The sequence below is a fragment of the Amblyomma mixtum genome, chromosome 10 (assembly GCF_055824585.1).
Source record: "Amblyomma mixtum isolate Tamu chromosome 10, ASM5582458v1, whole genome shotgun sequence".
Taxonomy (NCBI): domain Eukaryota; kingdom Metazoa; phylum Arthropoda; class Arachnida; order Ixodida; family Ixodidae; genus Amblyomma; species Amblyomma mixtum.
This window is the reverse complement of record NC_143021.1, coordinates 124,432,844-124,504,766: the sequence shown is the minus strand read 5'-3', so window position 1 is coordinate 124,504,766 and position 71,923 is coordinate 124,432,844. Positions and strand designations below refer to the sequence as shown.

The following is a 71,923-nucleotide window of genomic DNA, read 5'->3' as shown; positions in this document are numbered from 1 at the left end:
TGCAGCGCATACATCTGCTTTCTCATTACCTACAATTCCAACATGGCTAGGAACCCAGCAGAATTTAATGTTATGATTTTGTTTTGTGATTTTAACTATGTTATGTATGACGTTTCCTATTATAGGTTCAGCTGCATTTCTGGAGTGCAGTGCTTTAAGCATACTCAGGGAATCGGTGTAAATGATGCTATATTTGATATTCTCTCTTACTATTTTATCTACAGCTACAAAGATGGCATAGCACTCAGCAGTAAAAACCGATGCGCAGTCTGGTAGTCGCATTATCTGTTTATTTTTTCCTTGGATTACTGCACTTCCAACATGAGTTTCTGTTTTTGAGCTATCGGTATAAAATTCATTGTAGGTGTCATATTTGTCTTGTAGTGCAAAGAATTCCTGTAATATGTACTCATTTGGCGTTTGCTTTTTATCTAAATGTGTCATTGTGAAGTCACATACTGAAGGCAGGCTGTACCATGGTGGCAAATATTCATTCCTTTGTGCAATATTCGGTAAGCAGTCTAGTACTGTTAGCTCTTCACATTTGTCTTCAAAGCGCAATAGTAATGGTCTGATAGAATGTAGTTTGTTGATGAACAATCTTTTAGATGGGCACTTGGTGACAACTGGATGGCAGAGATGTTTCGGAAGAGAACGGATTTTTAAGACGTATGGGCATGTTAGTGCGATTCTTCGGTCCTCAAGAGCGGGCTCATTAGTTTCAACGTATAGGCTGGCTACTGGTGATGTTCTGTATGCTCCAGATGATAGGCGCAGACCAAGATTATGAATGGGGTCTAATCTTTTTAAGTAGGATGCTCTTGCCAAACCATATACTATGCACCCGTAGTCCAGATTGGAGCGCACCAGAGAGCGATATATTTGTAAAAGGCTTGCTCTATCGGACCCCCACCGCTTCCGTGAGAGAACTTTTAAGATATTGAGGGCTTGAGAAGCTTTGTTTTTGAGGTTGTTAATGTGTGGTAGAAATGCGAGTTTCTTGTCGAAAGTTAGGAATAAAAATTTGTGTTCTTGTTTAATTGGTATCGCAGTGTGATTCAGGTAGAGATTGGGATCGACCTGTAGGCCTCGTCGCAATAAAAAAAGAACAGCTACAGTTTTTTTAGGAGAAAATTTAAACCCATTTCTGTCTGCCCAAGCACCTAGTTTATTTAGTGTTTTTTGTATTTGTCTCTCACAGGTTGATATGCTGGAGGATGTGCATGCTATTTGTAGGTCATCTACATAAACTGAATACATTATGGACTTGGGTACTACTTTAGCTAAGGAATTCATTTTTACTATGAAGAGTGTCGTGCTTAGAATGCACCCCTGGGGTACGCCGTTCTCTTGGGTGAAAGTCATGGAGAGAGTTGCTCCTAGGCGGACTCGGAATGTGCGTTTAGCCAGAAAGTCGTTCAAGCAGTTCAACATCCTGACGCGGATACCTAGCTCTGCTAGGTCACGGAGGATGCCGAACTTCCACGTAGTATCGTAGGCCTTCTCCAAGTCGAAGAAGACCCCAATACAGTGCTGCTTGTGGATGAACGCATCCCGGATGGTCTTTTTTAGGCGGACAAGATGATCTGTGGTCGAGCATGTTTTCTTAAACCCACATTGGTGTGCATCTAATAGTTGCCGAGATTCAAGTACGAAGGTCAGTCTAATGTTTATTACACTTTCGAAAGATTTAGCAATGCAGCTGGTGAGGGCTATTGGTCTGTAACTGCTAGGACTTCTTGGTGGTTTTCCGGGTGTGACAAAAGGTATCATGACTGCTTTTTTCCACTCGTCAGGTATATTTCCCGTTATCCAGATTTTATTAAAGAATTTTAACAGTGCATCTACAGCAGCCTCGGAGAGATGGGCAAGCATAGCATAATGCACGTTGTCTGGTCCTGGTGCTGTCTTTTTTCCAGAGGATAATACCTTATTTAATTCTTGCAGTGTGAGTGGCTGGTTGTAATCCTCATGTATACCTGCTCCGGATGGGAATTTTTGTTTTTCAGCTATTGCTTTGTGTTTCTGAAATGCTTTTGTGTAATTGGATGAGCTTGAGATCTCAGCAAAATGATCGCCCAATATGTTGGCCTGTTCTTCTAAAGATGTTTGTGTCCCGGGTGCTGTCAAGAGAGGAAGTGTGAAAGGGGTATGGTCACCAGTAAATTTACGAACTTTTTCCCACATTTTCTTTGATGTTGAGCTGTTTATTGAGGAGACATATTTCTGCCAAGAGGTTTTCTCTGCATTTCTTCGCACATGCCGCGCTCTGGCTTTTGCCTTCTTAAAGGTAAGTAACTTCTCTGCAGTGGGATATCGACGCAGAGCGCTCCCGGCTTTGTTTTGTTGTTTTTTTGCTAATGTGCATGCTTGTGTCCACCACACTTTGTTTCTTTTGTGCAAGTCCTGTTGTTTGTGGTATAGCGAGTGTTGCGGCGGATATTATGCATTCAGTATACTTCTCATTAATTTCATCTGTGCTAAGGTGGTCACAAAATTCCTTTTCCAGAGTGGCACTTTTTGTAAAAAGTGACCAGTCGGCGAGCTGAATTTTCCAGCGCCGTGGCCTTGTGGGGATGATTGGAGTGGACGATGAGAGCCTGATGGCGGTAGGTAAGTGATCGCTGCCCATGGGTCATTTAAAACCTCCCATTTAAAATCGTTATAAAGTAATGGTGATGCGAAAGCTAAATCGAGAGAGCTCATTTTTGCTGAGCTTGGACAGCAATTTGTGGCTTTTCCCGTATTTAAAAGACAGACATTATTCGAAAGTATAAAATCTTCTATTGTTTGGCCTCTAGAGTCACAGCGTTCGCTTCCCCAAAACGGAGAGTGAGCGTTAAAATCGCCAACTACCAGAAATGGCTCCGGCAGTTCATCGATCAGGCCTTCTAGATCTTGGCATGTTAATGTGATGTGGGGAGGAAGATATACAGAACATATTGTTATGGTATTGTAGCTGATGACGCTAACCGCAACCGCCTGAAGTTTTGTTTTCAGTTTGATTTCTTGAGCCGGGACGCCGCTTTGGATGATGATTGCGACGCCTCCCGAGAGTCTATTTGCATGTTCACGATCACGCCTAAAAGTTGTATAATGTTTTAAGATATTTGAATGTTGTGGACCAAGATTGGTCTCCTGGAGACATAGAGCTAGAGGCATCACTGACCCTAGAATATGTGTTATATCACTGTAGTTCCTCAACATTCCTCTACAGTTCCATTGAACCACAAATGTCATGTTTGTTTTTTTGGGTGGGAATGGAACGGAAGAAATTTACTGTTCGGGGCCCGTTACCGGGGCTCTATCTTTTCGTCGCTCGAGAGAGCCGGTCCGCCGCTGCAAAGCGGGTGGAGTGGGAGTTGTATCCATCACCTCACTAGAGGTGCTGGAGGACCGCGAAGCCGCGGATGTGTTGGTGTCGGGCCTCCCCCGACGGGGGAACGTCCTGCGGGATGCTGACCCGTGGGCCGGCACTCCCTGGCTTGTAGTTGGCAGAGCAGCCTTGGCTGTCTCTGCCTGGGGCGTTGATGGCACTGCCACAGGATCCGTGAAGGTGGCCTGGGAAGATGCCGGAGTGCTGCGTGGTGCACCGCCCCTGCGCGCCACGTCAGCAAAGTTTGTTTTTGTTGAGAACGTGAAGGCGTTCTTTGCGTGGTAGAGTTGTCTTGCTTCCTTGAAAGTTATATTTTGTGTTGTTTTCATTGTGATTATTTCTTTCTCAGCCTTCCAAGAAGGACATGATCTAGAATATGCGGGATGATTGCCTTCACAGTTTGCGCAGCGAACTGCTGCTCCTTCACAGTTCTCAGAAGCATGGTCTTTTGAGGCGCATTTAGCGCACGTTTTGTGGCCACGGCAGCTCTGTGACTCATGTCCGTACCTTTGGGAGTTGAAGCACCTTCGTGGATTCGGTATGTAATGACGTACATTTATTTTCAAGTAGCCTGCTTCGATAGAAACTGGAAGTGTGCTAGAGTTGAATGTCAGAACAATATGTTTCGTCGGGATTTCCTTGTCGTCTTTCCTTATTTTAATACGATGCACGTTTGTAACATTCTGGTCCCTGAGGCCCTCAAGGATTTCTTCCTCAGTGAGGCAGACAAAGTCTGCTTCGGAAATGACACCACGGACACTGTTCAAGGAACGGTGTGGAGTTATTGACACTGGGGTTTGCCCGAGTGACAATATGGTGGAGAGCTTGGAAAGTTGGCCGTTGTCTTTAAGCTCCAGAAGGAGGTCGCCACTAGGCATTTTTTTTAGCTCGTAACCTGTTCTAGTCAGCGCTTGTTTGTGTTACTCTTTCGTCTTTCGTTTTTCCCGTTCTTGTAGCGCTGTGTACAATATCATGAATACTTACCAACTCGCCCAAATTTCCGCCTTGCTGTGCCCAAGGCATCGGTCAGGCTTTTCGCTACCAAGAATGGAGATATCGTTCGGGCAGTTTTATCTGTCGCTTCGCTGTGGAGCACATGAAATTTGGCGAAAGTCACTTTAGATTTCTGGATGTATTCAGCTGTCACATCGGTCCGCCCTTTTTTGAGAGGGCGATCTGGTTTGGAAATGGGGTAGCCATAAAATTTGATATTTTTCGGTCATGGTGCCAGCCACCCACCATGGAGTCCAACAAGGGGACGCGACAGGAACTTGAAAGCAAGTCCTGCCCACGCCAGCTGTACACCTTAACTATAACCTAATATGACTCAACTCAGGGTAGTGTGTCAAACACGGTTAACCCTCGCCGCCAGGAAAAAGAGGAAAAAACGAAGAGAGGAGGATACAGGAAAGTTGTAAGAAAGGAAATAGGAAAGTGTAAGGTATAGGGGAGGACAGGAAAAGGCGACTGCCGATTTCCCCCGGTCGGGTCAGGCCGGAGGTGCCGTCAACAGGAAGCTGGGGCCAAAGTGGTGTGTTGCCTCCGCCGAGGGGCCTTAAGGGTCCAAACACTCGGCATCGGCTCAACCACCAGGATCCCCTTTTCCCCGGACACGGCGATGCCACGCACGGCTAAGCGCGGATGCTCGGGTCCGTGGTGACGCATTGTTCACCTCCATCCCCCTGCGGGGATGTCCCTGCGTATGATCGGGTTAACCCCGTGGTGTCGCCACTCACCAACGTCTGCATGCTGCAGACGCCTCCCTGCGGGGAAAACGGGAACAACAAAGTGTCTCTGTAAATGAACAGAACGAAATGCTCCCGGTAATATCGGAGTTTTTGTACCGGGTAGGCAAAACAACGCGATAGGCAATGGAAGAAATTCAGGATGCGCGCAGCGTTGGGAACAACCTAGCAGTTGATTTCCAGCCTTGCCTGTGCGTTATAAGCATCAGGGCGACAACTCTCGCCGCGTTGGTCTATTCACTCCGTCGCAGGCCGCTGATGAAGCGAACAGTCGATTCTTATGAGATGTTGGGGAAAACACGCAAGAGTTTGCGTACAAGGCGCATAGTAATAAGCGCATGTGAAACATGAAATGCGAAAATATGTATACCGTAACCAAGCACACTGAGGCATTCAAACAAGAGCATAGGTCGACTTCGCATGGGGATTACTGGACGGTATATGGGCCGTTTCGTAATGATATATTTGAGAAAGTATTAGAATTTGTCCTATAGTCCGCACCTCACTAAAACTTGAAACGACAGAGCCGGCCACGGATTCTGTGCATGCCTGGCAGAGATGAAGAAATTGGTTTTGAGGAAAGGAACTCGCGCATATCTCGTTCGACACGCGAACCGCAGTGTAAGGCGATCGAATTTCGATGGAGGCGAAATTTTAGAATCATGTGTTCTGTGCGATTTCAGTGAACGTTAAAAAGCCCGAGGCGGTCGAAATCTCCAGAGCCCTTCATTAGGGTGTCTCTCATAGCCTGAGTAGCTTTGGGACGATAAACCCGCATAAACCAAACCAAACCTTTTTCAAAGAAAAAAAGGATGAAAGAGGTTTGGTTTGGTTTATGTGGGTTTAACGTCCCAAAGCTACTCAGGCTATGAAGGACGCCGCAGTGGAGGGCGCCGGGAATTTCGACCACTTGGGGTTCTTTAAAGTGCACTGACATTGCACAGTACACGGACCTCTAGAATTTTGCCTCCATTGAAATTCGACCAATGCGGACAGGATAGAACCCGGGTCTTTTGGGTCAGCAGCCGAGTGCCATAACCACTGAGCCACCGCAGCGGCTGGATGAAATAGGTGCCGTAGTAAAAGGCTCCGGAATAATTTTGACCACCTGGGGACCTCTAACGTCTACCGACATCGCATAGCACTTCGGGGTCATTTTGCTTTTCGCCTCGAAAACACGGCTGCCGCGGTTAGGTTGGAACCCAGAAACACCGGCTCAGGAGCCGAGCGCTCTAAGTGAGCCAACGCGGCGAGTGTGGCCCAAATCCCAGTGGCACTTGTGGGGCTGTCCGGCTTCTACTGTTGATTACCGGAGCCAATCTCTGTCTGCGATGATGATGACTTAACCACTGCGGGCCGGAAAGGTTTGTGCGCCCAATCAGAGCAAAAGATATCAAAGGAGAGACGGTCTTCTGACCTTTTGAACTTTGCAAAGTGGATTCCTGTTCGCGCAACTATTAACCGAGAAATTGCACCATAATCGTTTTGTGAATTGCCGAAAGTGATCGACTTTCTTTTGCAATGTAAATTTAGTTTCTTTACCAAGAATCTGTGAAAGTTCAATGAGGATAACTCGGGAGGGCCTGCAGTTGCTACAGGCATTACTATTTTTAAAATGGCAACCAAGAATTTAGACCAATTTTCAGGCCGTCGTACATAAAACATAGTGACAGTGACTGGAAGGGTTTAAGCACCATCACAAACTTAAGGATAACAGTACTTTTTTAAAAGCGATCTTCTTGAAGCTGTTTATCTTTGTGATGGATAGTAATTGTACACCGTTGTCCACTTCCAGCTTGAATGTGACTCCCTGCCACCTCTATTACGCGCAGCGCCTGCTGTTCCGCACAAGTACGTCATTGCATTTGGTTTGGTCTGAAGCAGCAACCTGAAGCATCAGAAGACGAGCTCAGTCGCACAGTGCCTATTGTTTGGAGCTCCGCCATCGCAGGGCCGTGGCGCATCACTTAAATGCTGCACCACTTCTCCAGGAGGGGAATGAGGACTCCCAGAGATCAATGAATGCAAACTATTGAATAACCTGCACATAGGGCAATTCACCCATTACGCTATCATGTCATACCCTTAAGGCGTAGCTTTGGTGTCATTTCCATTTTGTTTTTATTCCAGAATAATTTAGTGCGAACTGTGCTTAAGCAGCTGATAATTTGTATATGGACATTCTAATATAATTGTTACGCTGATACAAATATATCAAGTGCAATGCCAGTTTTGCAAATATATTTCAAAGATATAAATGTTATCGGGGAGAAAAAATTCCTGAATGGTGGCGTATACTTGCCTTCGTCAATCGAAGAGGCTGCAGAATTTCCAGTGCGGGAATCCACCGTAGAATTACATGGTTCCCGGAGTGGCAAGCCGACGCCTCGTTGCGATGGGCACTCGCGCAGGGCACGGTAGGCGACGCCGTATACGTCATCGATGTTGTTCTTATGCACGCAGAGCAACATCCAAGGACAGTAGCCTATTGCCGTGCGCAGAGCTAATTCACTTCGCTGCTGAATGGTGTTGCCGGAGTAGTCGACGGCCAGTAAGGGCTGCCCCGGCCACAGAGCTACATACACGGCACTGTGTGTCTGGGCCGGGTTCTCCGGCTCTTCGGTCAGCAAGCAGGCGGTGACCACACTCCTGTGCACTGTCCAGACAAGTGTTGCTTCACGATGGCCAATTCCCAGGGCAGCTTCAGTGCACATCAGCAGGGCGAGACACTCATTGTAAGCAAGTGAAATCCCAAGGCAGTGCACCCGCCACACATTTATGCACTGGCGATGCGCCATCCAGCCGCGCAGCCATGCTATGCGCCGGAGACGGAATCCGTCGATCTCAGCAGCTTGGACACTTTCGTATACCGCATGGTGAATGTCGGACGGCGGCAGTTCCTGGAGCAGCGGCAGCCACCACAAGTTCTCTTCGTCCAGAAAGCATAGATGAGCTGCATTGAAACTACGAAGCATAAATTGCAGATTTGACATGTGTAAAGCCGCCATTAAAGAGAATCTTTTCAATGCTTATGCACTGATCTTTAGCCAGCATTCGTCGATGTTTGCAGGTGCGCAGTCTTCTCGGTTCGGTACGAAACGCAGTCAGTTCACTGTTACCATTTTTATTTCATTACATACATATATTGTCAGGTTGTAGTGACGGCAGCCCAGCGGTCACGAAAACACCAAGAAGACTTGGAAACGAAGCTCTTTATTTGGGCTAACTTGCGCCCGCAAAAGAACTGAATCACTCGGCGGCGGCGCAAGCAACAACGTGCACGTCAGTCGTCGAACTACGACAGCCCGCTGCTCGCGGCTTCGTTCAATTTAAAGCCGGCAAGGAAACTTCGAGATAACAGGTTGAGATCATCTAGAGTAATCTGGAAACACGTAGATGCAGCTCGGCATGGCTGTGCTCAATCGAGATTAGTCCGGTCGCTTCTCGCGTCACGAACACAAATGATAACACCCCTTTCCTTCGGCCTTGCGCGAACGAACGGACACTACAATGATACGTGGCATTACCCCCCTCCCAAAGATACATCGTCTCGATGCTTTGAAATGAAAATAATCACGAAAAATGCAAACTTTGAGCCCTTTAGCATTCATAATATGGCTTCAGGGGTACGACATGTACGACTTCCGGGCGTGTGCGGCGTCGCTGAGATGCTGTCGTGCCGTCGGGGATGACTTCATAGTCGAGGTCACCGATGCGACGGAGAACCCTGTACGGGCCAAAGTAGCGTCGCAGCAACTTTTCACTCAATCCACGGCGGCGAACTGGCCTCCATATCCAAACACGATCACCTGGCTTGTAATGCGTGACTCGTCGGCGCAGATTGTAGCGTCGGGCGTCGGTGTGCTGCTGGTCTTTAATGCGAAGCCGCGCAAGTCTTCGGGCTTCCTCGGCGCGACGAAGGTAGGCGGCGACGTCGAGGTTGTCTTCGTCAGAAACGTGCGGGAGCATTGCATCGAGTGTTGTCGTGGGCTTCCTGCCGTATACCAGCTGGAATGGGGTAAACCTGGGACGGCAGTATTATAAGCGAATATCACGTAGGGCAGAATGGAGTCCCACGTCTTGTGTTCGGCGTCGATGTACATGGAGAGCATGTCTGCGATGGTCTTGTTCAGACGCTCTGTGAGTACGTTGGTTTTTGGATGATAGGCAGTTGTCCTCCGATGGCTTGTCTGGCTGTAGTTTAAAATGGCTTGCGTCAGCTCCACTGTAAATGCCGTTCCTCTGTCTGTAATGAGCAATTCGGGAGCGCTGTGTCGCAGGAGAATTTCTTCGACAAAAATTTTGCAACTTCTGTTGCGGTACCACTAGGCAACGCTTTTGCTTCGGCGTATCGGGTCATGTAGTCGGTGGCCACGATGATCCAGTTGTTGCCTGATGATGAAGTCGGAAAGGGACCGAGGAAGTCCATTCACATTTGTTGAAAGGGCTTAGTTGGCGGCTGTATGGGGTTCAGGAGTCCGGCTGGTCTAGTCGGAGGCGTTTTGCGTCGCTGACACTCACGGCACGTTTTCACGTAATGGGAAACGTCTGTAGCTAGCCGCGGCTAATAGTACTTCTGGATGCGGTGCAACGTGCGAGCAATCCCGAGATGCCCTGCAGTCGGCTCATCATGACATGCCTGCATAATTTATTGCCTGAGATTTTTGGGTACGACAAGAAGATGCACTGTCCTGTTGGGCCCGAAGTGTTTCTTCAGGAGGACATTATTGTGAAGGACGGAAGACGACAGTTGGCGCTTGAACCACCGGGGAGGTGATGCGGTCTTGCCTTTCAAATAATCAACTAGGCTTTGCAACTCAGGATCCGAGCGCTGCTGCTGCGCGATACTGCTGCCGCTTACCGGTCCTAGGAAAGCGTCGTCGTCTTCCTCTTCCCTTGCTGCGTCTACGGGGGCTGGCGATAGGCAGTCTGCATAGGAATGCTTGCGGCCAGATTTGTAGACTACAGTAATGTCGAATTCTTGAAGACGCAGGGTCCAACGAGCAAGGCGGCCGGAGGGATCTTTCAGATTGGCCAGCCAGCACAGAGCATGGTGATCGCTCACAACCTTGAATGGTCGTCCGTATAGGTAGGGGCGAAATTTGGACGTGGCCCAAATAATGGCCAGACATTCTTTCTCTGTCGTCGAATAGTTGGCTTCGGCTCTCGACAGTTAACGGCTAGCGTACGCGATAACTTTCTCCTGTCTGCCATTTTTATGAACGAGGACCGCTCTTAAGCCCACACTGCTTTCATCGGCATGAACTTCGGTTTCACCGTTTTCATCGAAGTGCCCGAGCACAGGAGGGGACTGTAAGCGGCGCTTCAGCTCGTTGAAAGCTTCCTCTTGCGGCCTTTTCCATTTAAAAGGCACGTCAGCCTTGGTAAGTTGGGTGAAAGGTTCAGCGATGCGCGAAAAGTTCTTGGCGAATCGCCTGTAATAAGCGCACAATCCAAGGAAGCTGCGTATAGCTTTCTTGTCATTAGGCTGTGGAAACTCTGCGATCGCAGCCGTCTTCTGGGGGTCTGGGCGAACTCCATCCTTGCTTACGACGTGACCAAGGAACAGCAGCTCCTCGTAGGCGAAGTGGCACTTCTCTGGTTTCAGGCTCAGGCCTGAAGACTTGATCGTTTCCACACCTATCCGAAGCCTTCTGAGGTGGTCTTCAAAGCTTGAGGAGAAGACAACAACGTCATCTAAGTAGACTAGACAAATCTGACACTTCAAGTCTGCGAGCACCGTATCCATTACTCGCTGGAACGTCGCTGGGGCAGAGCAGAGGCCGAATGGCATCACCTTGAACTCGAAGAGTTCGTCTGGCGTGATGAACGCAGTCTTTTCGCGATCTCTTTCGTCGACTTCAATTTGCCAGTAGCCGCTCTTCAGGTCCATCGATGAGAAGTACTTAGCGTTGCACAGCCGGTCCAATGTATCGTCGAAGCGGGAGAGGGGGTAAACATCCTTCTTCGTATAGCTGTTCAAGCGGCGGTAATCGACGCAAAAGCGCAGGGTGCCATCTTTCTTTTTCACTAGGACGACTGGTACTGCCCAAGGGCTCCTTGATGGCTGGATAACGTCGTCACGAAGCATTTCCTCAACTTGCTTGCGGATAGCTTGGCGTTCTAGCGGCGATACGTGGTAGGGGCTCTGGCGCAGTGGTCGGGCGTGTTCGTCTGTGACAACGCGGTGCTTGGCAAGCCTGGTTCGTCGCACATTCGATGCTGATGAGATGCAATCGCTGTACTTTTGAAGGAGACTGCGTATTTGGTCTTGTCTGCTCCGTGGTAATGCTGGGTTGATATCAAACGCTGGTTGATGGCGTTGGTCAGATGGTTCTCCGTGTTGGTCGGGCAGGGCAAATATGTATCTGATGTCTGCCAGCTCGTCGCGGAAAGCGATCGTCGTACCTTTGTTTAGATGCCGGTATTCTTCGGTGAAGTTGGTAAGCAAAACGTGGGCTTGTCCATTCCGGTTTTGGGCGACTCCCCTTGCGACGGCCAGTCCTCCATCCAGGAGTAGCTGGGTGTTCCCCTCGATGACGCCTTCGGCAGTTTCGATGTCTCCAGTACATATGCAGGCGACAACACTTCATCGGGGCGGCACACTCAACGGTTCGTCGAGGACGTTTAAGGGAACGTGATGAGTCGCTGCCGTCGCTGCAGATATGGCTTTGTCCGTGGAAAGCTTGGTCGACTTAGGTCGAAGGTCAATGATCGCTCGATGTTCATTAAGGAAGTCCATTCCCAAAATCACGTCTCGGGAGCATTGCTGTAGGGTAAGGAAGGTTGTCGCATATGTTCTCCCGTTTACAGTAACTCTCGCGGTGCATCGTCCTGACGGCGTAATCAGGTTGCCACCTGCGGTGCGGATCAGCGGGCCATCCCAAGTTGTTGTTACCTTCCTGAGTCGGACAGCGAGTGGGCCGCTCATGACAGAGTAGTCAGCTCTCGTATCGACCAAGGCAGTAACCGCGTGACCGTCGACCGTAACTTCAAGGTCACTTGTTCGCGTTCTCGTATTGTACGTTGTCTTCGGTGTCCGATCTCAGCTTCGTCGAGTAGTGAGGCTGCGGTGTGCGTACTCCGATGTTACTTCCCTGGGCAGCGGTAAAAGCTTCAAGTCTGGCCGCGTCGTCGTCGTCTTCGTCGTCATCGGTGTTGTTGTCGTAGTTGAGACATGGTATTGCGTTTTCGTCGGTGGAGGATCTTTGATCTGGGGCTCAGAAGCAACCTCACCTCCAGAGGCTGCTTTATTCAGTTTAACCTTCGGGGGCTGGGGGAGCGTCCACGCACGGCGTAGCCTTGCTAGGAGATACGAAGCGCGGTGACGATGGCGACGGGGAATATGATAGGCGGCTAGGCGTTGAGTATTCTTTCCGACGCAAGAACTCTTCTATTTCGGCTGGTCGCTGGCCGGGTCGGGGTCGTGGGGCGTCGTAAGAGAACCTCCGGATGCCCATTCTCCTGTATGGGCAGTACCGGAGAATGCGACCGGCTTCGCCACAGTGGAAGCATAGTGGTGGGCGCTGGTCGGGCGTTCTCCACTCGTCGCATTTCCTCGGCCCTGTGCGACGCTCGTAGGACGGGCGTGCTGGGGCGAGAGGGCGGCGGTCCAGCGCAGCTAGCTGAGGGCGATAGGGGATTGAGTCCCGTCGTCGAGGTACAGGACGACGCACTGCTGCGGCGTAAGTCATGGCTGGGGGCTCCATAGGCTGCGTGGGTGTCGGCGTCACACCCAAGGCCTGCTGAACCTCGTCCCGGATGACGTCAGTAAGCGATTAAAGTTGCGGCTGCGTTCCCGTTGGCAGCAACCGCCGGAGCTCTTCTAGCACAACTTGACGGATAACCTCTCGCAGGTTATCGTTGTTAGCGATGTCCAGGCAGCTTGCTGAGAAAACGCTCTGCTGGCGGTCATACTGGCGGGTTCGGGCATCAAGAGTTTTTTCCATCTCTCTGCTACGAATTCCGCGACGGTTTGCGGTGGGTCGTGGACGAGGCCGGCAAAGAGTTGCTCTTCAACTCCTCGCATAAGCAACTTCAATTCTTCTTCTTCCTTCATGCTCGCGTCGGCACGCCGGAAGAGACGCTTCATTTCCTCAGTGTACACTGCAACGGTCTCGTTTGGGTGTTGTATGCGAGACTGTAGCAGCTGCTGTGCTCTCTCCTTTCTCACTACGTTTGTGAATGTCTTGAGAAGCCGCTCCTTGAAGGTTTCCCAGTTGGCAAAACTGGCTTCCTCATTCTCGAACCAGACTCTTGCTGGTCCCTCCAGGGCGAAGAAGACGTACCTAAATTTCATGGCATAGTCCCAGTTGTTAAAGACAGCCACACGGTCGAACTGCTCCAGCCATTCTTCGGGGTCGGCGCCAGGCGAAGCGTCGAAGGTTGGTGGCACCCGGGGCTGCTGCAGAATGATTGGAGTGGTCGTCTGGGGCAAGCTCATGGTGGACGTTGCTACTTGCTTTCGTTTCCGAGTAGGGTCCGTCAGAATCCCGAACTCAGGTGCGTCCCCTAGCAGACGTCGGCTTGCGCCCCTTATAAAAATTTCTATAGACAGTCCATAGAGTGTCTATAGACTTTAGTCTATGAAGTCTATAGACTGTCTATAGACAAATCCTTTAGACTGGTCTATAGACAGTCTATAGATTTATGGCCATACACTTTTAATAGACTCTTTTCTATAGACAGTCTATAGACAAATGTCTACTGAAAGTCTATAGGTCTATAGGAAGTCTATAGACACAGGTCTATAGACAGTCTATAGACGATCTATAGACTTATGGTCATACATTTCCTATAGAGCTGTCTATAGACCGTCTATAGACACTTGTCTATAGACGGACTATAGACGACCTATAGACTTATGGCCATAGACTTCCTGTAGATTACTGCCTATAGACAGTCTATAGACAAAAGTCTACTGGTCCAGTAGACATATGTCTATAGACTGTCTATAGACATTCCATAGGTGTGTGGCCTGGCAGTGCTATAGACCTTTGTCTATAGACAGTCTATAGACCTCTGTCTACTAAACTATTAGTAGACCATTATCTATAGACTGCCTATAGACTGTCTACAATCATTGAAAAAGGTCACCAGACAGAGTTCACACATGATATAATCAATATACTTACAAATTTAGTTTATTGCCAAGCTATCCAGGCTGGGAATATGCAATACAAGCACCATAAGAATGTACCACATTAACATAAAAGTTGAAAGTAACAGTCCGGCTAGTTTCCTCAGAAGCATGCTTTTGGCCTCTTGTCTGCAGTAAATCATCCGGGCATGTTCACCTGTACAGCACAAAGGAAAAAAATAATATAAGAGGAACTGAAAAAAAATTCCCATTCCATCTCTACACATGTGCTTTACAATGCAAGGCATATCCTGGCTATGCCATTCTAGAAAGGCAATCTTGATCTTTTGGTTTGGTTTTATGGGGTTCAAAGACCCAATGCGACACAGGCTACGAGACGCTGAAGTGAAAGGCTGGGGAATAATTTCGGTCACCTGTGCAGAGTACACAGGCCTTCAGCATTTTGCCTCTATTAAAATGCGACTGCCTAGGCCGGAATCGAACCTGCATCTTTCAGGTCGCCATACGGACATGATAGCCACTGAGCTATCACGCCGGCTCAATCATTTCAGTAAATACACGACAGATTATAAGTGTCGTCATAAAACATTGTAACAAAGACCCCTAATCCCTGGAGCACTCTACTCTGAATCCAGTACTGATACCGATTTCAGTATGGCAATACTGTTACAGCCAATACTGATCTCTTTATGGCAATCCTTTTACACTATTTGTAACAGAAGACTTCGAACAATTGTGCCATATATCTGCATTGACTTGCAAGGAGTTGTTAAGAATGCCATCTCCATAAAATACAGATTCAGTGCACCTTACACAGGGATCCAAAAAGGAGAATATTGCAGCATTTATTCTTATAACCGCTATAGAAGAAGTGCTTCAGAATACCCTGCGTGAATTAAGCCTGGTACACCCGGCCAAATTTTTAACTGGCTCGGGTGTTGCATCGCTAAATGCACCTTGTAAAAAAGGTGCCTTTCGGCTACACTGCTGGCATATTCATGGTGTAATTTAACGAGTGAAATGTCATTTCGTGGTTCCTTTTTGTTCATATAATGTTTGAGTGCAGTACTTGCGTGTTTAATTCAACGTTATCAGAAACATTCGTCTGCCACTACGAACAGCTGAAACAAGCGGCATACGCAGCAATGGATCTGGTCCATATGGCCTCATCCTCTGGGTAAAGTACCACTCCTCTCATGGCGGACAAGCCGTTTACCCAGATTAGTGCAAATGCGCCACCAGAACCATTGCTGCGTATTCCGCTTGTTTCGGCTCTTCGTAGCGGCAGACGGTGAATATTTCTGATAACTTTGATCTAAACATGCAAGTACTCGACTCAAACATTATATTAGCAGAAAAAAACTATGAAATACTATCTCACGCGTCAAATTACAACATCAATATGCCAGCAGTGTAGCCAAAAGGCACCTTTTAACAAGGTGCATTTAGCGATGCAACACCTAAGCCAGTTAAAGATTTGGCCGAGTGTACGTAAGCCGATACTTAAACGGGCACAAGCTATACAAAACCAGCAAGCAGAAGCAACCAGTTCACCACAGATTTGAGCCTATAACTTGAAGCACAAAGACGGAACAGCATACTCGTAAATCTGCGCGCGCTCTTAGAATCAAGCGGGTTGCAGCGCTTCCATGCCGCGCTCTTTATTCAGAAAACTAATACAGCACACAGAGGCTGCAGCTGCGCCGTTTCAAAAGCAGTCGCGAAGTTGAGACAGCAAATTACTGTCACGATAAAATACTGTCTGAAATTCACTTAGTTTTTCCTTCAAGTGCAGCTCCAACAGCGCAGTAAAGAGGTGTGTTTCTTGCATGGAGGCAGCCTAACCCAACGCTGCTAGAAAAATCAGCGAAAACATTGAACGTGCTCAAAGTAGGAAGTATTTCAATGAAGCAATTAACGCCTTCAACAGGCGCAGCTATAATAACACGAGAGCTTAATTTAATTTTAGGCGCAAATAAGCGGCGAGTCACATCGGCGCTTTCGTAACGTAGCAGTCTGAAATCAGAAACACATACTTTGCCTCCCGCGCAAATGATATTCTAGAAATCTGTGCACGGGTGAGCGGGATTCATGAACGAACCACTCGGAACGAAATGTAAGCCACCTCTTGTCGAGCCGACCTTTACCCAGCTTTCAAAATGAAGTGCCCGCAAGCCAGCGGCGGCGGCCAACGGCTCTGATGACAGACACGGACGAATCCATACGTGTGCAACGAAGGGGAGGTGGGATGGAGCTCGTGGGTTCTTCGCGGTGTTTGAGCACGCCGGCCATTCGCGCCGGCAACGAATGTTATTCACCCATCACACTACAAGCATTCCTCCAGCGCCGCTTGAATACAACTTTGACAAACGTCTCGCGCTCCAGTCTATAGCGCGTTACAAGACACCTTTGCTGAAACGTCGGCGTCCACGACGCGCACCGAGCGAGCGTCCATACGTAGCAAGCAATGCACACCTCAAAAAGAACAGCACTTCATTGTCCAGACAGGCGATAACACAAAGATAAGAAAATAAATGTAATCCACCACTGAACGAGAGTGTATGTAAGTACGTTTCGGAGGTGCAAAGTATATTGAGCTCACACGGCGATAACTAACACACAGTTCCATTTCGGCCGTCATTCACAGGCTAAACGACATTTCCGGCCGCGCATCTACCATGAAACACGAAAAATCTAGTAGACAGCTCGCGAGGAGCGGCGTATCATCAAGGGCATCGCACAGACTGCCTTTCCGCGCGTTAGTAAAGACAGCGGGACAGAGATAAGCGGCATTAGTCGAGAACACGATGGCTTCCTCCTTAGAAACGAAGATACTACGTTTGTAACTGCGCACATAATCTGTTCTGCACACACAGCTCTGCTTAGAGTGGTTTAGGAGACCAAATGCATAAAATATAAACGTGTAGACTTACCGTAAGTGGACGATGAAGCTGGATTTTGAAGAAAACGCAATCCGCGAAAAACACGCACACGCCATTGATGCAGCCACGCACAGGGTTGTTTGCAGCCCGAATGATTTTCCGCCGTCTCGCAGTAAAATGGGTAAAACGTGAAACAACAACCAATTTCACGGTCGTATCTTTATCGCTCGCACTCTTGCCGTGTGCAGCTTGATTTGATATCCAAGACCACAGATTGGTTTATAAGCTTAAATTCTTCGCTTACCCTCTAAAAATCTTATTGTTTTCGTGAAAACAGAACCGAAATCTAACTTCTTGTCGGTATACGCGCCGCATCTCCCACCGAATAGTATGTGCTACAATTCTCAAATAATAATTACAACGTTGCATAGCATAACGTATTTTTTGCGTGTGTTCGTGTTTAGAAAAGTGATATGCGCCACATCAGCGTGTCATCGGCTCCGAAGCAACAGGTGCAAGGGTAGGAACGAAAAAATACTGGCTTTGTGATTGTTGCGTCGCCGCACTCATTCACGTGAATGCAAACTGCAAAGGTAGAAATGGTAGATGTTAATCGCACAGAGGACCAGGCTCTTTGAGATTAATCTAAGATGTTTTTAAGGGATGGGCCCTTCCTTGAATGCTCACACTCGTATTTCGCCCTTTATTTTCAGGACGTTTTAAAGAGAAATGTAGAACCGTTGATGAAATGTTTCTGATTTCAGCGCGTTGGACAGTAACGATGGAAAAATGGAATGGAATTGTGTAGAGCGATTCCTTTAAGGGACAGCGTATTCGTTCGATGTAGTACAGTTTGTGGGCGCCCTTACTTCAAGAACGGCTGCCTTTCCTCGGCTTACTTCTTAGCATTAAATATCTAATTGTATTGACAATATACGTCACGGTATAACGAAAATGAGCTTGTCAAGGCCCCTGAAAACAATATACATGAGGGTGTTGTAATGGCCTTAAGCAATACTTTTTAATTTCCGTAATAGCGAAAGAGGTGGGGGACTCCCGACATAGTTGCGGTCACTAGATGCAGGTCCCCTCAACATGCAGTGCAAAAAGAAATTGACATTGTTCAGGACTTAGTCCAAAGTCAGTGTATCGAACATTGCTAGATAAAATTACGATTGTTATAGACTGGTCTATAGGCAGTAGACTATCTATAGTGTACAGTCTATAGACGAAAGGAAATTGAGGTAGTTGTAGACTGTAGTCTATAGAGAGTCTATAGACCGTCTATAGACAAAAGGAAATTGAAGCAGCTATAAACCGTAGTCTATAGAGAGTCTATAGACCGTCTATAGACGAAAGGAAATTGAGGCAGCTATAGACCTTGGTCTATAGAAAGTCTATAGAGTGTCTATAGACGAAAGGATAATGTGGCAGCTATAGACCTTAGTCTATAGACGAAAGGAAATTGAAGCAGTTATAGACTTTAGTCTATAGAGAGTCTATAGACAAAAGAAAATTGAGGCAGCTATAGGCCTTGGTCTATAGCAAGTCTATAGAAAGTCTATAGACAAAAGGAAATTGAGGCAGTATAGACCGTCTATAGACGAAAGGAAATTGAAGCAATTATAGGCTTTAGTCTATAGACCGTCTATAGACGAAAGGAAATTGAAGCAATTATAGACTTTAGTCTATAGACAGCTATAGACAAAAGGAAATTGAGGCGGCTATAGACCTTAGGCTATAGAGAGTCTATAGACCGTCTATAGACAAAAGGAAATTGAGCCAGCTATAGACTTTAGTCCATAAAGTGTCTATCGACAGTCTATAGACAAAAGGAAATTTGAGCCAGCTATAGACTTTAGTCTATAAAATGTCTATAGACAGTCTATAGACAAAAGGAAATTGAGGCAGCTATAGACCTTAGTCTATAGATAGTCTATAGACAGTCTATAGACGAAAGGAAATTGAGGCAGCTATAGACCTTAGTCTATAGAGGGTCTATAGACTGTCTATAGACGAAAGGAAATTGAGGCGGCTATAGACCTTAGTCTATAGAGAGTCTATAGACCGTCTATAGACAAAAGGAAATTGAAGCAGCTATAGACTTTAGTCCATAGATTTTCTATAGATTGTCTATAGACAAAAGGAAAAGTCTATAGGATGGCTATAGAGTCTATAAAAAGTCTATAGAAAGTCTATAGACAATTTTTATAAGGGGCGGTGGACTGGACTCAGGTCATGCGGTGATTGACTCAGAGGGCTGGCGTCACGACTTGTAGGGGGTGTCCGGAACATGGAAGGCTACCCAGCCCCTCCACCAGATGTCACGTTGTAGTGACGGCAGTCCAGAGGTCTCGAAAACACCAAGAAGGCTTGGAAACGAAGCTCTTTATTTAGGCTGACTTGCGCCCGCAAAAGAACTGAATCACTCGGCGGCGGCGTAGAAAGAGAAGTTTATTTTCAACTAATGTCAACAAAAATGCAAAGCAAAACTGCTGAACTCAATGCTCTGATCAGTCAAGCACATGCGCAGTGACGCAGCACTGAGCACGTCAGTAAGGCAGTAAGAAAGCCGACACTCGACCGCCGCGCAGGACGATAAAGTATGTCGACCATTTGCGCAAGAACTCAGCCTCACTCATTGTCAGTGCGTCCACGCATGCTTGCTCAAAGAGGCGCGTGCGGAGACGCTGCAACATTGGAAACATTGCTCTTTGCGGACGCCCATTTAAGGAAGCCGCTCCACGCTGCCGCCACAAAACGAACATGCCGACACACAAGAGCATATTTGTAAACAGTTCGCGTGAACTAGAGCGCGCTTCGAGGCGGATTACGAATATTCGTGACACTAGTACCCAAAAGGTGCGCGCCACTACACAGTCGAACATTGCGTGCCGCAATGTTTCTAAGAGACTGCATTGCGGGCATCGGGCGGAGGGCGCCACGCCCCACGCCGCAAGGCGGTCTCTTGTGGGCAGGACCCGCCAGCCTCTCAGCCAGCCGAAGTTCCTGACATCTGCAGGAAGCGCAGCTGAGGTCAGTTGGCGCCAGCGTGCCCGTCTCGTTTTCTGGAGTTGTTCGGCGTGTCAGCTCAGCTACCGTTAGTGCTTCACACATCCTGGAGGGCGGGGTTTCATCAACATCCAGATTGGGCACGCTGGCAGACAACGACGCCAGTGTGCGACGCACGTTAACGAAAAATTAACGACGCACGTTAACGACGCACGTTAACGACGCACGTTAACGACGCACGTTAACGACGCACGTTAACGACGCACGTTAACGAAACGAAAGCGGCGGCGTAGAAAGATTGAGAGGACATAGTAGTAGCGCTTAAAAACAAGGACCAGAGGGTAGAGAAAGACAGCACAGGCGCTAGACATCAACTGACTTTATTCCCGAGAACAACAACGAATTTATAGGCGACAATCAGGAGCATAAAAAATCAACTTTAGAATCGCATGCGTGATGTCACTTCCCGATACAAGAACCTCAAATCTTTAGTGCACAGATAAACATTCGGTTTGCTCACGCAGGTTTGCCGTTCCGAGTGAATGAGAAAGGCTTCCAATACTTCCCGCTCTTTCTGATCTGCACTGACATAAATCACACGTGTCTGCTCAAGCAAAGGGGTACATTTTTTGTCATCAGGTTTACAACGTTTGCAATGTGCCGCCAAGTGTCCCGGACCTGATATCGCAGCTGCCAAATTGTTATGCTCCATGAGGCGAACATTGATGCAACGGCCGGTTTGGCCGATGTAGCACTTTCCGCAAGATAGCGGAATCCGGTAGACCACATTGGTCCTGCAGGCCATAAACAGCTTCCCATGCTTGATGGGGCATGACAGCTTTCTGTTGCAGTCATCATTCACCACTCTGCAGAGTTTGCCGAGTTTGTTGGGTGCAGTAAGCACTACCCTGATATTTCCTTTCGAGGCCACCTTTTTAAGGCGGTGAGTAAACTGGTGAACATAGGGCAGTGCAACGCATCTTGCCCGTTCGTGAGCTTGTCGCTCAGTCGTCAGTTTATGGTCCCCAGCTTTTATCTTGTGTATAAGACACTCGGCGACCGATGCAACCAGTTCCACAGGAAAACCTGCATTAGTCAGGCGACCCGCCTGCTTTTCAACGCCCTCAAGCATCTTGTGCGAGCAAGACTTTTCTAAAGCAGCAAGAAGGCATGCCTTAGCAATGCCTCTTTTTACCAATTTGGAGTGGCCCGAATCAAAATTCAAAATTGCTTTCTTGGACCTTGGCTGGTACATGTGGCAAACGTGTGAATCACCAAAGAAAAAAAGAACATCAAGAAACTGTAGGCTACCATTATGTTCAAGCTCATGGGTAAAACTCAGAGCTCCGGCACAGGACTTAAAAAGATCTAGAGTATGCTGGATTAGATCCTCATTTCTGTGGTCTTCACGTTTTGCTACCACAAGGAAATCGTCAACATATCTAAAAATGCGTAAAATCTTGTTGTCGTTAAGGCGCGCTTCAATGCGTTTGTCCAAACTTGCTAAAAGCAGTTCACTAAGCACCGGGGCGATGCACGAGCCTATGCAGACGCCCTCGCGCTGAACAAATTTCCCGCCCTCAAAATTAACAAAGGTACTAGAAAGATAAAATTCTAAAAGCGATAAAAAATTTTCCAAAGAGACTCCTACGTCATTTTGAAAGCCTACAGTGCCTTTAGTTTCAATGCTCTCCTTCACTGTGATTAAAATATCTTTCTGGGGAATTGAGTAGAAAAGATTTTCAACGTCAATCGAGAATGCCCGCATAGAACCGAAACACGGATCTTCCTGCGAGAGAAATTCAATTACTTCCTTCGAATTAGCCACCCTAAATGGGTCGACAACGGGAAGAAGCTTCAAACATTTCTGAAGGAACCTGGAAAGGGCACCTTGCCAAGATCCTGCTTCCGTGACAATCGCGCGTAACGAAACTTCCGGCTTGTGTGTTTTTGCCGAAAAGAATACCGTGAGCCCATCTTTTCCAGCCTCTTTTATACTTTTCTTGAGATTAGGTAGGTTCAACTTATCACAGAGCGTAAGAGCACGCTTCCTAATCCCAGCACCAGTTGACTGCGTTTGGACAAAACTTTTCGAAATTGCCTGATTCGCCTTGTCTAAGTATAATGTTTTTGGTATAACCACAAACCCGCCTTCCTTGTCCGATACTAGTAACCTTAGTTCGTTAGATTTCAAGTAATTAACACTTAATTACTAGTAATTAACAAGTAATTACTAGTAACCTTAGTTCGTTAGATTTAAGTAATTAAATCTAACGAACTAAGGTTACTAGTATCGGACAAGGAAGGCGGGTTTGTGGTTATACCAAAAACATTATACTTAGACAAGGCGAATCAGGCAATTTCGAAAAGTTTTGTCCAAACGCAGTCAACTGCTGCTGGGATTAGGAAGCGTGCTCTTACGCTCTGTGATAAGTTGAACCTACCTAATCTCAAGAAAAGTATAAAAGAGGCTGGAAAAGATGGGCTCACGGTGTTCTCTTCGGCAAAAACACACAAGCCGGAAGTTCCCTTACGCGCGATTGTCACGGAAGCAGGATCTTGGCAAGGTGCCCTTTCCAGGTTCCTTCAGAAATGTTTGAAGCTTCTTCCCGTTGTCGACCCATTTAGGGTGGCTAATTCGAAGGAAGTAATTGAATTTCTCTCGCAGGAAGATCTGTGTTTCGGTTCTATGCGGGCATTCTCGATTGACGTTGAAAATCTTTTCTACTCAATTCCCCAGAAAGATATTTTAATCACAGTGAAGGAGAGCATTGAAACTAAAGGCACTGTAGGCTTTCAAAATGACGTAGGAGTCTCTCTGGAAAATTTTTTATCCCTTTTAGAATTTTATCTTTCTAGTACCTTTGTTAATTTTGAGGGCGGGAAATTTGTTCAGCGCGAGGGCGTCTGCATAGGCTCGTGCATCGCCCCGGTGCTTAGTGAACTGTTTTTAGCAAGTTTGGACAAACGCATTGAAGCGCGCCTTAACGACAACAAGATTTTACGCATTTTTAGATATGTTGACGATTTTCTTGTGGTAGCAAAACGTGAAGACCACAGAAATGAGGATCTAATCCAGCATACTCTAGATCTTTTTAAGTCCTGTGCCGGAGCTCTGAGTTTTACCCATGAGCTGGAACATAATGGTAGCCTACAGTTTCTTGATGTTCTTTTTTTCTTTGGTGATTCACACGTTTGCCACATGTAGCAGCCAAGGTCCAAGAAAGCAATTTTGAATTTTGATTCGGCCCACTCCAAATTGGTAAAAAGAGGCATTGCTAAGGCATGCCTTCTTGCTGCTTTAGAAAAGTCTTGCTCGCACAAGATGCTTGAGGGCGTTGAAAAGCAGGCGGGTCGCCTGACTAATGCAGGTTTTCCTATGGAACTGGTTGCATCGGTCGCCGAGTATCTTATACACAAGATAAAAGCTGGGAACCATAAACTGACGACTGAGCGACAAGCTCACGAACGGGCAAGATGCGTTGCACTGCCCTATGTTCACCAGTTTACTCACCGCCTTAAAAAGGTGGCCTCGAAAGGAAATATCAGGGTAGTGCTTACTGCACCCAACAAACTCGGCAAACTCTGCAGAGTGGTGAATGATGACTGCAACAGAAAGCTGTCATGCCCCATCAAGCATGGGAAGCCGTTTATGGCCTGCAGGACCAATGTGGTCTACCGGATTCCGCTATATTGCGGAAAGTGCTACATCGGCCAAACCGGCCGTTGCATCAATGTTCGCCTCATGGAGCATAACAATTTGGCAGCTGCGATATCAGGTCCGGGACACTTGGCGGCACATTGCAAACGTTGTAAACATGATGACAAAAAATGTACCCCTTTGCTTGAGCAGACACGTGTGATTTATGTCAGTGCAGATCAGAAAGAGCGGGAAGTATTGGAAGCCTTTCTCATTCACTCGGAACGGCAAACCTGCGTGAGCAAACAGAATGTTTATCTGTGCACTAAAGATTTGAGGTTCTTGTATCGGGAAGTGACATCACGCATGCGATTCTAAAGTTGATTTTTTATGCTCCTGATTGTCGCCTATAAATTCGTTGTTGTTCTCGAGAATAAAGTCAGTTGATGTCTAGCGCCTGTGCTGTCTTTCTCTACCCTCTGGTCCTTGTTTTTAAGCGCTACTACTATGTCCTCTCAATCTAAACACCAACTAGCCCAGCTGTCTGCCTTAAAAGGCGTAGAAAGAGAAGTTCATTTTTTTCTAATGTGAACAAAAATACAATGAAAAACTGCTGAACTCAATGCTCTGATCAGTCAAGCACATGCGCAGTGACGCAGCACTGAGCACGTCAGTAAGGCAGTAAGAAAGCCGACACTCGACCGCCGCGCAGGACGATGAAATATGTCGACCATTTGCGCAAGAACTCAGCCTCACTCATTGACAGTGCGTCCACGCATGCTTGCTCAAAGAGGCGCGTGCGGAGGCGCTGCAACATTGGAAACATTGCTCTTCGCGGACGCCCATTTAAGGAAGCCGCTCCACGCTGCCGCCACAAAACGAACACGCCGACACACAACAGCATATTTGTAAACAGTTCGCGTGAACTAGTGCGCGCTTCGAGGCGGGTTAAAAACATCCGTGACACTAGTACCCAAAAGGTGCGCGCCACTACACAGTCGAACATAGCGTGCCGCAACGTTTCTAAAAGACCACATTGCGGGCATCGGGCGGAGGGCGCCACGCCCCACGCCGCAAGGCGGTCTCTTGTGGGGAGGACCCGCCTGCCTCGCAGCCAGCCGAAGTCCCTGACATCTGCAGGAAGCGCAGCTGAGGTCAGTTGGCGCCAGCGTGCCCGTCTCGTTTTCTGGAGTTGTTCGCGGGTCAGCTCAGCGACCGTTAGTGCTTCACACATCCTGGAGGGCGGGGTTTCATCAACATCCAGATCGGGCACGCTGGCAGACAACGACGCCAGTGTGCGACGCACGTTAACGAAAAATACCGGCGGCTGCTCGGCTGCAGGGCCAACCACGTGTTGTGCAAAAAGCACGTTAGGCGCTGTACCCAGAAAGTATGTGAGGAGTGTTCTCCCGGGATAGTCTGGGTTGCATACAAGATCTCGTACTCCTCGCAAGGCGAGCACATTGCACATGGTGCGGGTACAAGGTATACCAAACCCACCCATGTACGATGGTAGGCGCATGAACATTCGTGACACAAGTTCGCTTTTGCCCGCCCAAACGAAAGAGCCACAGGCCGAGGTTAGCCTGCGAGCAAACGTGCGCGGTGGGTTTGCGACGCGGGCGACAAAAAAACATGCGGCTAGGACTGTAGACTTAACTATATAGCAGCGCTCTGCCATTGAAAGGCGGAAAGTTGACACCACCGAGAGGCGTTTCTCAGCCTTCGTGCGGAGGTTAGTCCAGGTTTCGCGGGCTACTTCTCCGCTGGCGAGGAATACTACTCCCAGGACTTTCACTCCCTGCACCCACTCCACCTCGCCCGCAAGGTTCGGTGTGAAGGTGCCAAACCTTAGTGCCTTGCTTTTTCCCCTGTTCAACAGGGCCCCCGATATCTCGCTGTACTCGAGAAACAGCCGCGAAAAAGCGGCGTAACTATCCTCGTCCTTGAGGAAAAGCGACACGTCGTCGGCGTAGGCCGAAACCTTGATTTGGCCCTCGCCAGGCAGAGGGAAGCCGCGTATGGATGGGCTGTTGTTAATGCGCCGGATGAGTGGATCCAGGCATAACACGAAGAACGTTGGGGAGAGAGGGCATCCTTGCCTTATGCCCCGGGTGACTGAGAAGGGAGCGCTCTGGTGGCCGTTTACAGAGAGACGAGCATTCAGGTCTGCGTAAAGTAAGCGCAGCCTGCTAACAATTTGTGAAGGGAATCCGAAGGCTTCGAGGACTCCGAACAAATACGAGTGTTCCACCCGATCGAATGCTTTCGCCTGATCAAGCGAAACAAAGCACCCGCTGAAGCCCGTCCTGCTGTCAAATGTGAACAGGTCTCTTGTGAGTGTCAGTGCATCAAACACAGAGCGGTCAGGCACGCTGCTGGTTCGAGCCCGGTGAATTAGGTGAGGCAGAATCGTCCGTATTCATTTGTTTAGTAAAGATGCGACGATTTTGTAGTCTGCGGTTAAGAGGCTTATGGGCCGCCATGCTTGCGGGTCGGAGGGGTCACCGCCCGCTTTCGAAATGAGTATGATGCAACATTCGCGGAAAGAGTTTGGACGCAACCCATCCGCGAGAAAGCCGTTGACCATCTTCAGTAGTGCTCCTTGGATCTGGTAAAAAAACGTTGAATAAAAACTTGTTGGAATGCCGTCTGGACCGGGGGCAGAGGCTGCATTCATACTCTGCAGGATGGCGTGCAGCTCTTGGCTTGTGGCTGGTGCGCAAAGGTTTTCCTGCAGCTCTTCAGCTATTCGTGGCAAGTTTCCAAAAAACATTTGTAGAAGCCCGTCATACCCATCTTGAAGATGTAGCCAATTGCCCGTCGAGAACAGGTCCGAGAAGTGGCTTGCGAAAATCGCGCAGATGTCGGACGTGATTCTGCTTTGTGTGCGGTCTGGGAGGGTCAGGAAAGGCACAGTGGCGGGAGCGAATTCCTCTGCTGTGCCTGCGCGTACGTGTCGCAGCACAGCCGGGTCTGATATAGGCCGCCCGAGCTGGTGTGCGCGACTTGCTGCCCGTGATGACTGGCAGAGCAACACGTGGTAACGTGCTTTAAGTAGGCTCAGGTAATCGCTCATGGCAAAGGTTAAGGGTGCTCCCCTTTGCACTATACGGATGCGCTTGAGTGTGTCATTCAGTGCATGAGTTACCCGGCGTCTGCGGTCTTGACCAGCCGCCACCAGAGTTGCCTGCCAACGAGCCTTGAGTGTGTCCCATGAATCAGTCGCAACGAAGCTCTTGCACGATGCTGCCAACGCCGTACGCAGCGACGCCACGCTTTCCGGGTCCGCCAGTAGGCTCGTGTCCATGCGCCACGTAACAGCACGTGGGGTGTCCTCACCAAAGTCTAGCCTGACTGACAAGGGGTGGTGATCGGAAATCACCGGCGTGCCTGCAGAGAACGCGAGAACTTCGCAGCTAAGGACAAAAGAAGCGAGCTCTGGTGGAAAATAGAATTTGTCTATCCGACTCGCTGACTGTGCTCTCTCAAACGTCGCTCCAAAGGCATCCCCGTGAAGCTGCACCCACGCGTCAGACAAGCGGAACTGAGTCACGAGATCGCGGAGCGCGGGGGCACCGCAATAACCGCGACCGTGACCCTGTCCGCGGACGGCACGGTCGATGTTAAGTACACAAATGAAGTCACCGACGATGAAAGTGGGGTAGGGATCAAGGAGGAATGAGTCGAGGCGCTCAAAAAAATCAGAACTACTAGTCTGCCGTGCTGGCGTATATACAACCAACGCACGTACCCGCCGCTGGTTTAGTGTGAAGTCGACCGCAAGAGTGCGGCCGTCCAGCCCGAAAGTGCAATGAGCACCCGGCGTAGAAAGAGAAGTTTATTTTTTCTGTTTTAACATAGAAAATACAAAAAAAAAGCAGATGAACTTAATTCTCTGATCAGTCAAGCACATGCGCAGTGACGCAGCACTGAGCACGTCAGTAATGCAGTAAAAATGCCGATACTCGACCGCCGCGCAGGACGATAAAGTATGTCGACCATTTGCGCAAGAACTCGGCCTCGCTCATTGACAGAGCGTCCATGCATGCTTGTTCAAAGAGGCGCGTGCGCAGGCGCTGCAACATTGGGAACATTGTTCTTTGCGGACGCCCATTTAAGGATGCCACTCCACGCTGCCGCCACAAAACGAACATGCCGACACACAAGAGCATATTTGTGAACAGTTCGCGTGAACTAGTGCGCGCTTCGAGGCGGGTTAAAAACATGCGTGACACTAATGTCCAAAAGGTGCGCGCAACTACACACTCAAACATTGCGTGCTGCAAAGTTTCAAGCAGACCGCACTGCGGGCATCGGGGGCACCCGGCGTAAGCAACAAACGTTCTCGTCAGTAACGTCGAACTTCGACTGCCCGCTGCTCGCGGCATCGTTCAATTTAAAGCCGGCAAGGAAACTTGGAGATACCAGGTTGAGATCATCTAGAGTAATCTGGAAACACGTAGATGCAGCTCGGCATGGCTGTGATTAATCGAGATTAGTCCGGTCGCTTCTCGCGTCACGAACACAAATGATAACACCCCTTTCCTGCGGCCTTGCCCGAACGAACGGACACTACAATGATACGAGGCAATATGCGCGAGGCTTCACGTGCTTGTATTGGAGGAGGGCTCCAAGCGCTCCTGATAGCAGCTGCTGATAAATCTTATTCTCTTCGTGTCGCATATACGAATGGTTTTGCCAAATGACTCACTTCGAACCCTTGGCAGGGCGGCATGTCCTGCAAACGTAACGCAAAGATATTTTATCACTCTATATTGCCGCGTCTACAACAATAGCCGCTCGGCGGCTGTTCGGCACGCAGCTCGTGCGCCACGCTGTTCGCTGCTGAAGAAGACGAAACTGGACGTTCAATCCTGGCCGTCTCGATGTGCGCTGGCATCATCTCGGTGTTGGCGTTCCTCTGCCGTCTGGACGCGGCGCTACCTGTACCAACTGCTACGTGACAATATGCTCCACAGGAGTTCCCTGTTTACGTTATCGTATGCACCGCTTATGTCCAGAAAGGCTAGAAACAGAGGTCTGTTTTCCGCTTTAGCTATTTCTATGTATTGGGTAAGCACGAACAGGCTATCATCTAAGTGCCTACCCTTTCTGAACCCGTTCTGTCCTTTCGCTGCGTGCCGAACAGCCGCCGAGCGGCTATTGTTGTAGACGCGGCATTGCCTCTCGGACCGCGATGCCGAGATCCCGATGCCGCCGTAGCCGGATTCGGTGACACCGAGTTTCCCTGACGCCGATGCAGTTAGCGCCGACCTCCGCATTCACGTTGACGGGCACCCAGTGACTGCTTTAGTCGATAGAGGCGCGGACTTTTCGATAATAAGCAAGCACCTCGCGGATCGCCTCAGCAAGGTAAAGATAGCATGGGATGGACCTCAAATTCGTGCTGCTGGCGGTCACCTCATGACCCCTGTCGGAAGATGCACTGCTCGAGTCACCATTGCCAATTCTGCTTTTGTTGGCACTTTTGTTGTTCTGCCGCACTGCTGCAAAGACCTGATCCTCGGAATGGACTTCTTGCGTGAGCATGGTGCCATCATAAACCTTCCTGATCGTCTGGTAACATGTTCGACCCCGGGAACGATTTCAGCCGACACCGAACCACGCAGAGTGGCCCTGCGCATAATCGACGCCGATGTGACCGTGCCTCCGCGATCCTGTACCCTCGTTACCGTCATTTGTGACGACCGGTGCAGTGCTGACGGCGTAGCAGAACAGAACACTGCGCTTGTGCTCTCTCATGGGGTCTGCACCGCGAGAGGTATCGTCACGCTACGGAACGGCCTGGCAGATGTCCTTCTAACGAATTTCGGGACCGAACGGCAACACATCGCCAAGGGCACTGCGGTCGCATACTTCGAGGGCATCGCCGAAATTAACGACTGCCTTGCCCTCCAGAGCGAAACGTCCAATTCTTGCACACCTCAGTTGATCCTCAACGTGAACCCAGGCTTACCCCCAGCCGATAGGGAGAGCCTAGTCGGCCTCCTGCATCAGTTCCAGGACTGTTTCTCGTCTACGTCGGCAGTCAAACAGACGCTTCTCGCTAAGCACCGCATCATTACGGACTACAGTACCCGACCAATTGGACAAAACCCGTCCCGTGTCTCACTGCGGAAGCGTGAAGCCATAGCTGAACAAGTCAAAGAGATGCTGCAGGATGGTATTATTCAGCCGTCGAGGAGCCCGTGGGCTTCGCCTATGGTTTTGGTTAAGAAGAAGGATGGTAGTCTGCGATTTTGCGTTGACTACCGGAAGCTTAACCAGGTTACCAAGAAAGACGTCTACCCGTTACCACTCATTGACGACTCTCTTGACCGGCTGCGGCACGCGCGCTACTTTTCTTCGCTGGACTTAAAAAGTGGTTACTGGCAGATCGAAGTTGACGAGCGGGATCACGAGAAGACAGCGTTCGTGACGCCGGATGGCCTTTATGAGTTCAAGGTCCTTCCTTTCGGTTTGTGTGCAGCTCCGGCAACATTTCAGAGAATCATGGACGCTGTTTTCCCGGGCCTGAAATGGCAGACGTGCTTGGTATACCTGGACGACGTTGTTGTATTTTCGCCAACGTTCGAAGAACAGCTCCAGCGCCTCTTGACAGTGCTACAGGCTATAAGATCTGCCGGCCTGACGTTGAAGCCCGAGAAATGCCACTTTGGTTATGAGGAGCTCCTTTTCCTGGGCAATGTCGTCAGCCATCGTGGAGTACGGCCTGTTGTGCCATAGAGGTGGTCCCGTTGCGCTCGCCACCCGTTTCGTGACTGAGCGTTGCCAACTCTCTTAGCGGTAGCGAAGACTCCGAGTCAGGCGTCGGTGAGACTAAGAAAATGCTTTATACATTATGTACAGGGCATAATATAGTTCAACATCGGCACGGGGGCCGAGAGCTATACAACGCGACTGTTCTCGCACAGCGACGATCAGCGAGACACCAGCGCGTCACACCATCCGACTCCACTCGTGAGCAGCACTCGACTCACGGTGGGTCGGTCACTCGGTCACTCCGTCACACACCTCCAAGCTGCAGCGTTGGGGCTTTTATAGCCTGAGGAACGGTGGCCCCTCAGAACTGGCCAATCCAAAGGCAGCACTCGACGGCAGTCCGAAAGGACCAATCAGCGATCGCGCGGGCCAACCGCTTCAAATTTTGCCGCGCGCGGTGGCGTCCGGGAGAGAAGGAATCTGGCGCCTCGCTGTCTGGCCTCTTGCGACAGGTCCAGGCGTGTTGCTTGCAGATGCTTCTCCTAGGACTCCGCTGCCGTACGGCGCAGCATCGTGGCTTGTCAGGGAGCGTTAGGGCGCGTGCCTTTCGGCGCAGCACCAGGGCTTGTCAAAAGGGACGCTCGCAGGAGAAAGTTAGCGGCCGGCAGAATTGGAATCCGGGCGGGTTTCCCGGCATGACAGCATCCCCGCCATCAGATAAGGCGCCGGGAAGACGAGCTGCTTCCACGTGGCTCGGATGCCAGGCGCGCATCTTCGTCAGGCTCTTCCAAGTTCACGTCCAGTCCAGGTAACTTCACGAGCACCAGGTCCCACTCGCAGGCCAGGAGCTCTGTTGACCTCGTTGTCGCCAAGGCACCTCGACCAGCTTCGCTGAGGTCGTTCCGATCCCCTTGCTTCTCGCCACTGGTCATGGTTGGTCGTTCTGCAGACTACAAAACCGACCGGCAAAAGGCAACACCCAACACAAGCAAGTGCCCTCTGTCTCCCATCAAACACCAGACGAAGCCATAATCCAAATTAACCTAACTAAATTGATGTCCCCGTTTATTCCCGCTGCAACAAAAGGCATGTGTACGATCTGGTACACAAGGTTCAAACAACCATTTTGCAAAGTGTCAACACATCAAAATAGCAGGAGCACTTAATAATCAACAATAATAATGAAAATAAGATTGGTCCCCTTGAAATCATTTGGACCGAAAACACACTACTGAGGAAGCAAATGAGGTCATTCATTTTTGCCCCTTTCTTCCTTCGAACATGATAGTTTGCTGCAAAGCGAGAGAAGGTAAGTAACGAGGAGGTCACTGAAAGAAGCGAGGCCTAGAATGCACGACTTAGAGCATCGGCGTTCGCGTTCAACCTTCCCTTCTTATAGCGGACAACCAGATTGTGCTGCTGGAGGGTCATGCTCCACCTCAGCAAACGGCCGCTTTTAGACGACATGTTACTTAACCAGGTTAGGGGGCAATGGTCCGTTTCCACAACAAACTTAGAACCGGAGACATAACAAGCCAGCTTCTGAACTGCCCACACAAGGCAGGCGCACTCTTTTTCAGAGGTGCTGTATGCCTCTTCCCTACAACTTAGTTTTCGACTCAAATACAAAATTGGTCGTTCATGACCACTAGCCTCTTCTTGGCATAGCACCGCTCCCATTCCGCGATCACTCGCGTCACATTGAATAATGAAACCTTTCGAAAAGTCTGGCGCCGTTACAACCGGCTTATGGCTCAATGCTTGTTTCAACATTTGGAACGCATTTTCTTTCTTCGAGTCCCACGTCACCTTAACGGGCTCCGATTTTCGAAGCGCGTCTGTTAGCGGGCTGGCAAGGTCAGAGTAGTCTCTCACATAGTGTTGGTAATATCCAGCTAAACCTAAAAAAGCCCTTATATCCGTCTTAGTGGTTGGCCGGGGATAGTTTACAATAGCGGCTACCTTGATGTCGGAAGGTCTACGCCGGCCGCGCCCCACCACATGGCCCAAATAAGTCACCTCACCGCAACCTAGGTGACATTTAGCTGGTTTCACAGTGAGGCCTGCCTCTTTCAACCTGCACAATACAACTCGCAAGTGCTCGAGATGTTCTTCCCAAGTGTCCGAAAAGATGGCAACATCGTCGAGGTATGGCAATGCAAACTCGCCCAAACCATGAAGCACTCTGTCCATCAGGCTAGAGAAACAATACGGCGCGTTTTTAAGTCCGAAGCTCAGCATGAGTGGGCGGAAGGTTCCGAACGGGGAAACGAACGCGGCGCAACGGCTAGCCCGTTCCGTAAGGGGTACTTGCCAATAGCCTCGCACGAGGTCCAGCGTAGATATATAATTTGACTTCGACACCGTCTCCACTCTTTCTTCTAGGTTCGGTATCGGATATGTCTGATCTCGGGTGATCGCGTTCAGACGCCGATAATCGACGCATGGCCTCGGATCCTTTCCCGGAACCTGGACAAGTATCAGGGGCGATGTGTAGTCGCTCTCACTTGGCACTATAACCCCCAAGTCACGCATGCGCTGAATCTCCTCAGCCATGATTTTTTTCTGCACGGGTGAACAACGATACGGTTTACTGCGGATCGGTTGCTCAGATGTTAGCTCGATGTCGTGCTCTAAGACCGTGGTCTTTCCGGGACGGTTCGAAAAAACCTCCTTAAACTCGGAAACTATTCCCTTTAAATCCTCCTTTTGGGTGGTACTTAGACGCGCGTCCAAAGTCAGCTGTTCCAACATTAGCTCTAAACCACAATCTTTCATGTCAGCTGTCGTCAGGATTTCCGCCCCTTCCTCATCGGCAGCATTTATCGTCATGCTTACAATCGCGTGACGCTGAATGTAGGGCTTCATCAAGTTGCTGTGATAAATTTTGTTGGGCCGTCTCCCTAATTTCACTTCGTAGTTGGTATCGGAAAGCTTCGATACAACCTTCGCGGGTCCTTCCCAGTGAACCTCGAGCTTGTTTTTCTTCGACGGACGCAGCAACATCACTTGACTACCCACTTCGAAGGTGCGTTTTTTTGCTGACTTGTCGTAATATCCCTTTGACAAGATTTGCGCCGCCTTCATGTGCCTCTCTACAATATCTTTTGTTTTCCCGAGCCTCTGAAGAAGGTCGAGGACGTAGGAGACTACATTTGGGTCGTCATCACTGCCTTCCCAAGACTCTCGCAACATGCGCAGCGGAGTTCTAAGGCTTCGGCCATACACGAGCTCCGCGGGGCTAAAGCCTGTGCTCTCATGGGGAGCAGACCTCAAGGCGAACATAGCGGCGGGAATGCAGGCCTCCCAGTCACAGTGGCGCTCAAAGCACAGGGCTCTCAATATGCGCTTCAGCACCGAATGCATTCGCTCTACTGGATTAGATTGCGGGTGATGGATAGAACTGTGCACCACTTTAATGCCGCATCTTTCCAAAAAGGTAGAAGTTAGGCAGCTGGTGAAGACGCTGCCATTGTCGCAGTGGATCTCAGAAGGGAACCCGACGCGTGCGAACATTGAGAGCAGAGCGTCCACGACCTGGGAAGAATTTAGCTCCTTAAGTGGTACCGCCTCCGGGAACTTGGTCGCGACGCACAGGGCCGTCAGAACATACCTACACCCGTTCGTTGATTCTGGCAGAGGACCTACAATATCAATTACCAGTCGCCGAAAAGGTTCTGTTATGACTGGCACTAACTTCATCGGCGCCTTCCACTTGTCAGTGGATTTGCCCACTCTCTGGCAGGTCTCGCAAGATCGCACGAATTGTTCGACATCCTTCCAACAATACGGCCAATAAAACTCCTGAGCCAATCTAGCCTTGGTCTTTTTTAAGCCAAGATGCCCTGCCCACGCATTTTCGTGCGCGAGTTCCAGTAACTGACAGCGATATTTTCGAGGGATCAAAATCTGCTCATATTTGCGTCCCTGCTTATCGGTGTAGCAGCGATACAATAAGCCAGATCTCTCGTAAAATGAAACCCTCTTTTTCTCCACTCCCAGTTTGACGCTCTTCATCAGATCGGCTATTGAGCAATCTTGCTGCTGCTCGCGAATGAGCGTTTCCTTTTCAACTGCGGCCAGCTCCTGCCAGCCGGCAGAAACCGGAGCGAGTATGGAGCCCGCGTCGCCTAACTTCGGCGTCGTGTCTAGATCGCGGCTAGCAGTGCACGTATCACTCTCAGTCTCGTCCAAACCACGCTCTCCCAAGCCAGTCTCCGAGCTCTGCATCTCCCGTGTCTGCCCGCCACTCAAGTTACCTTGATCGCTCCGCGTGCCGCACCGCTGTTCGTTCACCGACTCAAAGTCCAGTTCCCTCGACAGTTGGCGCGCTTTGGATCGCGTGAGGGCCATGTACGCCACGTCGGCAAAGAATGATTTGCCCTGATCCTTCAGCATCTGCTCCGAGCTATTTGAGAACAGGTAGGGAAAGTGCTCCGGAAGGACGGCAGACACAGCGGCTTCTGTGTTAAGTTTTCCAAACTCTCCTTCAATGATGACCGCTGCGATCGGTAAGCAGACACTCTCATCCTCGGCCACTTGCCGTATCCAAGCGAATTCTCCTGTAAAGTCACTAGAGGAGACGAAATACGGGTGGACGACGTCCATAGTTGCTGCCGAGTACCGAAGTGCTCTGCACTTCTTGCCGTTTACTTTAATTTCCTGCATGTATGGCTCCAACAGTCGCATGTTTTTGCTTGTTTCCCGTATCGTTGCAAAAGCAACTTTCTCTTGGCAGTTCGCCGCGATGTGCCCTTGCTTTTTGCAGTTGTAGCAGATTAACGGCTTCCGTTTTTCAAAAGAACGCGTCGCATCGTTTCGCTGCTTGGGACCATCGCTAGCATTCTGAGATGCATTCTGCCCTTCCTTCGCAGTTTCTTTGGTAAGGGACTCGTCTTTCCGAAACTCGCGACGCTTGATTTGCTTCCGTTCGTCGGGCTTCCTTGAAAACCCGTCTCTCTTATCTGCTTTTTCTACACGCACTGCCCTGCTGTGCAAGCTGCGCCGGAGGTAATACTCTCCAGCTAATTCTGCTGCCTTGTCTAGCTTAACCTCCTTTAGCCTATCTTGCAGCCAGAGCTTGACATCCTCATCAATGCAACGGTAGAACTGTTCTAACGCGATGCATTCGACGACTTTATCGCGGTCGTCGTAAACCTCTTCGCCTTTCAGCCATTCAACCAGGTCGGCTTTTAGACGAAACGCGAAGTCAACATGTGACTCCCTGCCCTTCTGTGCATACCGGAACCTCTGCCGGAAAGCTTCGGGCGACAGTTTGTACTTTCGCAATAGCGCCTCCTTCACATCACTGTAGCTCTCAAACGCCTCTTTCGATAAGCAAGTTATCACGTCAGATGCCTCCCCGGGAAGCAAGGCTAACAGATTCTGTGCCCAGAGGGATCGCTCAATGTCATTCCGTTCGCACACATGCTCAAATTTAACGAGGTATTTAGCCATATCCTCGCCGACTACAAAGGGCGGCAGTTGGTCGCGTATTTTTGGAGCGTTAGAGGGAACCGTCGTAGAAGCAAGACTGGGCGCTGGCGAGGTTTTTCGGAGCTCCAGCTCTTTCATTTTAACCTCGTGCTCTCTAAGCGCCTGGCGCTCCCGCATCTCCTCCTCGCGACGTTCATTTTCTCTCTTTTCCTCCCGTTCACGCATTTCATTGATATCAGCCCAGGCCTCTTCGGCCTCCTCAGCCGTCACGTCCGCAGTCCTCATGACCTCAAGGATCGCTTTCTTTCTTTTTGTTGAGCCCAAATCAATGCCCAACTCCTCACAAATTTGGAGAAGTTCTTTAACCTTGTAACTCTCCATCGTTCACACTGCCTCTTGCTGTTTGCCCTTTTAGAAACTACTTGCCGTACACTACTATATCGCTACTAGTTCGGTACGCGCAAGAATTTCACACACTGCCTTGTTTACCCCTTCAGCATCCCTTGGTTTTCAAAACACTCTTCCTAGGCTTGAAACACACAAGGTTAACGCAATGCTACACCAATTCTTTCTCTAAGCTACTATAACCTGTGTTAGAGAAAGTCTGGCGTTTGAGGAAAACTTCAGGCACTCACCGCGCCGAGGTAGCCGATGTCGGTCGATCCCATAGCTGCCATCCAATGTTGTGCCATAGAGGTGGTCCCGTTGCGCTCGCCACCCGTTTCGTGACTGAGCGTTGCCAACTCTCTTAGCGGTAGCGAAGACTCCGAGTCAGGCGTCGGTGAGACTAAGAAAATGCTTTATACATTATGTACAGGGCATAATATAGTTCAACATCGGCACGGGGGCCGAGAGCTATACAACGCGACTGTTCTCGCACAGCGACGATCAGCGAGACACCAGCACGTCACACCATCCGACTCCACTCGTGAGCAGCACTCGACTCACGGTGGGTCGGTCACTCGGTCACTCCGTCACACACCTCCAAGCTGCAGCGTTGGGGCTTTTATAGCCTGAGGAACGGTGGCCCCTCAGAACTGGCCAATCCAAAGGCAGCACTCGACGGCAGTCCGAAAGGACCAATCAGCGATCGCGCGGGCCAACCGCTTCAAATTTTGCCGCGCGCGGTGGCGTCCGGGAGAGAAGGAATCTGGCGCCTCGCTGTCTGGCCTCTTGCGACAGGTCCAGGCGTGTTGCTTGCAGATGCTTCTCCTAGGACTCCGCTGCCGTACGGCGCAGCATCGTGGCTTGTCAGGGAGCGTTAGGGCGCGTGCGTTTCGGCGCAGCACCAGGGCTTGTCAAAAGGGACGCTCGCAGGAGAAAGTTAGCGGCCGGCAGAATTGGAATCCGGGCGGGTTTCCCGGCATGACAGGCCGGATCCTGCTCCGCGGATCCGCGAAGCAGGATCCGGCCGGATCCGCGAAGTGTCGACAATGTTGGAAGTAATGCTGCCCCATGATGGCCGCGACCCCGACGTTGGAGCCGAGGAGCTCACGCTTCGCGCAGAAGAAGCTCGACAACTTGCAAGAGTGCGCATCCTGAACCAACAAGACCGTGACGCCCGACGTTACAACCGCCGCCACAGACTGATGACGTTCGCCCCGGACGACAAAGTGTGGGTATGGACCCCCATTCGACGCCGTGGTCTTTCCGAAAAACTGCTCAAGCAGTATTTCGGCCCCTACCGAGTTCTCCGTCAGCTAAGCGACGTAACCTATGAAGTTCTCCCGGATGGGGCTTCCCGGACTACTCGCCGTCAGCAGAGACCAGAGATTGTTCATGTAGTGCGGATTAAGCCCTATTTTTCGCGAGACATTCAGTGACTAAGTGCTGTGCGTTACTCTGTTTTTTTTTGTTTCTTTCTCCCTATTTTCTTGTTAAAGCATCGGGCCGATGCTCTTTCCGAGAGGGAGGGTAATGCCGCATCTACAACAATAGCCGCTCGGCGGCTCTTCGGCACGCAGCTCGTGCGCCACGCTGTTCGCTGCTGAAGAAGACGAAACTGGACGTTCCATCCCGGCCGTCTCGGTGTGCGCTGGCATCATCTCGGTGCTGGCGTTCCTCTGCCGTCTGGACGCGGCGCTACCTGTACCAACTGCTACGTGACAATATCTTGCCATTGTGTGCTAATTTTCTGGAATATACGAAAGTAATTATCTCATAAGAAACACTGTCTAGCGCTCCCGAAATAAAAGAAAAAATGTGTTCAGCAATGTTATCACGCATGATTAATACGTGCGACGCAATTCTTAGAAGCATATCTCAGCTCACGAGCCTCTGCAGAAAAAAGTTCCTAGCTGAGTGTACGCATATCCCTAAGCACCCCGACGCGGTGGCTCAGTGGTTACGGCGCTCGGCTGCTGACCCGAAAGACGCGGGTTCGGTCCCGGCCGCCGCAGCCGAATTACGATGGAGGCGAATTTCTAGAGGCACGTGTACTGTGCGATGTGAGTGCACGTTAAAGAACCCCAGGTGGTCGAAATTTCCGGAGCCCTTCACTACGGCGTCCTTCATAGCCCCAGTTGCTTCGGGACATTAAACCGCAATAAACCAAACCAGCATATTCCTAAGTGTTTTAAGGCTGCCAAGCTAAGTACCTGCCCTATTACGCGATTACGCTTGTAGGCCGGGCACAAAAATAAAGTAATCAACCCGATGAAAACGCACGACAGAATTTACTGTCGCGTATCTGTCGCGCGACAAACTTTTATGTCGCGCGACAAGCTCTCTTGTAGTGCATTGTGTCGTGCGACAGGAGCTCGTGTCGTTGGTTCTTTCGCGCGACAAAGGTGTTTGTAGTGGGTTCTTCCGCACGACAGTCATCATTCCTGTATTTTGTAGTGCGCAGAAGGTGCCTGTCGCAGGATTTGTCGCGCGACAGGTTTCTGTCGCGGGTGCTGTCGTGTGACAGAGAGAGTCGTGCCGCGCGACAGGGCCTGCGTGCCTCGACAGAGTTGCCTGTCGCGGGTTTAGTCGCGCGACACTACAGCCTGTCGAGGTATCTGTCTTGCGACAGATACCTGTCGTGGGACTGTCTTGCGACAGATACCTGTCGCGGGTTCTGTCTTGGGACAAATATCTGTCGAGGCAAGTGTCGTGTTACAGATTGCAGTCGATGGTAATTGTGGTTTTCTACAGAAATCTCGAAATTCTGTAGCGCCATCGTGTGATAGGGATAGGCAGACATTCACCAATTTCGTGTTAAATCGCTTCCACTTTGGCGAGCCACGAAGACGATGCGAGTTGCTTTGTTCGATTGGCGACGATCATCGAGGGAATTAAATGAAGTGTTAATTCACAAACGCGACTCGAGTTTGCAACTCGCTTCCCTAGACCTAGCTACCGGCCACACGAAAATTGGCGGGGAGGAGAGGCGCCGCTCGCAATCAATCTTCCCTTCAGTTCGCACATGACAGTGTGAGCGAAAGAAGACCATGCTCAAGAGAAAGCATATGCACCAGCGATAATGCTAGCGGCGCCTGTGAATGAGGCAGTGCTTGCGGTAGTGGCATGCTGCGAGCCACGCGAGCGTCTTCATTCGAGTCGGCGCGAGCATGACGAATGGCGCTACCGAAGGCTGCTGTGACCTGTGCGTCTCGCAGTGTAACATACTGTACCCACTACCACATGCGGAGAAAAAGCTAAGGTCACAAATACGCGTCGCTTAACGACACGTAATAGAGTAACCTGATGGCGAAAAAGCTGGAAGATTACTCGCAGTAATCGTCCTGCTATCAGAAAGGCAGCATGTATGTTACGCACGCATGACCTGTTGCCTGTATAAATGATCAAGGCGACTCCCATATCAAGTTTCCACGTTTCAGTTTTTAGCCGCGCATGCTGCAAGATCATCATAAAATATGAAAAAAATATATATATTTTTACGACTTCGCTCATTGCTTCCACTGAAAATTTCATGACTGTGACGCAACCATCTCGCTAAATATAGAGAACAGCGTACGAAGCCTAAGGCCCAGTACAGCCTTGAGCGTCTTTGAACACGGACGCCTAAAAAGGGCGCGTGCGTGGACCGTTGCGTCGCGCCTTCGCTGTAATTTCCCGGAGGAACAAGAACCCGATTATTTGTCAGTCGACGTGGCGTTACCCCGCGGCGCCAAGGATTGGGTGGCGAGTTCTGCGACATGAAGTCGCGCCGCAAGAATTCGGTCAGTGAGTGACTTCCCCATGAGGATGTATTTGTTCGGGGATCACCCTCCGTGACCAAGGGGCTTAATTAACTCGCGCGAAATCTGCGACTGGATCCCTACTGTAAACGTGCGTTTAATGCCCATTCACACTTGCAATAGCAAAGGGCATGCGACCAGCAGTCGCTTGCGATCGGGCAGCAGCTCCACGACACTTCCTCATACCTACAAGAGTGACCTGCAGCTCGCCTGCTCGTTTGAATCTCACGTGAAATGAGAAGTCTTGGAACTGACGTCAGTCGATCGCGCGCTTTGGTTCAGTCTCCTGCGCCCTCGCGCTTCGTCCTCTAGAGTGTTCTGGTCCCTCACGCTCGGTCCACTAAAGTGTTCCTTACTATTAACAGTGTGCTATGACAACCTGAGCGAAGAGTAGAATGTCGGGGCGGTTTTGACGTGCGCCACTGCCATGCAAGCGTAAGGGCGCTCTTCTCGGGACCGGCCTGCCAGCCTGGATGCCGGCGTCAGAAAAATTCACTGGTATTTTTTGTTCACGTCCATGGGATAGAGGATCGTTAGCCAATATCGAGTTGTTGGTAGAAGCGATAACAGCAAAACAAATTTTCTCCCACAGCCGCTTCTGCTGCCCATTGCAGCTCGCCTGGCCTCTGCTAGCTCAGCTCCTGAAGGGGTCACAGAAACCGCGGGCTTATTTCACTATGACGCGGCGCTCACAGTAAAACGGTGGCGAGGGTAACACCTCAGTGCTAGCCAGTTCCGAATCGCACTCAGCTTAGGCGTCGATGTGCAATCGGCTAAGCTTAGCGACGACAAGGGTAGCTAGAGAGCAGCGCGCAGTTCGTCGGCCGGCGGGGCGGCGTCGTTGCCGAACGCTCGGCCATAGAGTAACATAAAAGTAAAGAGCGGACACTCGGGCCCTTTCGCGGCCGAGTTCGGCGCTTCCCCGTTTCCGCCAGATGGCACTGAACGTGCAAATAAAAAAAAGAAAAAGAGTATGGTCTTGGCATATCTTGGCTTCCTTCTGCGGAGTGACTGATGCGCTCATTGTCACCCTGACAGAATGCACGTAGTAGGTTCACTGCCGCTTGCCAAGCGCACGCGATGCGTGGCATAACGCCTTTGCGGCTTGTGGGTGACGTGTTCGCCGCGGCGTCCAGGCAAGCGATCAAAGCCAAACGCTTTTGACGAGCGTTGAACGTCGAAACCTGGATAATCGTTGCGTGCTCCGTAATCGTCACGCTGGTGGCCGGCTGCTCAGCTGGGCAATGTGACACCGCCTCCTCCGCGAGAGTGGAGAACGCACAAGACGCAATGAAAGTAAAGCCTCCAAGATTCCTGATATTGTTTATCATCTCTGAGGCCAGTGCGTTTCCCCGGGTCCGCTAGGTGCGCTGTGCACAAAAGTCGGCCGCTGGGGCCTACGGGAGTGTCCGCTCTTTACTTCTATATTACTCTATGGCTCGGCTCGCTCAATGATTGGCTCAGTAGCTTGCGAACTGAGCAGGCAAGGCTGGAAAATCGAGCAGCGAGCGTCTGTCCTGCGACTGAGCGAGACTTTATTCTCACGTTTGCAGCATAGGTGAACAAATTTAGCACACATATATGCATCGAATATCTGCATGCTGCCTTACGGCGTTTATTAAGCTCGTCCTCGACGTCACCGTTAGCGCGGAAACCGCGCATATCTTTATTTCACTACGAGACATGCTCACAGTACAACGTACGGTGAAGAGAGTAGCACCTCAGCGCTAGCCAGTTCGAAAGCACTCTCAGCTCTAGCATCGATATGAAACCTGCTAGGCTTTTTAGCGACGAATACGACATCCAGGGAGCAGCGCAAACTTCGTCGCTCGGCGCGCTCGCGGGCAGTGTCATTGCTGAAAGCTCGGCTCCCTCAATGCTCAGCAACATGCGACTTGGGCTCGCAAGGCTGGAAAACTGAGCAGCTAGCGGCTGGACTGCGACTGAGCCCTCGTTTGCAGCACAGGTAAACAACTTTTAGCGCACATACGCTTGGAATACCGGCTTCGTTGCGGCCACCTTAAGGTGATTCTTACGCTCGTCATCGACGCCATCGTCACCGCTCGTGACGCACTGGCTGAGAACTACAATTCTAGTGCGTGCTAAAACAAGCTGCTCGTATTTCTCGGAACAATCTGAACTCGAAAACACAGTTGCTTCTATCGGCTTCCATGTGGGCTCTTGCTCAATTGTGAAAGTACACGCGCGAACAAGATGCGGCGAGTGCGAGCCGCTGTTGCGTATCAGCTAAAGTGTGACGCAACTATCGGCGTAGTTTCGTAAAGCAGTTGATATCAAAGTAATCCGCTTCTACGGGTCACAGTTAAGCTCTCAGTTTCATGTAAATCTCCGTCGAGCATGCCCGCGTCAGTCAAAGTAATGCATCGCAGCTGCTCTCAGTCCTACCGCTCACGTCCAACATATCCTTGATATGCACCAGCTTGAGATACGGTGCATTTCTTTGCCCTTTTTGTCGCAATTAGGAGATTTTAGCTGGCAGCAAACGAAATTTCATTCCGTCAACAGCGTCGTCTGCGCCGTCGTCTGCTCCGTCGTCTGCTAGGACATCCGGGGCACCCTGGGTGATGGGATCACAGGATCGCAGCTTCTACAAAAGTCAAGTCAACAAAAGTATTTAAAAGTGCTTTAGTGTTCACACTTAATAAAAAAATCAAGGTTATTTTTATTCTAAACATAATTTAAATATTAGTAGTAAAAAAGCGCATTTTAGTTGCAGTTTTTCAACGACGCAAAAACAAGGGCAAAGCCGCTTCCGCCGGCGCCATGGCATGCGTGCGTTGTTTCACGTTTTGTGTTATTTGGCTTTTCATGGCATTGTTTGAGTGTTTGTGCGGCGGACATGTGTGAAGAACAGAAGCGCGTTTTGGAAGCCAACGACGAGTATTACGCCCAGTCAACATCGGTGTGTTTGGACGGGCAAAGCCATGAAGAAAGGCAGCGCTACGACGCCTTGTCACCTGGAAAGGCAATGAAGACGACGGCGTGGTTTTACTAAGCCTGGATGAGCTGCATGATCGGTGAGTCCCGTCAACGCTTCTTTATTACTGATCTGTATTCGCACGCGTTATTAGTGTGCGGCTATATAGGGATGGCAGTGGAGACAGTCTGCGTGCGGTTGCCTCAGCTATAATGCGTTGCCAGAAAAGCACGGGCGTATAGCCTGCGTGATAAGTGTTGCTTCATAGTCTATTTCTGCGTTTAGTACTCAGGTGCCGTGGTAAATAAAAATGCCACCAGAGATCACAGCAGAGTTATGCGGTCGCTTGGCAGCGCTGCGAAAAACTACAATGTTTACTACATTCAACTGGCATGGATTTGTACAGCGTAGAAGACGACGATCAGTGCCGCGGGTGAGAGCGCTTTTGCGTGGACAGCTGACAACAGGCAAGGGAACTGACAACGGGCGATTTTGCTCGCGGCTGGTACCCATCGGGTGGATTTGTGCTATTTAGAAGATTATTATGAGCGGCAGTGCTGCGCGATGAAGCACTCGCGCTAGGCGAACTGCGAATAGACGCCGGATGGTTTTGCTCGGTGTTGGTGCTCATCGGATCAGTGCTTACTTCTTAATATTCGTCATGCAAATTATTTTGAAGACAGTGATCGCATGTGGAAGGCTGGCGCATATGTACTAGTCATTTGTAAACTTTTTATCTGTGCTTCCCCATTGGAACAGAATTTGGCAATATTATGTCAGTTAGGTCGTTCTTGTGTCTTCCCTGAACTGTAGGCGTCCATGCTTCCTCTCCTTCAGGGCACTGAACTGTTGGGGATGCAACTGCACACTTATTTGGGATTTCAAGCTTTTTGCTGTATGCCTCGCTTATGCGGCCCGCTTTCAGGTCGTTCGCAATTGGTGATGGTTTGTTATTCATTTTCACTTTCTCTTATTTATTCTTGGTTGACTGCCGGCAGCAGTTCTCCGCGCTCGGAACTGTTCCCAGGCACGGAACCCTACCCACAGACCTCCCTGCACCTCACTCACCAGTGTTCTTCGGTATTTTTTTTTTGCTTTTGCCCCTACTTGCATTACCACTCGACAAATGTTTTGCTGTTTTTATTTGTGTGCAATTTGTTAAATGCACTACTAATTTTCGTATCATGCTCAGTTGTGACGTGAGATATCGGGCTCCTTGGTATTGAATGCATGTCTTTTGCATTTTCTCTTCTCATTTATGCAAGGTAAACTGGTCGACTGGGTGCTATGTTCAATTTAAGAATACATTAGACGCTAGTGCAAGGCACCCTAATAGTAATTAACTAAAGCCTGCGCATGCTATATTCGAATAGTTGGGCTCTTTTCATCATGCATAAGAATAAAGCGGTATTCCAGCCAGCTCATCTTTCAGTGTGGTTATGACAGTCATGTAAATGTACTCAAAGAATGTGTATGGGTGTTTCACATACAATCTCCTTATTTATTTTGTCATGGGCCACCTCATTGCTTTTTGTGTTCCTATATTAATACCTCATTTTAGTTTCTGAAGCAGTCGACAGTTTGTTTTGTTGTCATTCATGACATTGTCACTGGCACTGACAGCTGTTGGTCGGGGCGTATTTATCTGCAGTTGCCAGCTGCCAGCATCTGCTGGGCCATGCGTGCTTCCTGCCTTCAGCTGTGCCATCCCTCCAAGCCATTCATGGTAATTTTCTTTTTCAGTTACGCATACCTTACCTGCCTGTTTTGAAAAATATTTTCAACATAGGCTCACTGCTGTGTTTAAAAATGCATGCAGAACTCTACATGCACTTTAAAGCAGTACCTCAGCTTATTACATGAACTGCAAATTTGTACGAAATATAGCCGCTCATGTAGCTCTTGACACTGCGCTGTTATTATAAAGTTGAGCCTGCTTCAGGTGCAGTGACTATTCCACACCTGTTGCCTTTTATGCATGTGTGTCCTCTGAAAGGGCCAAAATGTTTGTTTATCTTTTAAAAACGTTGTGCTGTACAATAATACTTTAATGGTATTTCTTGCTTGTACACTGAAATGTCAGTCAGTAAAGTAACATTGTATGATGACACCAAATCTTGCGTGGCATAGCATCCTTACAGCGTACTTGGCAAGCTCCTGTCAGCGCAGATGTATTGCTGGTTTATTGCTGTGGCATGTGGTTATACTGTACAGTTTGTACCTCTACGTTCTTGAAAGTATCCTTGAAAAATTTAAAATTGGTTTTTGAGCCAAGGAAGTGACAGAGTAACTGTCTCACATCTTGATAGGCACCTGAACAATGATGCAAGGGAAGGGATAAAGGAGGGAGTTAAAGAAGAAAAGAGGTGCCGTAGCAGAGGGCTGCAGAATAATTTTGGCCACCTGGGGATCTTTATCCTGCACTGACATCAAACAGCATGCAGTTTAGCCTGTGTTCACTTGGGCCCGCATAAAAAAAAACGAGCAGACCTTCTTAGAACTAACATTTCATTGCACCAGCTACTTTGTAGTTTTGACTGCAGTGACCTGAAATCAACGGTTGTTTACTTTGCACAACCCACATACCCTGAACAAGATGTGATGATGCTAGACGGGGTGACCCTCTCTGCATAGCAGCAGGTTGGTTCAGGAAATGCGAAGACTCATGGAGAACCGCTCAGTTATATTTGATTTCATGTTATTGTAGTATTAATGGTGAGTTGTAGTATAAGTGATGAATTCTTGCAAATGATTGAGGACATCAATACTCAGTGTGAAAATGAGAGCTAAATCAATACTTAATAATCAGGAAAGAGGCCTTTTTATGAAATGCAGTAAGGTACTGGAAGTCGAAACAGAATACACCTCGGCCAGGTCATGCACAGATATAGAGCATTTGAAAGAAATGGTTGGGAGAATAAGAAAGGGGTTTATTGCCTTAGGCATGCACTCAGAAGTTACGAGCAGCACCTTGCAGTATGCTCAAAAAGAAATTTTAAACTGCTTTGCCTTTGCTAAGCTGTCGGGAAAAGTGGGGTACTTTACAAAGGGCTTAAAATTGAAAACAGTGCGGTGAACCACTCAGGAAAATCATAGGGTTAATGATAAGAGATTGGGAGAAAACTGAGTTGGTTGGAAATAAATGCGAATTAAAATCTGAGCGGGAATCATAAATGGACATAGGCAGGACATACATTTTTTAAAGAAGCTGGCTATCCTTCTGGATAGTGGAGCGGTTACTCACAGCAGGAAATTGTGCTCTTCTTGCTTTCATTTTATGGACATATGCTTTGTGTCTTACATCTCTTGGCCTGCCATAGGCAGCATATGCTCATAATAAATTTTTACCTGTCTAATTATGTGGCACAGGGAGAATTGAACTATATAACCTCATCAATGCACACCCTCTCTGAAGTGAACTTTGTCAGCCCCGTCAGTCACCACATTGATGCATGTCACCCCAAATGGGAGCCGTCATGGTGGCTGAGTGGTTATTGTGCTTGGCTGCTGACCCGGAAGAGGCAGGTTCGATTCCAGCCAGTTTTGATTCCAGCTGTACTAGTCTCATTTCAATGGAGACGAAATGCTAGAGGCCCAGGTACCGTGTGATGTCAGCACACCTAAAGAATTTTCCAGTCCTCTACAATAGCGCCCTGTATAGCCTGCGCCGCTTTGTGGCATTAAACCCTTTAAAACCAAGTAAAGTAATGGATACATCATTTCCAAAAATTGTTTAAATTTATTATTTTCTAAACATTAACAATTTTCTGCACCTGTTTTCCTTCGTCTTTCCCTCTTATTTCCTCCCTCATGCTGAGTAACAGGTCAGTGATTTTAAGTAAATATTTTGTTCATTTCATTAGCAAAGTTTCTCTGTCTCTCTCTATTGCTTTGCTTTTTGTATCTGCAGTATAGTATTATGCAGAAATATGTCAAGATTAGATCCAAGAGATATGGCCTAGATTTTAAGTTCTATAGTCAACCACACATTACTTATTACGCTATCAAGGCTTTTTTTGGCATGTGCTACCTGGTACAGAACTGATGTGGCCTACAGCGGTAAATATTGTTTTAATGTGCATAAATTGAATAGGAAGGCAAATTTCCCATTTGACTATGTAAATAGATTGTGCAATCATGTGCTCACAAAGCTCATAAACTTTTCCGTTTCCAAAACTTTCTGTAAAAGGCACTGACTCACTGAAATACACTACAGTTACTTTTGCCTAATCCTTGATATTATTTACTGAAGATTGGTTGGAGGAAAAGTCCACTGAGCTCGAATGAGTGCACGGCAGCTTGTCTTTGTCCAAAGTACAGTACAACCTCGATAATTCGAACTCGGTTAATTCGAAATCCCGGATAATTCGAAGGTTTTCTGCGGTCCCGTATTTTCCAATGTAAATTTGGCCGGATAATTCGAACAGGCGGCCTGCGCCAGCCCGGTTAATTCGAAAATTTGGACTGCTATGCGGCAATGCCTGATCCATGTTTCGCCGCAAACCCGCCGAAACGACGGCCCTACGGAGCCGCGAGGCAAAGCCACATAGTAATGGTGATGATTTATAGGCGAAGCGCACCAGCCGGAGCACTCTCTGCACAAAAATCGGTCCACAGTGCGCCTCGCGCACCGCCGAAACACGCGCCTGCAGAGGAGAAGACGTGCTTCACTGCAACGCGGCGGGCATACCGGTTTTTATCACGTGACCTCGCCCCCATTCCATCCCTTGGTGTGCTTCGCCCACTCTTCCCCCGTGCCTCCGACGCTGCAAGTACGCCGCCACCACCGCCGCGCAGGTCTCGCCTGCGCCATTTCTTTGTGTTGTGCGCTGTGGTTAGGGGTCGGCTACTGTGCCGTTTTTTTGGGCGGGACTGTGCAGAAGTGCTATCTTTGTGACCGTAGCAGTGAAGAAATGCCAAAGTACAAGACTTTAACGCTGCAGCAGAAGTTCTGCTTGATCCAGGAAGCAGGCAAGAGCGCTTGTTCGAAGACTGAGTTGGCCAAAAGGCATGGCGTGCCCCTCTCGACGTTGTCCACAATATTGAGCAACGAGTCAAAAATACTAGAGGCTTACGGCAAGACATATTCTTCGAAGCGGTCACGAGTGCGGGCTCCCATGTATCAAGATGTGGAAGCTGCTCTGCTTCGCTGGCTGCAGAAAGCAAACGCTGCCCACCTTCCCGTCAGTGGAACGCTACTGCGGGAGAAGGCCAACGACCTAGCTCTACAACTTGGGCACGAGGAATTTAAGTGCAGTAATGGATGGTTTTGCCGTTTTAAAGAACGCAATAATTTAACCTTTCTGACCGTCTGTGGTGAGAGCGGCAGCACTAACGAGAGCGTTGTCGAGGATTGGAGAAACCACACATTGGCGCCGCTGCTTAGAGAGTACGGTGCAGACGACGTTTACAACCTTGACGAGGCTGCACTTTTTTATAAGATGCTGCCAACAAAAACATTCTCAGTGAAGAACACCGCCATCAAGGGTAGAAAACAGGCCAAGGACAGGATTACTGTGCTGTTCGGCGCAAACATGTGCGGTAAACACAAGCTGCCGCTACTGGTCGTCGGGAAGACGGGGAAGCCTCGCTGCTTCAAAAATGCGCGGCTGCCGCCAAAGGATGAAGGAGCTAGACACCGCAGCGGACACGGGACAGAGAAAGAAGACGACACAGGGCGGTGTCGCCTGTGTCGTCTTCTTTCTCTGTCCCGTGTCCGCTGCGGTGTCTAGCTCCTTCATGTCTCACCAACTGGCCTACACATCTACCCGCCAAAGGATGAACTCGTCTACAGGCACAATAAGAAAGCCTGGATGACAGGTGCAATATTTGAAGAGTACGTGCGGCAACTTGACCGCAAGTTCGCGGCCACGGGCAGGAATGTATTATTTGTCGTCGACAACTGCCCGGCACATGGCGACATCCCACATCTCCAGGCCATCAGGATGGTATTTTTACCTCCGAACACCACTGCGATCTCACAGCCGATGGACCAAGGCGTCATTCACCACACTAGGAAGATTTATCGGTACCACCTGCTCAAGCGCATGCTCCTTTGCTACGACAATGGCAAGGAGTACTCCATCGACCTCCTCGGAGCCATATGCCTCATGGTGTACGCTTGGAAACAAGTGGAGCCCACAGTGATCAGGCGGTGTTTTGAACACGCTGGTTTTGCCAGTGAAAGCACTGTTGATGCCGATGCAGACCACACATGTACTACTACTCTTGACGAAGAAGGAGCAGAGTATTGCGACCGCATCAATGCGCTCTGCGCAGAGGATGAGTCCAACGCAGTTGGCTTCGCCGAGTATACCAACTTTGAGAGCGAAGAGCAGACTGGCTACTCTGACTTGGAGAGTGAGATCACTGCTGGTACGAACATGCGCGATGACAGTGACGATAGCGACGACGACACCGACGAGCCTCCCCGAGCACCTGCTCTTGGTGAAGTTATCGGATCGCTGAACGTTATCCGCAGTTTTGTTGAGTGCCGCGGTGGAAGTTCAGAGATGTTTCGTCTATTTGACCAACTCGAGAGCATGACCTTAGGAGCCGCAAACTACCGGACGCGGCAAACCAGCATCTCTGATTACTTTCAGTAGTAATTCAAAATATGCCGAATAAAGGTAACACGTTCCTGCAACGAATTTTTTGCCTAAGTCTTATTTCTTGGTGTGTTCTGTTAATTCGAAAACCCGCTTAATTCGAAGATTTCTCGCGGTCCCGATGACTTCGAATTAACGAGGTTGTACTGTATTTGGAGAATAATGAATTTTGTTACCTGGCAGAGATAAAGCAAGGATGGCAGTGTTTTGTAATGTCCACAGGGCATTCTTCCAAAACCCAGTATGCATGTAATTCCTTCATTTTGTGCAACATAAAATGTCTTCCCTTTACACTCATGGTTGAAACAAAATGCTGAATACTTCACCACTCAAAAAATGAAGGCCATTGTGCTGCTCTACCAAATATCAGGCTGCAGCGGTTGTTGCGAGGCAAATCACCAGGTTGTCATCATCATCAGTCTAACACCCAATGCAGGGCAGAGGCCTCTCCCATGTCTCTCCAATTAACCCTGTCCTTCGCCAGTTGTGGCCACCGTATCCCCACAAACTTCTTAATCTCATCCGCCCGCCTAACTTTCTGCTGCCCCCTGCTACGTTTGCCTTCTCTTGGAATCCACCCTATCACTCTTAAGGACCACTGGTTATCTTGCCTTTGCATTACATCTCCTGCCCAAGCCCATTTCTTCCAAATAACCCACGTTTTTTTCACACCTATTTGTCAGGCTCCGCGTTTTTTTCTCACCTATTCGTCAAGCTGCAAGCCACTTGCACGCTCTACAAACCTATTTAAAGTACATTATCCAGCATTGTTGGCATGGAGTGTGTAGTGCTAAAACAAAAAATAATACAATAGCTGATGATCTGCTAGAGCAACAGAATTCCAAGAGTTTGAGAAGGGCAGTGGGAGAACTAGCAAGGCGGGATAGCGAAATTCGACAAGCAGTGGACAGGGATCATGCAACTTGTAGAGGACAGGCAAATTGGAGACTTGTGGAAGGGGCTGTAGTCTTGAGTGCGCCTAGCCGGCCTTGTGATGCATTGTATAGGGCCCTTTGTTTTTGAGTAAAACTGGTTTCTGATTGTTGCATTCCAGAAAGATTCATCAAGATTGGGTTAAACCCAAGTTTCGCGTACAAATGTGCCTGTAAGAAAGTGTAGATTGATAATGCATGAAGCTAAAGAACCACTGGAGAGTAGTGGATACGTCTCGTATTTCTTCATAGCTATATTGTTTAAACAGTGCTGGCTATTTTAATTCCTTTTTAATGCTTATTGCTTGTCAAGTTGCATAAAATTTTAGGATAAATTGAAAACTGCAGGTAGGTTTAATTACAATAATTATACCCGTATTTCTGAAGCTCTATTCGAAGAGAGGTCCACATTTTGTGTGCATGCTTTGAATTTGATTATTTTCACACTGCAAAATGGAGGACAGGTCTGCTGTGAGAGTTTTTTTTGCAATGAAGCGAGAGCAAGTGGTGCGGAATGCTTGTTACTGTGTCGCCCTGCCAATATTTCTAGAACCCCTGGGACCACTGAGCTTGTGAGTATCTATGACTCAAAAGGTCGGAGCTGATTGCCCATTCCGTGGTTGTCTGTATTAACCGGTGCAAGGCCAAGGGCTCATAGCTAACAAGCATATGACACCATAGAACTAGATGCAGTCAGGCTGGGACTGTGCAGTATGTCAGTGTCAACGAGGTCGTGATAAACGAGGTTTACTCTGCGAAGCTAGTGTGAAATAATAATTGTTCTTATGGAAAATATCGTTTTTTCTTAGTCATTGCAGCAATACAAGCATATCAAATCTGATATCTCTCACTCATCCCTCTATGTTTCAGTTTCAAGGGACCAAGAGTTGCGTGGAAGTCGTGCAAGCCACAAAGTTGCGTGCGGCTTGAGCCAGCAATCAGGAGCAGGCTGGGAATTTGCGAATTGCCAGTGGTATTCGCTCAGTCAAGCAGGCTTTACGGTAAGTACAGTGTTTTCGCCATAGTATTTCTTTGAAAAGTACGCATTGAGCTTGAATAGGACAAGCTGTCGGTCTAGTTGGTCTGATCCTTTGTGGTTGACAGAGCTTAGAAACACAGACTGTGGTCAGAAAGAAAAAATATGAGGGCACAGGTGCTGACTACAGATTTATTCCAGAATCACCGAAACACTGCATATATAACCAAAACACAGGCGCCAACAGGTGGCAATTTTATGCACTCGTGGCAACAATAAGTGATATGGCCAATAGTGGGAAAACAACACAAACTAGAAACAGAAACCAAGACTATAGAGCAGGGAAGGATGAAACCATAACAAGGTTAAAGGAATAGTTTTAAGCAAGTCATTTTTAAGACCACCAGCACGTGAAACAGTGGAACGGTTTGACCAAAATTTTCAAGTACTGGTCTGATAACACGGAACTGAAACACTACACGCAAACACAGATCAAGGGCAGTGAAATAAAAGTAAAATGGCAAGAAAAAACATGCCGTGAAAAGAAAATGGTGATTGGGCAAGCAAACAAGAATTGGTCTACAAAGGTGAAGTGAGCTAAAAAACTGAAAGAATAAAGGGCGAATAAATGCACATGAGCAACAAAGGTGAAGCCAAGAATTAACATGGCTACAGGAGGAAGATGAGCTACTGTAAAAACGAGAGAGATAAAATATCAAAATATGAAATTCAATTAGTATTAAAGATAAAAGCAAACAAAAACGCGAAAATAGAGGAGTTGGCAGAAAAGTCAAGGCATGCAAGATGTTTTTAAAACCAGGGCTAGGTCAAACATCCTGAAGAAAGGCAATCTTTTTTTCTGAGGGTGTTCTTGCCCATTAATCCTCGAGCCTCAAAATCCCGGCGGCTCCCACCAGTTCGTCATGTCGGCTTATTCTGGTGCTTTTTTAACACAATGGCACTTTTTCGAACATGGGTGGCATGGCTTTTTTCGGTCACAGTTTTGGCAATGGACTTGCAGATTTAGGACGTGCTTGTAGGCCAGTTGGTTGGAAATCGTTAGAAAAACCGCAAAACAGAATGGGACAAAGGCAGGCAAAACACAAGGCGGTACGACAACTGAACATTTATTGAAGAAATGAGTGCTCATATGGATCAGTTGCGCATGTAATCTGCAAACAATCATTGCAAAAACAACCTAGGGAGGGAAACAAATTCCAATTCTTTCTGAAAAATGGACACAGAAGGCGTGCTATCCCACCTATCTGGCTTCGACCTCAGGATGGCAACAGCCTTGAGAATTTCTTTCCAACTGGCCCTTTATTCATCCAATAATAATGTGCAGTTCAGTTTAGGTTAACAGCCTTTACAACTGGGACAGTGGACAGGCAGGCAAGGTCGTCCGGGCCTACGCAAGGAATGCTAATACTCTTGCAAGGGAGTGTTTCACCATCTACCAATTTGGCCGGTATAAAATCGACCACAGCCGAGAGGAATCGTGTACACCACCCCCGTTGCACATGGCATGAGGCATTCAAAAAGTACCGCCAACGGGCATGTTGTACGAGATTCCCCTCAGCTGTGGCCAGTTTTATATCGTCCAAAGTGGTAGATGTTTACACATTTGTTTGCAAGAGTATGCGTGTTCCTTGAGTAGACCCGGAGGCATTTGCCGTCCCACTCACTGTCTCATTGTAGACTGCTATCCCAAACTGAACTGCACACAGATTATTGGATGAAGAAAGAAGCAGTTGGAAAGAGAAATTGTCGAGGCTGTTGCCATCTTGAGGTCAGAGCCAGATAAGTGTGTCAGCACGCCTACTGTGTTCATTTTTCAGGAAAATTAGCGTTTCTGTCTGTGTTTCCCCCGGTTGTTTTTGTTTCATTTTTGAGCAGGTGATTGTCATATTTGCTCAGCTCTATGGTTGCCATTGAATTTTTTTGCCTCTTTACGATTGTTTGCAGATTACACACGTGACTTGTCTATATAAGCACTGCTGTTCAATAAATTTTCAGTTGTCAGTACGGCCTTGTGTTGTCACCTGCCTCTGTGTGATAGTTTTGTGGTTTTGCTCTTTCCGACTGGCAGATTCCCGAGATGTACCCGATAAATCAATCTTATGCTCCCTTATCCTTTCATTGATGCCAATGTATACCTTGCCGCAAGACAAAAGGATTGATTAAATGCCCTCCGCGCATGGCGCTAAGGGTTTTCTGTGCTGCGTGGTGCAGCGTCTTTTTTTTTTCATTTAGGATTCCGCAACTGCAATAGGTGCTAGGGGGTCAGAAAAGGCAATGTGTACTCCTGCTTTGTCTCCGATTTTCTTAAGGTTCTGTGAAATTTACCTTTAGAAAATTCGAGAGATAGAGTAGATGCTTTTTTTGCTGCCGCCCCCCCCCCCCATCACCTATCACACCTCTCTAGGATCGTCAATGAAAAAGAAAAAAGAAACAGGCTGCACTGCATTGCACAGAAACCCTTAGTGGCATGCACAAGAAGTACTTTCTCAATCCCTTTTTCTTGCTGCAAGGTATACATTGGCATCAATGGAAGGCTAAGAGAGCATTACACTGATTTATTGGGTACATCTCTTAGGTACCTGCAAGTCCACTGCTGATAATGGGACGCAAAAAAGCCATGCTGCCCAAAGTTCGAGAAATCCACTGTGTTAATAGAGCCCTGTAATAAGCTGACTCAATGCAATGGTGGAAGCCGCAGAGATTTTCAGGCTCCGGGGTGAATGTAAAGAACACGCTTGGTTTTACTCGGAGGATTGCCTTTCTTTGTGGACGTACTTGATCTAGCCCTGGTTCTACATGTGTGTTACATGCCTTGCCTCTTCTGCCAACTTCCCTCTTTTGGTGTTTTTCCTTGATTTTTGCCTTCATACTGGTTATTGAATTTCACTTTTTTATATTTTATCTCTCGGCTTCACTGTACGTCATCTTCCACTTTTAACCATCTTAATTGTTGGCTTCACCTTTGTGGCTTCACCTTTGTGGCTCATGCGCGTTTTTATTCCCCTTTTATCCTTTTAATTTTTAGCACACTTCACCTTCGCTTGTTGCTTAATTCTCGTTTGCTTACCCAATCGCCATTTTGCTTCTATTGCGTGTTTTTTCTTGCCATTTCTCCTTCATTTTTTTTTTCACTGCGCTTGGTCTGTGTTTGTGTATAAGGTTTTTTAGTTCCATTTTATCAGACCAGTTCTCAAATATTCTTTCGGTCAAACCTATCCACTGTTGGCAGTCTTTTAAAAATGACTTGCTTATAAATTTTTCTCTCACCTTGTTCTGGTTTTATCCTGTGCTGTGTCCTCTGGTTTTTGCTTCTAGCTTTTGTTGTTTTTCCACTACTTCTCATACCACTTCTTGTTACCACGAGTGCATAAATCGCTGCGTGTTGGTGCCTGTGGTGTGGGTATTTATGCAGTATGTCGGCAGTTCTGGAAAAAGTTTTAAGTTCAGTGCCTGTGCCATCATCTTTTTTGTTTCTGTCCCTTGTCTGTATGTCTGAGTGCTGTCAACCACAATCGGTGCATTGAGCTGACTGCTCTTCAGCTACCCATGTGTATGCAATGAAGTGGCTTCAAGAATAATGTACACAAAAAAATTGATTGCTTAAAATTTCTGGCATGTTTTTTAGGAAAACATTTGGCATTTAAAGGGCTAAGAGTGCTCTGAAAATCTAAAAATTATGTGCTTCTTGGGGCCTTTCCTCAAATTTCACATCACCTTGTAGCGTGATGCAAGACGTTCAAGTTGTTACCCACAGTTTACTTTTTTGTTGCCCACTTATTGGCTGCCACCTTCTTTGGGAGGCAGTGTCATGGGGTTTGGGAGACAATCTGATTCCTGTGTGTTGGCTGAAGCTGTCTAAGCTTTTGGATGTGGGGAGCAGGTTCACGGTGCCAACTTTTGGCTGTAACTACAGTTTGGCCATGACTGTTAGTCCTTTTCTGTGATGCAGTGTCATTTATGTAATGCATAATTTGATGATGAAGCAGTCTCAGGGGTTGCGGTGCTCAGCTGTTGACTTCAAAGACACAGGATCGATCCTGGCCGCGGCAGTCGCATTCTGATGGAGACAAAATGCTGGAAGCTTGTGTACTGTGCGATGTCAGTGCACGTGAAAGAACCCCATGTGGATGAAATTATCAGAGCCCTTCACTATGGCATCCCTCATAGCCTGAGTCACTTGGGACATTAAACCCCGAAAATCCAAACCCATTTTGGTACTTCTCAGCTTCGCCGCTGGCCTCTGCAGGTCAGCGAAACCTCCCACAAGTTGACGAACGGCAGTTTTTACACCATTCGTAAATGCCTACATAGACGCTACATCATTGGTGGCAAAGGTTGCCAGATGTGCAAGCGTTTCCGGTAGTTTTTCTCTGTTGCTTTCGTCAGGCAGCTTGCAAAAGATGTTTTACTAGGCTAATAAACGGTGAGGTTCTTTGTGTTCTTAAGGTGGTGCAGCGTGATAAAACAGACACTTAATAGCCATGCCATGCTTTTTTGTAGCCAAAGGCAATTTTTCGCCTTATTCTCATCATCATTTGCCTTTCATGCTTCCTCGAGGGACGGCAGTTGGAAGAAGGTCTCTAGAGCAGCTCCTTGTCTGAAGAAATGCCGAGTGGCATTCTTCAATCCTAACTGCCCATCAAATGGAAGAGCAGTTGTTTTCTCCACTCCACAGAGTGGAGACGGAGTATCGAGTTGAGGCACACTTCTGAATTCGGCGGTTAGCCTTTCATAGGCAAGCAGATATGTTAATCTTCCAGTTAAACACCAAATCCTCCTCATTCCTCATCAGTGCACACACTGTGTAAGGAACTTTGTCACTCCATTTGTCACCACTTTGATGTATGCCATCCCTAATTCAGGGGCTGTATAATTTTTGAAATTTTGTTGAAATTGCTTGAAAACCTTTGCAATTTCCTGCACCTCTCTTTTTCCCCCAAGTCCCAAACCTACGCAGAGTGCAAGTGGGTTTTTAAACTCCAGCTAAATTTTGTTATTCATCAAAGGGCTTTTCTCTCTACTGCTTTGCTGGGTGTATCTGAAGTATAATATTATGCACCAGTGTGTGAAGCTTTGCTCCCAGAGCTATTAGCCCGAGGTAGTAATTTTAGAGCATTGCGTTGCGTTCTCAGCCTGGTTGCGTTTTGAGCCTGAGTTGTGCTGATTCCACGGATAGAACCCAAGTTGGCAGCCTCCAATGCAGCAGTGTATCCCAGTAGTTGCCATGGGAGCCGAGGTGGTTAGATAATGGAATAAAATAATAGCAGGTGGCAGTGTGATGCTCGAGCACCACAGCGCGAAACTAAACTATATCGATCAGTATATGTATATCTGTCTGGCAGGCATTAAAGTCTGGCTGCTTAGTCACGACATTCCTGTAAAATTAGTGGGTGAACCGTTTGGCATGAATGTACCAGATGGTGTCATACGATTCAGCCTGTCGTGCAGCATAAACTTACTAGTTAAGTTAGAGCCTTTCTTGCAGCACGGATTCGAACTGACAACCTATGTTAGGTGTATTAATGCTCATTATTCGATCTGCTCATTTTTTATATTCAACCACACTAACATTACTTATTACCCCATCTGTGCAGATTCCTTCTGGCACTATTTGAAGCTGAAGGGTTGCTCGGCTGAGGATCTCCAAAAGTACCACAAGAAGGGGACGCGCTACCTGGCACAGAAGTGCTGTGGCCTGCGGCGGTAAATATCTGTTCAAGCCAATAGTCTCTTGTTATATGCATGAATAGATTGGGTAAGCTCATGTGCTTACAAAACTCGTAACTTGACTGTATTTCCTAACTGTCTGTATGGTACACTTAGGCACTGGAATAACCTGCAAATCGCACTGGAATTTGCCTACTATAGTGAGATACTGCTTTACCCAAGTTCTGCTTAAGGATAGTCTGCTACTGAGATGACGCACAGAAGATAATATTTATGAACCAGACTGTTAACAGCACTTATGGACCACATTAGCAGACTGTTCTGAGACCGCACGCAGCCAGGCTTTTCAGCGTGGAAGAGGCGGCTTTGGACAAGGCAGGCGAGCGCTCTGTTCCTGCACATTAAGTAGATGTCGGATGAATCTCGAAAAAATATGAACGACGCGCCAGGAATATGACTACTACAACCCTTCGGAGATGCGCAGTGCACAGTATACGGCCATGCCAGCGACATGTCTTTCTGTTCAAACTTTCTCTAAAACCGCTGTCACTACGCAGAAGCAGGTAGCAGTATCTGTACTAAGAATGTCTTAGTGAAGCAGCGCAACTGCACAAGGCCAAGGGAAGAAGGGGACAAAAACAGCGCTGAACTGACAACAAATGTTTATTCCGGATGCTAACAGCATATATATACTCTTTTGCACCTTAGAAAAAACAAAGAAACAGAGAGCAGCAGAAAGTATCAATCCCAGTCATTATGCGCATCAGCTGTATCGCGTGTACATCGATCATTTGAAATCAGGAAGTTGTGCTCTTTCACCGAGATGGCAACGGAAGGAGTGCTGATACAATTCGCACCCAGCTTCATGATCTCAGATGCCTCAATAATCTCTCGTGTAAGCTTATCCTTGTGTTTGGTAACAACTTGGCTGTTTTTGAATTCTGGGTAACATGAACAGTCACGACAGTGAGTACCTATGTGGCGGGCCGCGTTCTTGACATTGTTTGCGTGCTCTTTAAGTCTTTCATTAAGACACCGGCCAGTTTGGCCGATGTATGACCCACCACACTTCAACGGGACTGAGTACACCACGTTGTCTTGGCATGGCACATACTTCATCCTGTGGTTTTTCTTGCAATTATGACCAGATTCCGATCTTTTATCCGGGCGATTAACTCTCGCACACAAGCCACTCAGTCTGACAGGAGCCGAAAAAACAACATCTACTCCTGCCTTTTTGCCTATTCTCTTCAAATTGTGGGACACAACATGAACATAAGGTATTACTGCCAGATTTTTTTGCTTGGAATGGGGGACAGCTTTGCCCTCCTTCAGCTTTTTCAATATCCCTTCTGCTACTGATGCCAGAATATGAAGGGGGTATTTTGCGTCTGTTAGCCTATCAACCTGATTGGAGAAACTAAATTCAAACTTGTGTGGGCAGGATTTTTGCATGGCATTTTGAAAGCATGACGCCACAATGCCTCTTTTAACAAGCTTCGAATGGGCTGAGCTGTATGGAAGTAAGGGCTTTTTACCCCTAGGATCAAATGCCCAGCATACATGGAAATCAGTAAAATATAAGGTCAGAACAAGGAACTTAATGCGATCATTCACAGCCACTTCATGCGTAATTTCCAGCGGCGAAAGCACTTCACAGAATATCGCGCACAGGTCATTCACTTCCGCAGCGAAGCTAGCCGGGTCACAATCTAGTAAAATTAGGTAATCATCTACATATCGGAACACTCTTGCAACTGTTGAGCTCATGAGTGATTGTTCGAGTGCCCTGTCAAGCTTAGCAAGGAACATGTCACTTAGCAATGGAGCGATGCAAGATCCTATGCAGATCCCATTCTTTTGAATAAAAACAGTTCAAAAGAATGGGATCTGCATAGGATCTTGCATCGCTCCATTGCTAAGTGACATGTTCCTTGCTAAGCTTGACAGGGCACTCGAACAATCACTCATGAGCTCAACAGTTGCAAGAGTGTTCCGATATGTAGATGATTACCTAATTTTACTAGATTGTGACCCGGCTAGCTTCGCTGCGGAAGTGAATGACCTGTGCGCGATATTCTGTGAAGTGCTTTCGCCGCTGGAAATTACGCATGAAGTGACTGTGAATGATCGCATTAAGTTCCTTGATCTGACCTTATATTTTACTGATTTCCATGTATGCTGGGCATTTGATCCTAGGGGTAAAAAGCCCTTCCATACAGCTCAGCCCATTCGAAGCTTGTTAAAAGAGGCATTGTGGCATCATGCTTTCAAAATGCCATGCAAAAATCCTGCCCACACAAGTTTGAATTTAGTTTCTCCAATCAGGTTGATAGGCTAACAGACGCAAAATACCCCCTTCATATTCTGGCATCAGTAGCAGAAGGGATATTGAAAAAGCTGGAGGAGGGCAAAGCTGTCCCCCATTCCAAGCAAAAAAATCTGGCAGTAATACATTATGTTCATGTTGTGTCCCACAATTTGAAGAGAATAGGCAAAAAGGCTGGAGTAGATGTTGTTTTTTCGGCTCCTGTCAGACTGAGTGGCTTGTGTGCGAGAGTTAATCGCCCGGATAAAAGATCGGAATCTGGTCATAATTGCAAGAAAAACCACAGGGTGAAGTATGTGCCATGCCAAGACAACGTGGTGTACTCAGTCCCGTTGAAGTGTGGTGGGTCATACATCGGCCAAACTGGCCGGTGTCTTAGTGAAAGACTTAAAGAGCACGCAAACAATGTCAAGAACGTGGCCCGCCACATAGGTACTCACTGTCGTGACTGTTCATGTTACCCAGAATTCAAAAACAGCCAAGTTGTTACCAAACACAAGGATAAGCTTACACGAGAGATTATTGAGGCATCTGAGATCATGAAGCTGGGTGTGAATTGTATCAGCACTCCTTCCGTTGCCATCTCGGTCAAAGAGCACAACTTCCTGATTTCAAATGATCGATGTGCACGCGATACAGCTGCAGGCGCACAATGACTGGGATTGATACTTTCTGCTGCTCTCTGTTTCTTTGTTTTTTCTAAGGTGCAAAAGAGTATATATATGCTGTTAGCATCCGGAATAAACATTTGTTGTCAGTTCAGCGCTGTTCGTCCCCTTCTTCCCTTGGCCTTGTGCCGTTGCGCTGCTTCACTAAGATATGTCAGACCAACTTGCCCACCAGTTCAGGTTGTACTAAGAATTCGTATCTTAAAGGAAAAAAGAAAGCGCAATGTCCACCTTTGGCACGATTTCTGCAGTGATGTGCGTTCTGCCGGCTGACAGTACACCACTTGCTTGGTGTTGTAGGCCTAACATGTGCTTTACTCAAGGTGTAGCGAGAAGCGCTTTTGAACTAGCCACCAGCGATCACAGAAATGTCTACTCTTTTTACCGCCTCTACAATAACTTTATGGTGGTATGAACGTGCAGTTTTTATTCCCGCAACGTCTTCGTAAGTGAAGCGCGTGGAAAAACGGGCCAGGCGGACCGCCTCGCACTGATAGATGCGGGTTGCATGCACGGACTCATTCTGAGCCGTTGGCAGAACAGTCATTACAGGCCATGATGCACTTGGTCACACGTTGCATGCACGTCTGCATCTTGATTTCTATCTGGAAACAGCTTGGTTGACGTCACTTCTGTCAGTAAAGTGCTCTGCATGCCAATGTCTCTCCCATTCCGGACGGTTCCTGCCAGCCATCGTATGAAGCGGCGTGTGCATATTCTTCAGTTGTATAATTGAGGCTTTAATGCATTATTCCTATGGGTTTACGTCGGGCCCGTGCCAATTTGATTTTAAATGTGGATCGTTGCATGAAAGGGGAATGCATAATCAAGATTCCACTGTATGACTTTTGTAACATTTGCATGCATTTGTTGTGTATGCATACTATATATATCACTGTTCTTTTTCTTCACCTAGGACAGTCTGAACAAGAGAGACCTGCTGAAGAAAAATTCTGTATATATGTAAATAAATAGTCGATTTGCTCCAAGTGAGGTGTTTTTATACCTGGCTGTATGGCAGGAATGCATCGAATGTTCAGAGTCAGACTGCTGCTCTGTAGCTGCATATTAATTGACAAATAAAGCGTACTTGCTAATGACTACAGGAATACAACACACTACACAAATGCACTACAGAAGGCAGACTACAGAGATACGACACTACAGAATTACGTCACTACAGAAGACAGACTACAGAAATACTACACTACAGAAAGACTACAGAAGACAGACTACAGAAATACTACACTACAGAAGACAGACTACAGAAGTACTACACTACAGACTACAGAGGACAGACTACAGAAATACTACATGCCCAAAATACGACAGACTACAGAAGTTTTCTGTCGTAAATCCCTGTAGTGCGTTTTGACTGGGAAGGGCTCTAGCTCTAGCTTCTCTGCCAAATGGATAGTAGCGGAAGAAGTGGCGCGTGTTCACGACGGCAGCTACAGGATTGAGATGCTTTCTTTCAGCGCGGATGCCTTCCCTCGCTGTATCGGTTGACACACACGTTCCTGTTTCCTAAGGCAACCATTGCGATCTGCAGCTTTCGTGAAGGCGAGGAAAATATAGATACCTGTACATAGTGGAAACATGCCCATCATAGAAGGCCATGCGTTCAAAGCATGGTGGCTTGTGGAGGGAAGATAGGAAGTTCTCAGACGTGATTAGAAAAGCGAGGGCAACAATACTTATGCACAAAATCATTGCCGAAGATGGGCTGCCACCCCGCAGAGGTCGCGCAGTGGTTACGGCCCTCGACTGCTGTCCCGAAAGACGCGGCTTGGAGGTGAAATGGAGGCGAAATTCTAGAGGCCCGTGTACTGTGCAATGTCAGTGCACGTTAAAGAACCTCTGGTGGTCCGAATTTCCGGAGCTCTTCACTTCGGCGTCCCTCATAGCCTGAGTCGCTTTGGGACGTTAAACTCCTGTAAACCAAAGCAAAAGGTAGGCTACCTAAAAAAACTTTAAAGGCGCAAACGAAATAATGCAAACTTCGCAGAATGCAGTTCCGTTAAGCTTCATTTCTACCGGACGGTAATAAGACCGAAACTAGAATAGGCATGTTCTATTTGGGATCCTAATTAAATATCTCTAATTAACACTTTAGAGGCAGTTCAAAACCATGCCGCCCGCTTTATTATTTAAAATTACTCACCAAAAGCAAGTGTATCTGCACTAGAATCAACTCTTTGTCATCCAGCCCTTTCTGTGCTCCGTAAATATTTCACTTATATCTTTCCCAACGGATTTATTACACTAACCCTATTCTAAAATATAAATTACTGCTTCCTCCATCTTACATATCCTCGCGCACTGATCATAATGTTAAGGTAATTATCCCGCAGTGCAGAATCACCCTTTGCTTGAATTCTTAAATTCCTCGAACTGCAAATGACTGGAACCACATCTATGCCTTCATCGCTGCCATCACCGATGTCGAACATTTCAAGAAAATTACTTCTGATTTTGCATGCCCCCTCAGTAATGCCTCCGGGACTTGAGAGTATTGAAAATAAATAAATAAAAATAAATAAATAAATAAATAAATAAAAACAAACAAATACATAAATAGATAAACTAACAGCTTAAAGATTCCTGGTCAGGCCTCTTCTTGAATACGCGCCAGTCGTGTTGTCACCTCATCTAGTGCATGACAAAGATCAACTTGAGTCGGTACAGAAAAAAGCAATCAGAATACATTTTAACCGCTATGATCGCAACTTCTCCACTCCAAATCATTGTCATGTGTTATCACCAATTCCCTCGAGCATCGACGGCAATGTGACCGGGTTCTCATGAGACACAAAACTGCGCACAAGTCCGTTTTTTAAGCTGCCCCCATTTCATTCGCTAGTCATTCTGCACGTGTGACGTGCCGGACCGATCTTATGGGCATTGCACCATTCAGATCTTTGCTCGGTTGCTATAAATTTTCTTTTTCCCGCACACAGTTTAGATATGGAATTAACTTGATGGTTCGTTGCGGCAGCTGCCACCTGAGTAGTTTTTGAAACAAATGCTGACTTATGTATTGTGATTTTCATTTCTATGTTACCACTCCTGCAATGTCACGTATTGATACAGGAGTATCTACAAATAATAATAATGTCACGAACTAGAAGGAGGGCGGCCACAGACGTAGCCGGAATTCTCACAGCGGCCGAGTTCAATCCCGCAAACCTGAACAGCCCGAGGGCTCCTGACGCGACTGTGTCCGCATCGTCGTCGTCTCTGCTCAGGGCAGAGGTGGCGCGGCTCAAGCTTTTGACATTAGTCTACCCTACCCTCGTGAAACAAAAGCGTCGTCACGATGCTGAACGGTGTGATTACAAAAGACCAGAAAAGCAAAAAAGTAAATGCAGACAAGAAAAGTAGAGGGTAAAGCTTACACATATTTCATCAGGATGAGAAGCTGAGACAAACAAAGGTCAGCTTCTTTCATTGGGCAGCTTCTTTCATTGGGCAGAAACATTGGGCAGCTTCTTTCGGTGAAGAACACCAAAAGATCGATATAAAAAATATTTCGCGACTAAGAAAAAGGTTTTTTTCTTTAAGAATAAAGAATCCCAGCTCGTGCCACAGGACAGATATACATAGATTCTGTTAAGACTAAAAGATTGAAAAGTGTACACCAGCCCGAACAGGGTAGATATACAGTGGTAGCGAATTTTTCACAGACGGTCATAAGTTCAAAACATGGCGGCTTGAGGGAACACACCAGCACAATCTCAGATGTGAGTGGCGAAGCAAGCGAGGCCATCAAAATGAAGAAAGACTTACGTGATGGTGTAGATATTTCTTAAAGCGTACGATGTGGTATAACATACATCGTCACGTTCGCAAACAAGAAATGCACGAACGTTCCAGCCTTCAGCGCTGCACGCGACACGTGGACGTAGACGGAAGACACGGTGAAACGCATTGTTCCATGTAATCCTACAAGTGGATAAAAAACATAGCGATTGGCAGACATGCACTCGCCAAAGGATGAAGAAAAACAAAAAAAAACTACTGACGCTTAAGCACAAGTACCGGTACCCTGATCACACAGTAATGAGAAAATAGGCCACTGCCTTAAGTTGTGACAAATTTTAAGGCGGAAGCCTTTAATGTCTCATCGTTGTAAGCAGCAGTTGTCGACAGAAGATGTCACGCTTTTCAATTGGTGGAAACGGTCGTGACGTCACAGTGCGCGAATTTCAAACCGGGCCAATTGTACTTTGGCTAGTAACCATGCAACCAATTGAAGGGATCGTATAGTGATGCTCCAAGTAAGTGGGACTGAGCTTAGTTAATTGCTTAATTACCCAATTAGACTAACTAGCTTTACTAGTCAGGCCATATAAATAAATAAAACCGATTAAGAAATTGGTCGAGCTCAGGAATCGAACCCCGGTCTTCGGCGTGAGAGACGAGCATGCTACCCACTCCGCCATGCCTGCTCGATGGTTTGGAATGAACAAAGGCGCGTGTAGTGAATACGGTGTCTTCACTCACTCTCATCCTCCTCCATTCCCTTCCCGCGAGGTTTAGGTGTCCACCGACAAATGAGAGACAGATACATTTCCTTTCCTCAAAAACCATTTACTGATGGATGGATGGAAAAACTTTATTTTCGTCAGAGAGCATGTGTGGACGATTCCGTGTTAGATGGCCATCAACCCGTGGCTGACGGCGACCTGGGTGGCCCACTCCACGGCCCTGGTCTGGACGACCGGGTCTGAGCTGGCCAGCACGGCCTCCCACTGCTCGAGGGAAGGATCACGCATAATGTCCGCCGGTGGCGGTGCTATGCTACAGCTCCATAATACGTGGTCATAGGTTGCCAATTCGTGACACCATTTGCACTCCGGCTGAATGTCCGGGTAGATTTTGATCAACACGTATGGGTTGAAGAAACATGTGGTCTGCAATCGGCGCCAGACGCATTCCTGCGCCTTCACCAATTGCTTGTCCGGGGGTGGGTAAATCCTCCGGTTAAGTCTGAAATGAGTAGTAATGTCATGAAAGGATACCAGCCCATATCTCGTGGACCTTCCCGGGACGTCCGGCTCACCTACTCGGCTGACGAAATCTCGAGCATTCATGTGAGCCGTCTCGTTCCCAGGGTTCCCAGAGTGTGCAGGTACCCAGACAATTTCCGCCTCCGTAATCCCTCGCTCCGTGGCCCGATTCAACAACCGCGCCGCTGTGACAGATATTCTGCCCCTCGCCAAATTTCGGATGGCTGTTTTTGAATCGCTGAAGATCAGGTCAGCATTACTACTAGTCATAGCTAGTGCTATTGCCGCTTCCTCTGCAGTTTCTGGGGAGCGGGTTTTGACTGATCCAGAGGCGATCAAGTGGCCCCGTCCGTCCACCACCGCAATTGCAAATGCATCCTTGTTCTTATACTCGGCGACATCTACATAGACTGCCCCGTTGTACTTCCCGTACTTAGCATGTAAAGCTTTGGCTCTTGCCTTCCTGCGGTCCTCGTGATGTATTGGATGCATGTTCTTGGGCAAAGGTTTTATGTACAAGCCCTTGTGCATTTCCCGCCTCACCTGAATTTTCGTGTCACCGGCTGGAACGTCAACTCCAATGCCGATCCTTTCCAATATGTCCCTCCCTGCTTTTGTTTTTGAAAGCCTACCGAGCTGCATAACCAAGTGCGCCTCCCGTAGTTCTTCTAGGGTGTTGTGCACCCCTAATCCCAGCAGCCTTTCGGTAGACGCATTCTGAGGCAACCCAAGGGCCGCTTTATACGCCTGCCTAATCATAGCCTCCACCTTTCCTTTTTCCGCCGCGTCCAGCTTCAAATAAGGCGTCGCATACACTATTCTACTGAGCACAAATGCCTGCACTAGCTTACACAAGTCTTTTTCCTTAACACCTCTCTTACGATTGGCGATTCTCCTGATTAGCCGCACGGTAGCATTGACCGTATTTTTAAGCCCTTGCAATGACTCGCTATTCTTCCTGTTAGTCTGCAGATACATACCCAGGATCCTGATCGTTTGGACCTCAGCGACCGGTACTCCCCCCACTCTCACCTCTAAAGGTGGTGGCGGCACATAGTGCCTCGCATGTATCCCTCTTGGTTTATCCCTCAGCACAAAAAGCTCGGACTTGGGCTGAGAACACGATAGTCCTGCTTCCCCTGCTAGCTCCTCCACAATATCCACCGCCTGTTGTAGAGTTTCTTCCAACTGTGCGTCACTGCCTCTTGTTACCCATAGAGTAATGTCATCCGCATAAAATGTATGTTTAAGTCCCGATATCCCTTGCAGCCTGGGTGGTATCTTGATCAGGGCGAGATTAAATAGGAAGGGCGATAATACCGACCCTTGCGGTGTCCCCCTGCCCCCCAATGGGAAGGGATCCGATTTCATTTCTCCGACTACAATCTCCGCAGTCCTACCCTCCAGAAACGATCTGATGTACCGGAAGGTTCTACCCCCCGGTCCTATGTCCGATAGGTTCCTCAATATTGCCTCATGGGTAACATTGTCAAAGGCCTTAGTGAGGTCGAGCCCCAAGATAGCCTTGGTGCCCGTGCCGTACCCAGGATCAACCACGTCTTTTTTGAGCTGTAACAGGACATCCTGCGTCGATAAATTAGCCCTGAAGCCAATCATTGTTTCAGGTATCAACTCATTGTCCTCTACATAACCCTGAAGCCTGTTCAAGACTACATGCTCCATCAATTTGGCCAAGCACGACGTTAGCGAGATGGGACGCAGATTCTCAATGCAGAGCTTCTTCCCTGCTTTAGGAATAAATGTAATCCTAGCATGCTTCCACTCTGGCGGAATCTCCCCGGCCGCCCAAAATTTATTCATTAAATTCGTGAGTGCCCCCACTGACTTGAAATCCAGGTTCCTCAGCATTTTATTAGTAACCCCGTCCGGACCCGCTGCTGACGTGGTACGAAGCTGGCCCATTGCAAACTCTACCTCCGCCACCGTAAAGTCTGCATCCAATTCAAGGTTTTCCTCCCCCGAATAATCCGGCAAGCAACCGCCCGCCTCTCTGTTTATGTAACGACTTCGGAGTTCGTGTATAAATTCCCCAATCGTGCCTTGATACCGATGCACTAACCTAGCCATTTGCCGCTTCTGCGCAGATTTGGTTGCCGCCGGGTCTAAAAGGTGCCTCAACAACTGCCATGTTTTTTTGCATCCGAATTGCCCATTCATCCGGTCACAAATCTGCCCCCACTGTTTGCACTGCAACTCCAATGTGTACGTTTCGATTTCTCGTTCTAGCTTGGCCATCTTCCTACGGAGGACACCATTATGCCTTTGTTTCCTCCACCTCCGAAGGAGACTCGCATGTGCTTCCCACATGTGTAACAATCTAGAGTCAGCCGTAAAGCCCTCCTCCTCCGTCGGAACCTCTTCTGTGGTACTCTTCACGGCCTGCTTGAGTGTGACAATCCAGGCTCCTAAGTCCTCGATTTCCCCGTTCACTGTGTCATTCCTGTATTGCCGAAATCGGTCCCAGTCCGTCACTCGAGTTCCTTTCACCGTGTCTTTGTGCTTAGCAGCACTAAATATCGTGGAAAGGATATAGTGATCACTTCCAAGTGGCTGTCCCGTGTTTACCCACTTTGCATCCCTGATACCATTCACAAATGTGAGGTCTGGAGAGGTGTCTATGCTCACGCTGTTGCCTATCCTGGTATGATCTAGCGGGTTGTTCAAGATCGTCCATCGCAGGTCCTGGGCAACCTGCCAAAGCTTATTTCCCTTCGGGCTGGCTCGGATGTAGCCCCACTCCGGATGAGGCGCATTGAAATCTCCCACCACGATGAGTTGAGACCTAGCCGCTAGCCGTTGCGTCTTTATCAGAAGGTCTGGCAAGCCCACCCCCTTATCTTTTGGAGAAGAGTACACATTAAGAACAAATAGACTCTTATCGTCCTTTGTTTTGGGCAAAATCTCCAGCAGGACGTAGTCCTCCCTGCTGCTATCTATGGTATGCTGAATCACTGTGGTGTTGCGATGGACTAACACGGCCGTGAAGACGCTCGATACGCCCCCTCGATCAATCTCTGGTGGTGTAAATGTCTTAAATCCCGGTAATTTCACCGAGCCGCTAGCCTCCTGCAAAGCTATAATGTCCGGCTTACTATCCAGATTTTGTATGTGCAACTGCAGGTTCCCCCGCTTGCGACGGAAGCCCCTGCAGTTCCACTGCCAAACCTCAATTTGCTGGCGAGGGGCCATGGTGAGGCCCTAGGTTCACTAACATCGGCGCTTGGCCGACTACGGGAGGCAATCTAACCTCTAGCATAGCATTTAGCTGTTTAAACATGTCCATTACCTGGGTCTGGAAACCCCGCATGTCATTGGTGAAGGCGTCAAGACGCTGCTCAATGTTGCCTAGTCTAGCTTCTATTGCTTACCCTTGCGGAGAGACCAATTTACTGACGAGCGAGGCGTAGAACCGAATGGGCGATGGCGTTCTATGGACTCCTTGGCAGCGTTGCAAGACGCTGTCGCGTTCCACTCTTAGGGGCATCAGTGACCACACTTTAGGTCAAAAAAGTGCCCCCCTGAATTCTGTGAGACAGTTACTGTGTAATTTCCTTTCCCCAAATACAATTTTCATTTTCTTCATTACGGCTCCTCTTTATCTATCTTCTTTCACTCCCACTTCCTCCCTTCCTCTACGGTGCGGTTCAGGTGTCCACTGAGATGACAGAGAATTCCTGCGCCATTTCCTTTCCTCAAAAAGCGTTGCGTTCAAAGGGCAAGGCATCGCGCTGAACGGGTGGTGTTCCGTGGACTCCCTGGCAGCGCTACAGCGCGCTGTCGCGTTCCACTCCTAAAGGCGAAGCTTAAGCCTCATTAATTAGCAGTTAATTAGTATCCAGGCATTAATCAGTAATTAACCATTAATTAGTGATTTGTCATCACTTAGTAATTAGTACTCAATTATATGTGACGCCACCGGTGCCACAGAAACAGCGAAGGTGGTGCGGAAAACGCTTCCGCCTCTACCCACTTTAGACAGTCAAAGTGCCCCCTGAATTTTTCTGGAATATGTGTATCCCTGGAAGATTGTGCCGTGTTGGTTGATCGTATGTTGGGTCGTTGAATGCAGAGCAATTCCGTGAGCAAGCGTGCTGGTATAGATTTTAAGGCGGAAGCCTTTAATGTCTCATCGTTGTAAGCAGCAGTTGTCGACAGAAAATGTCACGCTTTTCAATTGGTGGAAACGGTCGTGACGTCACAGTGCGCGAATTTCAAACGGGGCCAATTGTACTTTGCCTAGTAACCATGCAACCAATTGAAGGGATCGTATAGTGATGCTCCAAGTAAGTGGGACTGAGCTTAGTTAATTCCTTAATTACCCAAGTAGCCTAGTTAGCTGTACTAGTCAGGCCATATAAATAAATAAAACCGATTAAGAAATTTGTCGAGCTCAGGAATCGAACCCCGGTCTTCGGCGTGAGAGCCGAGCATGCTATCCACTCCGCCATGCCAGCTCTTTTTTTTTTTCTTTCATGGTATTTATTTACATGGTTTTGTATACAAAGCATATATATACATATGTGTGTGTGCATATACACACACAAAAACAACTATTTACAGAGCACCTAGGTAGGCGCTAGGTGGCAGAAACATAATAGTAACATATTATAACTAAAAGGCCGGTAAAGATATACAGCGCATCAGGAGAGGAAACCAATCCGGTACAAAGTCCGATTTTTTGTAAATGTCCGTTACCTGCAGCAACATTCGGCTAAAGTGAATTCTGGGCGAAACAACAGGTTCAACGTTGCGATCTTGCATGCGTGTTTTCCAAAGACTATCTGCAATGTGAGCACCCGACACGACAGGCTTTGCTTGATGAGCGCCTTCATGCGACTGCGAAGTTTATTTCGGGGATGATGTCCAATGGCAGACTAGTGTCCAGTACAAATGAGGTGATGACCGTATTTGTAGATTATTACACAGACTTGTTTAGTGCTTCACCTGATGTGCATAATTCGGAAATTTTGGCGTATTTCAGCACCTTAGTGAGCCCTTTATCAGAAGATGATTGTTCTATTATTAGCGGCTCTTTCACGCAGGAAGAGGTGGAACATGCAATTGATCAGTTACCTGTCTCAAAAACGCCTGGTCCTGACGGCATTTCAAGCGAATTTTACAAGGCTTTTAAATCTATTCTCACTCCTGTCCTGCTGCGGGTCTTCACAGTGGGGCTGGATATAGGAGCCCTTCCTCAGTCTTTTACAAAAAGCCACACAGTCCTAATTCCGAAAACTACTGATGAAGGAAAACTGCGCTCCGTAGAAGGTTATCGGCCCATTACATTGGCAAATGTGGATTACAAAATTTTTGCTAAAGTCTTGTCAAATCGCCTGCAATTTGCAATGTCGGTACTCATTGGATCTCACCAGACTTGCGGTTTGAGAGGCCGCTCCATTCAAAGTAATGTGCACATTGCGCGGACAATACTTGAATATTCCTCCAGCTGTCATGAGCAGCTTGCCCTCCTTCAGATTGACCTTGCGAAAGCATTTGACCGCGTTCGCCATTCATTTCTGTTTTCACTTCTAGAGCGAGCAAACGTGGGTTCTACTGTACTTAAAGGGGTGCAGCTTTGCTACAGCAACTGTTCAACACGATTGATCATTAATGGCCAGCTCTCGAACCCTGTGCCAATCCGCTCTTCTGTGAAGCAAGGCTGTCCGATGTCTCCTCTGCTTTTTGCTCTTTACCTGGAACCGCTTTGTTTGAGTGTTTTGCGTAACAGTAATATCCATGGGTTCCCTATTTTGGGTAATGAAGTCAAATTGCTGGCATATGCTGACGACCTTGCATTTTTCTGCGTTGACAAGCCCAGCATTGATAATGTGTTGTCCACAATAGATCAATTCGGCATCGTTTCTGGTGCTCAAATGAATCGCTCCAAAAGTTCTGGCCTATGGTTTGGTTCATGGGGCACAACTCCACCTCTGTACGCTGGCATAGAATGGTCTTGTGTGCCTCCTAAATATCTTGGCGTTCCACTTCATGCCTACAAATCCAGTGCCCATTACTGGAGAGAGCGAGTTCCGGCTGTTGAGCGTTATGCTCAGACATTTGTACCGCATCGCCTCTCAATTTTTGGTCGAGCCCAGGCTTGCAACACCTTTCTGGCAACAAGAATTTATTACGTACTCCAGGTCCTTCACTGCGCCAGACATTACATACAGCGTTTCCATCGTATATTTGCGACGTTTATTTGGTCCTCCAAATTTGAGCCCATGCGGCGTGATAACCTTTTCAGGCCTGTTTGCGCAGGAGGCCTGGGCCTAGAGCACCTGTATGTGAGACAGTTGGTTGCCCGTTTCTTCTTTTTTCGTGCTTGTTCCCTTCCGATTATTAGGGCATTCTTGCAGGTTAACTTCATGACTTTACTTCCGAACTTAGTAGTTTCTTCCAATTTTACTGAACGACCCCGTTTACTAGGCTTTATGCAGGAAGTTTATGCCTCCGTGCGTTTTTTGACAGTTCGGTTTTCAAATGAGTACTTATATTCTGTTTCGCGCAAAAATCTGTACAGGGATTTGATATCCATGCTCTTCCCGCCCCCACTGTATCGTTCCGTCTACGTTGGGCTCATGGGTCATGATGTTTTAAAGCGAGTGCGTAAAATGCCAATTTCTCCTTGCACCAAAACATTTTTCTATAAA

General features: G+C 48.1%; 1 protein-coding gene across 2 annotated transcripts; it reads left to right on the top strand.

Annotated features, from left to right (window-relative positions):
* Positions 1–41,553: 41,553 nt before the first annotated feature.
* Positions 41,554–61,229, top strand: LOC149326855 (uncharacterized). 2 transcript variants are annotated; one of them, XM_089562921.1, is made up of 6 exons: positions 41,554–43,139; positions 44,041–44,119; positions 44,691–44,765; positions 51,450–51,580; positions 57,171–57,279; positions 61,157–61,229. In XM_089562921.1, exons 1-6 carry the CDS (start codon positions 43,124–43,126, stop codon positions 61,164–61,166), a joined length of 420 nt encoding a protein of 139 aa, XP_089419047.1. In that variant the 5' UTR covers positions 41,554–43,123; the 3' UTR covers positions 61,167–61,229. The 2 variants fall into 2 exon arrangements, with proteins under 2 accessions (XP_089419047.1, XP_089419046.1); XM_089562920.1 differs by having other exon boundaries at positions 44,038–44,119.
* Positions 61,230–71,923: the final 10,694 nt, after the last annotated feature.

What these genes read in the sequence shown, in the direction of transcription:
- LOC149326855 (XM_089562920.1), top strand. An exon ending in TCACTCACCAGTGTTCTTCG is followed by an intron (nt 44,120 to 44,690) that starts GTATTTTTTTTT and finishes ATTTATCTGCAG; the next exon opens with TTGCCAGCTGCCAGCATCTG. An exon ending in ATCCCTCCAAGCCATTCATG is followed by an intron (nt 44,766 to 51,449) that starts GTAATTTTCTTT and finishes TCTATGTTTCAG; the next exon opens with TTTCAAGGGACCAAGAGTTG.